The sequence below is a fragment of the Dipodomys merriami genome, unplaced genomic scaffold (genome assembly GCF_024711535.1).
Source record: "Dipodomys merriami isolate MVZ:Mamm:240054 unplaced genomic scaffold, mDipMer1.0.p SCAF_4, whole genome shotgun sequence".
NCBI classification, from domain to species: Eukaryota; Metazoa; Chordata; class Mammalia; order Rodentia; family Heteromyidae; genus Dipodomys; species Dipodomys merriami.
In genome coordinates this window covers 19,113,227-19,185,315 of record NW_027205603.1, presented here as the reverse complement: position 1 = coordinate 19,185,315, position 72,089 = coordinate 19,113,227, and positions in this window count along the sequence as shown.

Below are 72,089 nucleotides of genomic sequence, written 5' to 3'. Positions count from 1 at the left end.
AAAGCTTTTTATTATTTATTTTCCAGTAGAACATAAATTTGTTTAATGAACTGTTATGAAGTTGGCATTTAACATGTAGTGGGTTTGTGTGTGTGTGTGTGTACTGGGCATTGTCCCTGATTTTTTTCCCCCTCAAGGCTAGTACTCTATCACTTGAGCCACAATTCCACTTCCAGATATTTTTTTGGTGGTTAATTGTAGAACAGAGTCGGATTGACTTTCCTGCCTTAGCTGGATCATAATCCTCAGATCTCAGCCTCCTAAGTAATCAGTATTATAGTTATGAGCCACTGGCACCCAAAGCACACAAATAGTCATGGACTACATATCAAAAGAAAATTCCAGAATATATATTTTCCTCTGTACAAATGTCTATTCATATATATGTTATTCATATTCATAAAATTGAATCTTGTTTATTTTAATTTCTCTAAAGTGATTTATGTGATTATGTGATGAGATATTGTGCTTTTATTGTTTCTTCTACTGAGAGACTTCCAGGTTATTTAAGATGTTTAATATTTCAAGCAAGAGAAGTTGTGTATATTTTTTTGGATTTCCCATTTTTTATGTTCATCTGCTCTCCTATTATGTGGGATTCTTTATATATTATGACTTCTTCCTCCTCTTTTTCCTCCTCCTCCTTTTCTTCCTCCTCTTCCTCCTCCTCTTCTGCTCTCCTCCTCTTTCTCTATCTCCTTTTTGGAACAGTCTTACTATGTAGGCCAGGCTGGCCTCTGAAGTCACCATCATCTTATATCAGCCAGTGAGTGCTGAGATTATAGGTGTGTACCACCATATCTAGTGAATCTTTTATTCTTGAAGAGTTTTGCTGTGTTTTCGCTTTCTAGAATTTATATCTTTTTTTTTTTTGGTCAGTTGTGGGGCTTGATCTGGGCTTGGGCACTGTCCCTCAGCTCTTCAGCTCAAGGTGAGTGCTCTACCACTTGAGCTACAGTGCCACTTCCGGTTTTCTGGTGGTTTATTGGAGATAGGAGTCTCACGGTCTTTCCTTCCCTGGGGTGGCTTTGAACCACGATCTTCAGATCTCAGCCTCCTGAGTAGCTAGGATTACAGGCGTGAGCCACCAGCGCCTGGCTTAGAATTTATATCTTTAATTGCTGTATATATAAGAGGAGGAAGGAATTTTTAAAAAATCATAGGCTTACAATGCTATCTTGACTAGAAGTTTTGGATAATTTTCTAGTTTATGCTGTTTAAATGGTTGATTTGAATGCAACACTTACTCATTGTATGACATTTGGGAGTTTGAAAAGAGCGTTAAGACAAAAAGTTCATACTTGGAGCAATCACTGACAGTATTTTGGAATATTATCTTCCTGTCTTTCATTTATTAGTGCTTCTTTCCTTTTTTCCTCCTTCCTCCCTCCCTCTCTTTCTTTCTTACTCTATTTCTCTATATTCCTCCCTCCCTCCCTCCCTCCCTCCTTGCCTCCCTCCCTCCCTTCCTTCCTTCCTTCCTTCCTTCCTTCCTTCCTTCCTTCCATCCTAATGCATCTTTCCTTTTTTGACTTAACAGAAGGGACACAGCATATATATATATATATATATATATATGTATATGTATATATATATAATGTATATAAATGTTTCTATTTAAATACATTTCCTCAGGGAGAGAAAGTTTTATATGTATTTTTGGAAGGCAGACATAAAGCATAATGGATGGTTCTTCTTAGTCTTCTTAATCTATGTATGGAAATCCTGGAAGTTTAGATGACTTGAGCAGTTTGACTTCTATGTTTCACCCTGTATAACTAAAGCTCAAGAATGTTGTTTCAGAATGTGTCTTAGTGTGTGCCTGTCACTCTCCATGTGATCCTCTTAGTGTACTTCAGTTTCTAAGAGAATCTGATTGAATATAATTCCCTTTTAGAAAAATTCACTCTAATGTTTGAGACAGAAAGACATTTAAAGCACAATACAGCTTTTCAGAGCCAGAGATTTATACCTTTAAAGAGAAATATAAATCAAGAGAAATTTTGATTTGTAAGTTTTGGTTTATCTTTCCAACTATGAAAAACATCACCTTAATCCCCTTTTCCCTCCTAAATCAAACATTCTTGAACTTATATAGTCAAATTAGAATTCCTTTTAGTGGATGAGTCAAACTTACTGAAAGAAAAGAAGGATATTAGGTATCAGAAAAAAGATTATATTTTCAGTAAAGATAGTCAGATGTTATTCTGTTTGAAAGATTGTCTCCAATGCTCTGAGTGGTCAGAATATATAGCAGACTTTTCCTTCAGCTGGAGCTTGCTTCTGTCAAAGACATTTCATTAACTTGTCCCTGTAAGAGACTAGTTCACAAGTCTTTTCTGTTGACACGTTTTTCTCTTGTCCTGGGAATGTGGGTGTCAGCCATCTGCTGAGCTGATGTAGGAGAGATTTGATAGTTTCATCAGCTTAATGCTTTGGGGACAAATTTTATTGTTTACAATTATAGCCCAAATAATGAACTTAAGTAATTAGTTGAAAGCAGGATTATGATTTAAAGACTATAAAGCAGTTGTTCTGGCTTATCTTATTTGTATAAAAACTCTTGCCAAGTGATTATTTTCTTATTACAACCTGAACACTGGGAAGGTTGAACATGATTCTTTATTGCTCTCTTCATTACTCTTTATTGGTTCTGTTGATTCAAACAAAATCCTAGAAAGAGCATGTAGGTGTTGAGCTGTTCTTTGTCTCTTATCTTGGCCGTGCTTCTTGAGCATCTTTACTGTGTCTCATTGAAATAAATGGATATCAACAATTATGCTTTAGAAAGCCTGCCCCTTTGGACATGTGTGTGCCTTGCTGGCATTACCACATGGGAAGGCCGAATCTGAGATGGAACTCACGTTTTAGGGAAAAATCTGTGGTCACACACAGACCTTTTGTAACTCTTTCTGGAGTTCCCTTTCTACGCCTTCTAAATCCCCTTAGGCTTTTGGTTAGTATATGCTGTTCATTTTTTTCCTCCCCTGGAAAATTCAGTGCTGGAGCCTGGTGACAGATCTGATTCCATATAATTGATGATGAGTATAAATTTCAGAGTTGCTTCTGTTCTTTGTAGTTTGGGACGGGATGTAAGGTCATATCGGGGAGCCCCAGCCACTAAGACTAAGAGGCTTTTGTGTTTTCTTAAGGTTTCAGGAAGTCTCAGCAGTTTGCTTAGTGTAGCACAAAATTAGATTGTTTTCTCTAGGACTAAGACATCCATGTGTTCATTTTTTCCTAAGTCACTGAGCGCCGTCCCAGGTTTTGATAATAATGGAAAGCCCCATGAGGAGTTGAGTGGCTGTACCTTTACGTCCGTGACATTTTAACTAGGTCTGGCCCAATTAACCTCCAACCTTTTTCAAGTTCATCAGGAAATAGACTTTAGTAGTCACTGCCTAATGGTAGGTTTGTGGTTGTAATTGCACATTACCCAAACTAAGTCTAGTAACAGGAAACCTGTGAGAACTCATCCAGAGGAACAGAAACAAATCTTTGACTTACCTGTGATTTTATTGGGATTTACCTCTTGACTCTATTTCCCTTTCAGTCAATAAAAAACTAGGAAGGCTCGTTAAACCTTTTAGAAGGCATTGTTGGTAGCCACTGTGTGGGCTTTCTATTCTATTTCTTCAGGGGACTGTTCTGAGCCTGTGTGATTGTGGGGAGCCCTTTGCAAGAAGCCTACAAAAATCATGGTGCATGTAGTCTGCTCTGATTAGAATGTGTGAACGCAGTGACTACTTTCTAAATGGTATTCTAAAGCTTACTTTATCCATGACGATGGAGCAGATCTGGTCTTGATAGGGCAATGATGGATATAGAACAGCACTCAGACAAAAGCAAAGAAGTAAAAATGCCACTTGCACTAAAAAGGAGGAAGAGCAATGTAGGCTGCCTCATCTGAGAAGTTTTGCATTGTCCCTTTAGGGTATGTTTCTGTCCATGCTCTGCAATCAACCAAGAACCCAAGGCCATTAATTTGATCCCTTTCCTTTTAATTTCAAGAATGGCAGTAATTCAGTAGAGCTAGCCACTCTGTTTACCCAGAATGTTTAGGTCAGATGTAAAGTGATAGCTATAGCTGTGTGTGTGTGTGTGTGTGTGTGTGTGTGTGTGTGTGTGTGTGTGTGTGTGTGTGTGTGTGTGTGTGTGTGTGTGTGTGCTGGTACTGGTGCTTGAACTCAGAGTCTTGCATTCTTTCTTAGCTTTTTTGCTCAAGGTTGGTGTTTTACCACTTGAGCCATAATCCTTGAATTTTTGCCTCCTAAGTAGTCAGAATTATAAGTGTAAGCCATGGCACCTGGCAATAATAGTTCTGTTGTTGTTGTTTGTTTTGTGCTGGTATTGGGGCTTGAACTCAGGGCTTGGGCACTGTCCCTTCGCTTTTATGCTCAGGGCTAGCACTCTACCACTGAAGCCACAGCTCTACTTTTGGTATTTTGGTTTATTGGAGATAAGACTTTCATGGACGTTCCTTCTCAAGCTGGCTTTGAATGTTGATCCTTCAAATACAGCTAGGATCATAGGCACAAACCACTAGCAGCCAGAAATAATAGCTTTTAATATAGAACTTTATAAATATATTAAAAAAGAAAAGGGTATAATGTTTAAAATCCAAGGCTGATTTGGATCATTTTGGTTTGAATCCTTTTAGCAGGTTTTTTCCTGTTTACTAAATGTATGCTTTTGGGCATGTTGTCTGTCACACACACACACACACACACACACACACACACACACACACACACACACACACACACACACACACACACACACACACACACACACACACACACACACACACACACACACACACACACACACACACACACACACACACACACAGAGCTCAATGTGGCCTAGAAACTGTGATCTACTTGTCTTAGTCTCCTAAATTCTGAGATTATAGGCATACATCACCATGCCTGGTTGCTTTATTTCTCTTAAATTAATTCTAAGCTATAGAAGATGGATACCATGTGGACAGTTACTTTCCGTTGATGATGGAGAGGGTGGCACTGTCAATATAGATGGGGTATTGATAAAAATACTGAGAAGTAGGAGCAGCCATTTGTCTGCTGAGGGTCACAGGATTTATGTTATCTCTCTAGACTCAATGATTCTTTTCTGCAACCTGTTTAAACTCAGACCCAGCACAGAACTGGACAATGGGAATAGCCTTTCCTCTTTCCTTCAAACTCCTGGGGCTTTCTTGACTGGAAGCTAAAATCCAGACAAGTGAGTCTGGTGCAACCTGGCAGGGCTAGCTGCTTCCTTCCTCCAAAAGCCAGTAGGCCGTCCTTATGTCTCTACATCATTATTCTCCTTTCCCCTTGGCCCAGAACGAATTCAGGTCACATTCCTGGACAGCTCTCACTCTCAGCTGGCTGTCTACTGAGGTGTCCTTGATAAGAAGACTCTGAGCTGATAAGGCCTAATACCTTCAATTGGTATTTTAAAAGACCAGGAAGCCTTCAAGAGCTAAAGAAATAGTGAAGTAATGACAGACCTCAAGTGTGTGTGTGTGTGGTGTGTGTGTGTGTGTGTGTGTGTGTGTGTGTGTTGGGGATATACTGCTAATTGGGGGTCAGGGCCTGTTGCTGTCATTAGAACAGCTGGCAAAAGCTGTACCATCAAAGTCTCAATGAAATAGCTGCTTCCATGTGAAACAAGCAGATTCCACTTAGGAACTAATTGAAATCATGGTTTTCTATTCTAGAATTAATACATTTATCTCTGAGCCTTGAAAGCCTCAGGACAAATATAATAAAAATACAATTAAGCAGAGTGTGGGTGATGCATGCCCGTAATCCTAGCTACACAGAAGGCTGAAATCTGAGGATTGTGGCTTGAAGCCAGACCAGGCAAGAAAGTCTATGTGACTCTTATCTCCAGCTAACCAGCAAAAAGCCAGAAATGAAGCTGTGACTCAAGTAGTAGATGTCAGCTTTGAACAAAAAACAAGGGTAGTGCCCCTACCTGATTTCAAGTGGAAGTAGTCTCTCTCTCTCTCTCTCTCTCTCTCTCTCTCTCACACACACACACACACACACACACACACACACACACACTCACACCCCAAGAAATTAAGCAACTGTTAAAATATTTAGATGCCATGTTGCCTGCGATTAAGATGGTAGTCACAAAAAATAAAAATGAAACAGCCAGGCCCAAAGAAACATAGGTCCCATGGTTTCCCTTATTTGCAATATCTAGTATATGTATGAGTCAAGCGGAAAAGGTCAGATAATGTGATGTCAGGAAAATGAACCCTTAGATATGTATTTTAATGTTTTTTTCTTTCATGCATGTGTTTCTAACGCATTTATAAGATTATCTCTTTGTTGCTTTGTATGTCCCTCCCCCACAGTATAACCCCTGCTTTCACTATATTTGATGTCAGTATAACTTGTGGAGGAGATGGGGAAAAACCAGTTGTTTAAGGATACAGGTGGACCTGTTGCAACAATGAGAAGTACAAGTTGTCATGTCCAAAACGAGCTTTACAATGTCGGTGCGGGGGGGGGGGGGGGGGAGGGGGAAGGAGAAGGATTGGGATTGGGGGGGAGGGGGGAGGCTGGGAAGGGATGTGAAGGGTAAACAAAGGAGGAGGCTGCAATGCTTGGTAAGAAATGTACGCATTATCCTGCCCATGTAATTGTAACCCCTCTGTACAGTATGTTCACAAATAAAATAAAATTAAATTTAAAAAATGAAACAATTAAAATAGTCCTTAACAATAAATACTTGCCAATGATTTTTAAATTGAAGATGCCCAAGTAAAGAGACTAGTAAATGTAAGAAAGCAAAAAACTCACAGCACTTCCTGGTTGGAATTCCATTTTCTTTCTTTCTTTCCTACTGTGTACGTGACAAATTGGACCACAGTTAAACCAATGCTCAAGAGATTTGAAATCTAATAGGGCTCCCATACAAGTTGGGGGTGTAGCAGGAAGACCCCCTACTCAGGCAGGCGAGCCCACCTAGTCATCCGGAGTGACAGAGCCCACCACAACAAAGTTGTTAACAAAGAAGCAACTTTATTGAGAAGGTTCCTGCACTGACAGGCCAGGGCCTCAGCACAGGCTCAGTCACTGATACTGTGACCCCAAGTGGCCCACATACTTTGCTTTTTAAAGGCAAAATCCATGAGGTTCAGTCTGGTCATGTGCAGGTGACCAATGGGATAGTAACACACACAAAGGATTGTACAGTCATACCAGACCACACACAGGTGGCCAATGAGGTTACAGTTTGTCTATAATAGCTGTTTAAACCAGCCTATCACCTTGGTTTAAAATGGGTAAGGTGAGGTCTACCTTTTGGTGGGTAAAAGGCGGAGTTTACCATAAGCCTGTGCAAAAGACAGGGTTAACCGTTAGCAAGTGGTGTCCCCAGTTGGAGCCAGATTACAACCTATCTGTTTTTTCAGTCAGTCTTTAACTCAACAATCAAGGGTGGGTTAGGCTGTTAAGGGGATGGGGAACCAGATGCGTTTTTTTTTTCCTTCCAGGAACTAGGTCCATCAAGTCTAAAATCCCTAAAACAAAGGCAAAGCTCAAAATGGAATCATACCAGCCTGGGCCCCATCTCAGGGTCCACTTCAGGAGGAAACAAAAAACTACCCCAGGAACTCTCTTACAACGGATTTGCGGACCTTCATTATTGAATGTCAGGCAAGGACTTGTTGATTCCAGTGTGGCCAAAGGTAGCTGAGAATATAATCTCATGAGTATGTACCACATTGCCTTTTAAATATTTATAACTATCTTAAGAGTGCTGCTAATTGTATTTTAAATTTTTTATTGTTATTATAAAGGTGTTGTACAGAGAGGTTGCAGATACCTAAGTCAGGTAAAGAGTATATTTCTTTTTGGACAATGTCACCCCTTCCCTCACACTCCCTCTCATATAAATAACATTTCAAAAGACTTTTTTTATTTCCAGAAGTCTGAGATTCACAGCCAAATTGAGAGGGAAGGTATGAAGATTTCCCAAATACATTTCCTTTCCTCACACCTGCACAGTTCTTCCATCTCCAGTGTCAGCATCTCCAACTAGAGTAAGATGTGCATTGTAACTGATGAACTCACATGGACACATAATAATCACCCAATGGCCATAGTTTACATGGGGATTGACTTTTGGTATTGCATATTCTATAGGTTCTCACAATGTGTCTACCATTACAGTATCACACAGAGAGTATTTTCACTACCCTGAAGATCCTCTTGCTCTTCCTATCCATTCTTTTGGGCCCCCTCAATTATGGGACTCAACTAACCCTCTAACTCTCTTCATACATTTGCCATGTGTAGATTGTCATAGAGTTGACATCATACAGTGGGCAGCTTTTCCAGATTGACTTATTAGCAGTATATAATTCAGTTTCCTCATGTCTTTTTATGGATTGACATCTCATTTCTTTTGATGAGCAAATAATCTATGGTCTGGGTTCCTGCTCTAGTTTGCATGTTTCTTTAATTTTTATTTTTACCATAAAATATGCTACTATAAAGGTGATGTACAGAGGGTTACATAAATCAGGCAAAGAGAACGTTTCTTTTTGGACAATGTCACCTCCCTTGCCCTCTCTCAGTTTTCCCCTTCCATCCCTACATACAATTTGTATAGTTCATTGTCAGCATAGTGTTTAGTGAGTGTCACTGCTGCATTTGTTCCCCCTGTCCCTCCATTTCTGTGCCACTCTTGCCCTCCCAAAGGTACATAAATGAACAAACGACACAAAAGGAAAGAAAACAAAAACAGCAACAAAGAAAGAAAAACCTCTCATTATCATTTACTAGAGTTCATTTCAATATATATTATTTTGTATGATCAGAAGTACATAGGCATCATGCTTCTGTGTTTTTAGTTTGCACCTCAACTGTTCCCCAAACCCACTTGTTCCTCAGGGGCTAGTAAGAGGTGGTAGAAACTCTAGGAGGCAGGACTCAGTGGGAATTTTAGGGTTTTGGAAGTGTGTCTTTAGAGGGGGTTGTGGTATACTAGTTCCATCCTGTTCCCTTCTTTGCTTCCTTGCCATAAGATGAATGTGTTTTTTATATTTATATATCCACCAGGATAGAGTACCACCAGGATAGAGGCCCCAAAGCAACTCATATTCCTAGAGAAAAGAGTACAGAGGTTTTCCTGACCATCAAGCATGCTCATGTCCAGATGAGCCTTCCTTCCAGTGGGCCTCATGTGTCCAGCCACATCTACATCCCTGGAAGAAGTATATAGTAGAGTATTTGTAATAACAAAGGAGTGGGGGGGGGGAAGGGATGGAAACTAGGCATTGTGCCTCTTCTTATAATTCCAGCATTCAGGAGGCTGAGACAAGAGAACATGAGTTCAAGGCCAGCCTGAGCTACACAGAGAGAATCTGATTCCAAAAATGAGTAAGTAGAAGAGGAGGAAGAGAGAAGAAGAAAAAGAAGAGATTAGGTTTCAAATGACAGCCACTGTCATATATATAAGCTGATATATTTTCTCTGGGAGGCCTTCATTCATGCCTCCCACCCTAGTCCCGCCTCACAACCACTATGCTGAGGGATTAGGTGGTCTTGCTCTGTGCTTCCATAGGGTGTCTTGAACTTCTCTTTTATGGTCAGTACTTGTTTTATTATGTGACAATTACAAGATAGGGAATGTGCTTCACGACCGTAGAGACAGTAGGATCTTGTTCGCCGTTGGAAAGCAATTCTGATACATTATAAACTAATGTTTATTGAATACATGAATGATTGAATTGTCACAATTGAATGCACATTTTAGTTTTTTGTTCTTAGAGTTCCTGATTCTTCTTGTTTCCTTATTATGGCTCTAAGTCTGATTTCTCACCCATTAGTCCCTCTTTGGGTTTATGCAGGTTGAACTCAGTTTCCTCTTCCAGGTGTTAGAAGTTCTCCTGGTCCTGCCTTCTACTGGGTGCCTCATTTAAGCCCCACTTTTACATTCCATCTACTCATGTTTCAGTTCTTTCTTTCTTTTTAATATTCTTATTGGTATTATTAAGTAATTGTACAAAGGGGTTACAGTTCCATAAGCTAGTACAATGAGGGCAATCCTTTTTGGATAAGATCACCCTTTGGTTCTCCTCCATTTTCTCCCTCCTGTCCTTATCCATAAGTTATATAGTTCACTTCTTACATAGTGTACATTGAATTCAATCACTGTATTTGCTCACCCTTCCTGTGCCCTTCTTTGCCCTCCTCTCAAACAATGGAAACAATGGAAACAATGTTTCCATTTTCTGGTATTCATTTTGACAATCATATTTTACTTCTTGATCAGATTCCTCTGTATAAATCCTTGAAAATTTTTCATTAAACTTCCCCTCTGAAAAACTCCATGCCTCTGGAATTTTCCTGAACTTGTAGCCCTTTACTTACTCAGTGCTAATGTTCGATATGAGAAATGTGTTTTGGGGAGAGAGGTCTTGCTGTGGCTGCTTCCCACAGAATTCACTTTCATTAATTAGAGGTGGAGTCACAAGTCTGATAAGGAAGATGACATAATTCTCTTTTCTGTCATAGTTAGTGGGCATTGTGAAGGTGGGAGTTATGAAATCATTTTGTGATACTGGCATCCTTAACCTTCTTTGGAGGTCAGCCCTTACAAGGAACATCCTCATGGGTTCCCGAGGAACTTCTGCATCTGTCCTGAGCAGAGGGAGAGGAGACATTTGTGTGTGGGGATTTGGGTATCTGATCCTTTGTTGAGAAGTCAGATATAAATGTAAATGTCTTATACAGAAGTAATAGTATGAAAAAAAAACACCCATTAATATCTAGCCGTAGACTTGTTTTCAAAATTAGACTTGGGAAATTAGCCTTAGATCTAAGCATAAGTCTTGTCAGAAAGGAGATGGTCATGGGAGACCTGTAGCTTGGTAGGGGGGCTCCAAGGAGCTATGAGAGCTGAAGAGGACAACAAAAGGAAGAGGAGCAAGTGGGCAGAGAAGTAGAAAGACCACTAGAAATAAATATATCATCTTTCTAAAATACATGCTTGCTAGGCACCAGTGGCTCACGCCTGTAATCCTAGCTACTCAGGAGACTGAGATCTGAGGATCATGGCTCAGAGGCAATTGGGGAGGAAAGTCCATGAGATTCTTGTCTTCAATTAACCACCAAAAAGCTGCAAGTGGCACTGTGGCTCAAGTGGTAGAATGCTAGTCTGAGTTAAAAAAAAAAATCTCACAGACAGCAAGTACACAGGTCCTGAGTTCAAGCCCCAGGACCAGCACTAAGACCCTAAACCCAAAAGATCCAACTCACTCTCTCTGTCTGTCTTTCTCTATATGCGTGTGTGTGTGTGTGTGTGTGTGTGTGTGTGTGTGTGTGTGTGTGTATATTTAAAAAAAACCCTGTGTACAAACATTATATAGTTTGGGATTGTAACCTGCTTTTCTGATCCTGGTGGGAGAATTAAGGCATCTGATGTACAGGGATACTTTATTTTGTACAAGAGTCAAAACCTTCTCAATAAAAGCTAATTCTTAAAAATTGCTTTAGGAGTTGTAGCTATTTAAAGAAGCAAGTGAATTGAATTTTGATCAAGTATAGTCTTTTTTTGTACTGTTGTTATGTGGATAATCACATCACTATATCTGGTCTGTAAATCTGTAAATTTTGATCACCTAGAATCTGGGTTTTCTGAAGGCACCTGCCACCTGCCTGAGGTTCCTTCAGAGCCTTGTGAATGGGCTGTGCTCAGGTAGTACATGTTCAATCTATCCAGGTCAGAGTAAGCTGAACAGCTCTGGAGTTTCTCACATAATCTAAGTGAACTGCTGCCTGACCCAACAGGGAAGTGCCTTCGGCAGAATAAATAATTCCTCTCTAAATCTGTCTGAATAAACATTTGTACAGTGGCTGATCAAGGCACTGTGTAGTAAGTACCATGTCCGGCACTGACAATGTACAATAACCTCTCCAGGAAGATTCTTCTGGAGACCCTTGGGTTTGTTTTTTTTTCCCCTTCTAGTTCCCATGATGGCATTAGCAGGAAGTGTTGTTGGTATTTGTATCCATTCATGTTTATTTATGAGGATGCTCTCAGCATTAGGGTAACAGCAGGTCTGGCAGAAGGAGAGAAACTTTTCTGTTGAAGATACACCGCAGATGCCTAGACTTGAAAGAATGCCTTTGATTCTTTCTTTTGACTCCACATCGCCAGGCAAGAAGGTTTTTGGGAAAACAATAACTTGCAGAACATGGATAAAGTTAATCCTTAACTTGAGACCATTAAAGCCAGGAAATGGAGGTGAATTTTACGGTCTTGTTGGGAGTTACTCTGTATTCATACTTGTAATTACTTCCTTCCCTTTCCTTCCTCTCCTTTCTCAAACTGTTGGTGACAGTAGGGGAAGAATTGTGAACACAGTTTAGTATTATGATTCTAAATTCTTCTTACCATAACTTTGCCACATGGTTTCCTTGGGGGTTGAATTCAAATCACTTTTTCTTTGAAAAGTTTGCTTTTCTTGTTGTAAACTTCCTTCCTCCCATCTCCTGTCTAGTTCCTTTACTCTTCCAGGTGTATTTAAATCTGAAAATCTCCCTCTCAAAGGCAGCTGACATGAATAGCGGGATAGCTTCCACACTGAGAAAATCCTGAGCCTCCACCAAACCACTAATCACCATTCCCAGGCAAGAGAACAATGATTCAGCGTTCATTACAAAATGACTCATGAGCAACTACGGCCATTTGCAGGGAAAAAAGACAATTATCAATTTCATGCACCCATATGTAATCGTGACTACTCGCAGGGACTTAACAATGACCAATTACCCATTCCCTGATTAATTAAGGGCTTAATCTTCCCACCCATATAATGTGAACAATAGCTCACTGTTCCTAGCTGCCTATTACGTTTCTCTGGGATAAAGATTAAAGTGAGTGGTAATGCAAACCCAGGTCGATCACTCTAAATTTTCTTTTGCTTCTACAGGCAAAGACAGTGGGCCCAGTTCAGTATTAATAGGTTCTCACATTTGCTGTAAGCTGGCTTCTGCACAAAGCTAACATTTTATGCATCTAGTCTCTTGCCTCAGAATCATTACTCTTTTTAACTTAAAAAAATTATATATACACACACACATACATATATATACACACACACACACACACACACACACACACACACACACACACACACACACACACACATATATATATATATACGTATATATTGTGCCAGTCCTCTAGTTTGAGCTTAGGTTGTGGGCACTGTCCCTGAGCTTTTTTGCTCAAGGCTAGCACTCTACTACTTGAGCCACAGCACCACTTCTGGCTTTTTTTGGTGTTTAATTGGAGATAAGAATCTAATGGGCTTTCTTGTACAGGCTGGCTTTGAACCATGCTCCTTAGGTCTGAGCCTCTTGAGCAGCTAGGATTATAGATGTGTGAGCCACCAGTGCCCAGCATTTTTAAAAATTTTAAGTAGTTGTACACAGGAGTTTCAATTCATTAAGTTAAACTAAGAGTACAATGCATCTTGGTGAATTTTGTCCCTTATACCATTTTCCCTCATCTTTCCCAATCCCATTCATGCTCTTAAATTACATAGTTCCATTTTCACATATGTACAATAATTATAATGACTATATTTGCTGGTCCTTCTGGTATATGTGTGTATACATATGTATATACATATATGTATATATATTATTCATCTATCAAGAAAAATAATATATCATTTGTAGGAAATGTTAAGTGAAGTAAGTCAGGCTCAGAGAGGGAAACAGAGCATGTTTTCGCTCAGATTGGAAGTTAGATCTAAAATACAAACATACATGAAAACATATACAAGGTTATATAGTTATAAATAAACAAATTGACTAAAGGATGGTATACTCAGGATTCCAATGGTGTAATTCCTTTGAATAACTAATGAACAATTTAACAAAGTGAGTACCATCATTCATTTTCTGATCCTTACAAATAGTGAATAAGGCAGAATGCTGAGAAGAGACTTCTGTCCTAACGTTGTTGGTACCTACCTATTGAGTCATCACCCTGATGCCTGTGCAGAGCAGCTTTTTTATCTCTTACAATCTTCCTGACGTTGAGCCTGTGGCTAAGTAGCTTGTTGCTTTCTTTCTCTTTGATTATCATTTGCAGATTGTCCCCCACTCTTCTGTCCTCTTTTACAGAACTCTTGGGTCTGAATGTCTTATAGAACTAAATCTTCTTCTGCTCGCTCTTGTTGTAGTCCTCTGTTACCCCAGACTCACTTCTACAGGCTCATGTTTGTCTTTCCAACCCACTATTATTATTCTTGGCTAACTATCCAGATCTGCCTGTGATTCTAGCTACTCAGGAGGCTGAGATCTGAGCATCACAGTAAAGTCCCAGGCAGTAAATTCAGTGAGACTCTTATCTCCAATTAATCATTAAAAAGCTGGAAGTGGAGCTGTGGCTCAAGTGGTTGAGCACCAGTCTTGATTGAAAAAGCTAAGGGACAGCAGATAGTCCCTGAGTGCCAGCCCTAGCACTGGCACTAAATGAGTGAATGAATGGATAGATGGATATAAATAAATACCCATGCACACACACATTTTTCTCAGTTTCTTGACTTCTTTTCCAGAGATCTCATTTTAGGTACCTCTTCAGTCCTTTGTTCCACAGTCACACTGAATAAAGAAGTCCAAGTTTCACTCTGTCAACTTTAAACACCCTGGCCTTTTGCTGTGGTCCCTTCCTTGCTGCTCACTCTCATCAATGTCAGCAGCACTGTGACCCAACAGCTCCTTTACCTTCTTGTTTTTCTGGCAGCCCTCATCCTTCTGGTGCCTTCCTTCCCCTACCTACTCTGCTGGGATTCTAGCTTCATCCTTGTAGCCATGCTCTTTCCATTTGTCTTCTTGCTTCTTCTCATCGGAAACCCAGTCACTGGTGAAATGTAGTTTCTACCTCCTCCTAGCCCACATTAGATAGCTAAGATTGGTCAAGAAAAGACAGGCTGGCTGGGCCTGTTTGGTTCATGACCATGAGTCTGCAGTATACCTTGCATGCCTATGGGAATCATACTACATTTCTCTCTTTAAATATGTTGTTGTTATAATTGCTATTTTGTAGTGCTGAATTCAGGGGCTCAAATTTGGTAGGCAAGTGCTCTCTACCTCTTGAGCCATGCCCCCAGTTCTTTTGCTTTTAGTTTGTTTTCCAGATATTGTTTTGCTCTTTTCCCTATGCCAGTGTCAGGATCACAATTCTCTTACTTCTGTAAATACTATAATTGCACAAGATCCTCCTACCACTGCCTCCTGAGCAACTATGATTACAGGCATGTGCCAGTACATTTAGTCTTTAAAAAAAACAACTGGCATAGTAATTGTATATCCTATGGAATACAATGCAGAATCTAGTGTGTAATTGGACTCCATTTCTCAGCTTCACACACTCCTTCTGGCCTTGCCTATGGCTCTTTTACCCCCTTTGTGGCTCAGCTCTTCCCTGAACTAGTAATATTACATCCTATATCACTGAGAAAGCAAGGTGACCAGAAGAAAGCTTCCTTATGCTCTCCTTGCCTCCTCTGCCACCCACCTGCACCTGTGCCAGAACAGCTGTCTTTCCTCCTCTTGTGAACAGATTCCAGAGGCAGAGGTAGCAGGATGCCTCAAAAGGCAGGTAGACCAAAGGGTAAGACTTGATGAGCAATGCCCTGACAAAGGCAGCCATGCGGCAGAGACGGTGCGCATCCTAACATGTCCATCCCCTCTAAAGGGTGACCCTTTCTATTTATCCAAGCCTTACTTAGGGAGTTAGAGACTGGATATTCAACAAAATGAACATCAGGAGACTAGTACTTGAAAGGTGTGTGTGAGGGAGATTAAGGGCAGCCAGGAATGAAAAGAGGAAGGTGAGGTGGAGAATGCAGTCAAAACATTCCATGCATATCCAATGAAATAATGAAAGTTGAAGGGAGGCTTGGAGGGGTGGGGGAGATTGATGAAAGGAAAGATGTTGATCCAGTAGGATGAATTGCATTCATAAACTGATTAGTTGCGTGGTAACATCTTTGTACAACTACATAAAGATAAGGAAAACAATTTTTTCTAAGAGACTGCACATTTACTCAGAGATGAAGTTGCCTAGAAAATTTAAACCACTGCTTCTAAGAAACTGATTTTTTTTCTTGTGCCTATCCTGGGGCTTGAACTCAGGGCCTGACTACTTGTACTTTTTTTTTTTTCTTTTTGCACAGGGCTAGTGCTTTACCATTTACAGCCACAGCTTCACTTTCAGCATTTTGGTGGCTAATTAGAGATAAGAGCCTCACAGACTTACCTGCTTGGGCTGGCATGAACTGTGATCCTGAGATCTCAGTATCCTGAGTAGCTAGGATTATAGGCCTGAGCCACTGGTGCCCAGCTCTGAATTTTTTTTAGAATAACCTCACTGTGTAGCACAGGCTGGTTTTCAACTTACAACCTTCCTGGCTTGATGCTCCTGAATACTGGAATTATACAGGTGTGTTCTACCACATCTGGTCAGGATTTGAATCTTGAGTGGATCTCTATTAAGAAAATTTCCGCCTGCTCCAAGGAGACCTAGGGTTTCTTCTATTCCATCCTGTAATGTTTTCAGGGTGTCTGCTTTGACTCCAAAGTCTTTGATCCATTTGGAGTTGATTCTGGTGCAGGGTGATATAGAAGGATCTAGCTTTAGTTTTCTACAAATGATTAACCAATTTTGCCAGCACCATTTACTGAAGAGGCTGTCTTTCTTCCATTCTGTTTTTTAAGCTTCCTTATCGAAGATTAGGTGGCTATAGGTCTGTGGGTTCATTTCTGGGTTTTCAATTTAATTCCATTGGTCCTGAGGTCTCTTCTTGTGCCAGTACCAACCCCAAGATAAGGACACAAGTGGTTTTTTTTCTTTCTTGCCATGTGATTTTTTTTTTTTTGTATATCCCTCCCCCACAGTATAACCCCTGTTTTCACTGTATTTGATGTTGGTATAATTTGGGGAGGGGAAGGGAAAAAACGAATTGTTGAAATAGGGATGCAGGTTCATCCATTGCAACAATGATATATACAAGACGCCATGTGGAAAAACGAACTTTACAATTTAGGTGAGGGGTGGGGGGGTGGGGTGGGGGAGTAGTGTATTTGTGGAGATGGGAGGGAAGGGACGGTAGGGGAAAAACAAAGGAGGAGGCAACAATGCTTGATAAGAAATGTACTCATTACCTTGCTCATGTAATTGTAACCCCTCTGCACAGTATTCTCACAATAAAAAACTTATTTTTAAAAAAATCTTGAGTGGATTAGAGACAAAGCACAAACAATAAGAGACTGCACTACTTCTGATTAGAAAGTTTTTCCCCTACCAGTGCAGGTAGAAGCCATAAATTAGAGAAAAAAATGAGGGGTCTGCACAATCCCAGCACCTGGAGTAATAATGAGTCTGATATCTGCTTCTTCTCATCATCCTCTCTGTGTGGACCTCAGGACCCCTTTTTAACTCCTACTCAGTTCATTGTGATATGTAGTCTCCCTCTGTTCTAATTCATCTTGCATGATACTGTCAAAGGGCAAATGCAAATGTATGGCTTGTTGGTCTATGCAAGCTGCTGAAACAAAATGCCATAGACCTGGTAGCTCGGAAACAGCAGCTGTTCAAAATCAAAGTGCCTGCTTCCTGTTCCATGGGGCCTTCAGGGTCCTTACAAGGTGAAAAGGACCAACCAGCGCACTGCAATCTCTTTTATAAGGATGGTTGCCTCATTCATCAAGGCTCTGTTTCCATGATCAGACCAACTTCCTTCTAAATTTTTAACATGTGAATTTTGTGGTTCATAGCATTCAGACCATAGCATTGTTCATTTGCTGACAGTGCAGCAAAATCTCCTCTTTTTGTTTAGGGTCAAATTCCAGATAGCAAGTAGTCACCCTGTTTGTCTAGCCTGTGACTCTGACCTTTTGCTACTCCATTTCCCGTATCTGGGAGCACACGTTTCAGTCTCTGAGCAATGTTCAAGCCTTCAATATTTTGTCCCTGTTCCTTTTGCCTATGGTTATTGGAATAACTTATCTCACCCTGTCTGCCCAGTGAACTACTATTTGTACCTCAGAGTTAATCTGGTGGGTTACGCTAGCAGTTAAGTTCCCATTAATAGCCTGGATGAAATTTACCAGCTTTTTTTTTTTTTTTTTTTTTTTGGCCCTTGTGATACCTTATACACTCACTTCTAGGACAATAATTACAATGACTTATCAGAGTCCTTATTTATATATCTTACTTCCTTTGTCCCCTGAAGGCAGGCATTAGTGCTGATTTATTAGGAACAAGAATAAGTATCTGCACATAGTGCATGCTCAATGTGTACTTATGGAAAGAAAAATAATCAATGATTTAGTTGCCTTTAGCTAGGTCTTGGGCTTAGTTACTGAAAAGATACTGAATATAACAAATTATAAAAAGTGCTCTTGGCAATCCAACGATGATAGTAACAGAAATGTCATTTTAAATGTCACCTACTTAATCTAACTCCCTCAAATTAGTAGAACTTTGTGCATAGATTACTTTTCCATTCTCATTTTTTAATTTGTAATTTTTGACAGTCCTGGAATTTTCAATTTAGGGCCTTATTCTCTTAGTTAAGCTACTCATCCAGCCCCTTCTTCTTCTTCTTCTTCCTCTTCTTCTTCTTCTTCCTCTTCTTCTTCTTCTTCTTCTTCTTCTTCTTCTTCTTCTTCTTCTTCTTCTTCTTCTTCTTCTTCTTCTTCTTCTTCTTCTTCTTCTTCTTCTTCTCCTCCTCCTCCTCCTCCTCCTCCTCCTCCTCCTCCTCCTCCTCCTCCTCCTCCTCCTCCTCCTCCTCCTCCTCCTCCTCCTCTTCCTCCTCCTCCTCCTCCTCCTCCTCCTCTTCTTCTTCTTCTTCTTCTTCTTCTTCTTCTTCTTCTTCTTCTTCTTCTTCTTCTTCTTCTTCTTCTTCTTCTTCTTCTTCTTCTTCTTCTTCTCCTTCTCCTCCTTCTCCTCCGCCTCCTTCTCCTCCTCCTCCTCCCCCTCCTCTTCCTCCTCCTCCTCTTTTTCCTCCTCTTTTTTGTGCTAGTATTAGAACTTGAACTCAGAATCTGGTCTCTGTCCCTTAGTTGTTTCTTCTTCTTCTTCTTCTTCTTCTTCTTCTTCTTCTTCTTCTTCTTCTTCTTCTCTTCTTCTTCTTCTTCTTCTTCTTCTTCTTCTTCTTCTTCTTCTTCTTCTTCTTCTTCTTCTTCTTCTTCTTCTTCTTCTTCTTCTTCTTCTTCTTCTTCTTCTTTCCTTCTTCTTCTTCTTCTTCTTCTTCTTCTTCTTCTTCTTCTTCTTCTTCTTCTTCTTCTTCTTCTTCTTCTTCTTCTTCTTCTTCTTCTTCTTTCTTCTTCTTCTTCTTCTTCTTCTTCTTCTTCTCTTCTTCTTCTTCTTCTTCTTCTTCTTCTTCTTCTTCTTCTTCTTCTTCTTCTTCTTCTTCTTCTTCTTCTTCTTCTCCTCCTTCTCCTCCTTCTCCTCCTTCTCCTCCTTCTCCTCCTCCTCCTTCTCCTCCTCCTCCTCCTCCTCCTCTTCCTCCTCCTCCTCTTTTTCCTCCTCTTTTTTGTGCTAGTATTAGAACTTGAACTCAGAATCTGGTCTCTGTCCCTTAGTTGTTTCTTCTTCTTCTTCTTCTTCTTCTTCTTCTCTTCTTCTTCTTCTTCTTCTTCTTCTTCTTCTTCTTCTTCTTCTTCTTCTTCTTCTTCTTCTTCTTCTTCTTCTTCTTCTTCTTCTTCTTCTTCTTCTCCTCCTCCTCCTCCTCCTCCTCCTCCTCCTCCTCCTCCTCCTCCTCCTCCTCCTCCTCCTCCTCCTCCTCCTCCTCCTCCTCCTCCTCCCCCTCCCCCTCCTCCTCCTCCTCCTCCTCCTCCTCCTCCTCCTCCTCCTCCTCCTCCTCCTCCTCTTTCATCTTCTATCTCTCACATATTTTTTGTTGGGGGCCAACCTGAGCCACAATCCCTTTATATATGTCTCCTGTATAGTTGATTACATTGTGATGTGAATCACCAAGCATGGCTTATTTTATTGAGATGGAATCTTGCTAACTTTAGAATGGCTTTGGACTGCAATCCTCTAACCTCTGCCTCCTGAATAGCTTGGATTTACAGGTTTGAGCCACCAGCGTTGGCTTTCCCTTTCATTTTAAAGCAAAACTTTTAGACTAATGAATGCTGATCCATCTTAAAAAGTTGTTCTCAGAAATTTAGAGTCTTTAATCAGTCCTTAGTCAGTTCAATAACCATTGAAAAAAATGGGAAAGTCTTGAATAGCAATGTCTTACAGATAACATCCATAAATGGAGAGAAGGTGAAAAATCATCACTTAGTATCAAAATGTATAGATGGAGATGATTGAAAGCGCTTTTTGTTATGGGAGGCTATAACAGTGACCCCAAGAGTATCTAGCTGTACTTAAGAAGCTGCATTTGGCTTTGCTTTATGCCTTTATTCACTCAGGTTTCTAGATGTTTTTTTCTACCTATTTCATGTAGTGCCATGGCTTAACAGGGAAGGGAAACATCCAAAGATTTAGTAGTTCAGAAAAGACAGTGGACTTTGGTTAAACAGGGAGAATATATATTTTTTTCTCTAAACTGGAATAAAGCTCTTTCCCACTATATTCATCTTGATATCTTATTTGCTTCATTGACTCAAGAATTCTTATACCTATGCTGACGTCTTATAAAAATTGAATCTAGCAGCAGCTATAAATAATTAACTTTATCCTAGCTGGGACTTGCCAATATAAAGATGTTATGAATTCAAAGCTGTAACAGAGATGGTAGAGAAATGATTTATCATTGGTAAGCTTAGTCCCTACTCTCTTCCAGGGCTATGTGTCTACTTGGCTGGCATGTTGCGGGGTCCTGGGATCATTTGTGACCACAAAATCCCTTAGCAGGTGTCAGAGAGACACAGGAGGCCAGAGAAACAATTGCAATGATCTGTGGGCATTAAGGTCTGGTGAAATTTTCTTAACTAATTCCAGGTTACATTTGGGGAAGGCCCTACATGATGTGAGTGAACTGGTCTGTTCTGCATTGGTGTAGTGCTATGTTTACACCTATAGAGACAATGGGTAGGACTCAGGAGTGTGGCTCCTGCTTGAAATAGCAGATAATCTGTGTCTGTCCCACTTCAGAAACATAGCCATTCATCATGACAAGTTTGCTTCCAAATGGGAATGGGGTCAACCTCTAACTCTTCAATTCTTTTTTTCCCCCTAACTCTTCAATTCTATGAGTGCTCAATTAGGTATCTTGGCAGGACAGAAGTTCCTAGTGAGATCTGTGAACTCTGATAAATTTCATTACTGATTCCAATGAAGATCCATAGAAAGGGCTCTTTCTAAAAGTAACAACCAAGTGGATAACAATAGCCTTGAGAATGAAATTATTACCAGAGGGAGGAAGACTGTGTGGTCATTTTTCTCAAAAATGACAAAGGGGCTTGGGTGCGTTACATGTGAGCCATGAAACGTGTTGCTTATCAACTTTAAAATGACCAAGATGGGGTGGAGTGCCTGTAATGTGAACTACTTAGAAGGCTAAGATCTGAGGGCTGAAAAGCATAGCCAGTCTGGCCAGAAAAGTCTGTGCAACTCTTCCCTCAAATTTACCACCAAAATGCCAAAAGTGGAGCTGTGGCTTAAGTGGTAGAATACCAGCCTTGAGCAAAAAAGCTAAGGGACACTGTCCAGGCCCTGAGTTCAAACCTCAGAAATAAAATCAAAGTGAAATAAAATAAAAAAATGACCAAGATCATCAAGAAGATATGTTCATGGTAAGAATCTCAAGTCACAGATCAGGCTGGTTGGGGTTAAGAGAAGTTTGAAGAAGAGGAAGGCCTAAGAACAGGCTTGTGAAGAAAGGAAGGCCTGGTAAGTAAAGACAAATTCTGAAATATCACAGCTCTATTCTATACAGAGCCAACATATACAAGGGCATCTAAGCATTGTCTGTGGTCACTGTGGAATTCCAGAGAAAATTTCCAGTGCCTTCACATGAGAGGCAGGTTACACAGGCCTGTGATACCAACAGTGGCTGGTGAATGGTAACTCTCAAAGGGCCTCTTATCAGAAGTCTTGTAGATGCCCAGGCCTGCCTGCTGACTAATCTGCCTGGGACAGCTGGTTTCTCCATTTTTTTTTTCCATCAAAATTCTCCTGAGATGGGGAACTCAAAAATATCATTTCTCTGGCCAATAGACACATGAAGAAATGCTCGACCTCTCTAGCCATAAAAGAAATGCACATCAAGACAACACTGAGATACTACCTCACCCCAGTTAGAATGGCTAGAATCAAGAACTCTAATAACAACAGATGCTGGAGGGGATGTGGACAGAAGGGAACCTTACTGCATTGTTGGTGGGAGTGTTAACTTGTTCAACCACTTTGGAAAGCAGTATGGAGGTTCCTCAAAAAACTCCACATAGAGCTCCCTTATGACTCAGCAATCCCATTTTTGGGCATTTACCCAAATGATCACAAACAAGGTCATACCAAAGCTACTAGCACGACTATGTTTATTGCCGCATTATTTACCATAGCTAAGATATGGAACCAACCCAGATGCCCCTCAGTAGATGAATGGATCAAGAAAATGTGATATATATATATATATATATATATATATATATATATATATATGAATTCTATGCCTCCATCAGAAAGAATGACATTGCCTCTTTTGTTAGAAAATGAAAAGACTTGGAAAAAATTATATTAAGTGAAGTAAGCCAAGCCCAAAGAAACATAGGTCCCATGGTTTCCCTTGTTTTCAGTGACTAGTACATGTCTAGGACAAGCAGAGAAGGTCAAAGGCCATGTACATATGACCACATGAGATAATGTTAAGCAAAATGTACCCCAAGATAGGGACACAAGAGGTTTTTTTTTCTTTCCTGCTAGTGTTTTTAATGTATTTACAATGCAGTATGTGATTGTTTTGTTTCTATTGTATGTTGTTCCCCCATGGTATAACCCCTGTTTTCACTGGATTTCATGCCAGTGTTCTGCACCTTGTATATACATTTTTGTAATTTGGGGAGGGGAAGGGATATTGCAGAATGCTTAAATGGAGATGCAGGCTGACCCATGGTGATGACGAGATGTACAGGACACTATATTGAAACCGAACGTTACAATGTGGGGGGGTGGTGGGACAAGTGGGGAGGTGGGGAAGGAAATGATGGTAGGGGAAAATAAAGGAGGAGGTAACAATGCTAGCTAGGAAATGTACTCATTACCCTACTCATGTAACCATAACCTCTCTGTACAACATTTTTACAATACGAAATATCATTTCTCTTTGTAGTGGTTAAGCTCACAGTGAGTATTTTTTTTGTCTTGCTTCAGTTGATAATTGTTCTCATTTTAAAAATTCCTCTGTGAGTGAGGGGGCCATTCATCAGCATTGTCTTAAGAGGAATTTTCTTACATTTGACATCACTAAAGATCCTCCTGAAACATATCAGAGCAATTCCATTCCCTTTGCATTTTTTTCCTCAACTCAAAGAAAATTATAGGAAGTGAGAGTGTGTGGTTGGGAGATAACACATGAACATACTTGAACATCCATTTACCAACTTAACTAAACTATTTACTGAGGACTTAGTATGTGTGATCATAGCGGTTAATGGAAGCAGTCTGCTGTGGATTTAATCACCTGTTGGCAGCATGCATTTGCACCAATAAACGACTTAATGTCTCTAGATCTTCCCAAGTTACACAATAGTGTTGCCTGCCAGTACTCAAATCATGAGAATGTAATGTTTAAAACATAGATGTAAACTACATCCTAGATATTTAGTAAGGTTAAAATGTCAATTCAGGGGATCTGTGTAAAGTTCAAAGAAAACGATGCGTTAGATCCTCCCTCCCACCAGGAACACGCAGTCCAAGGAGCAGGACAACATGGCAGAAATGTGAGAAAGCTGTGCCAGGGCCCACACTGTTCCGGGCAGTCGGGAAAGGCTACCCTGTGGGAACCCCAGCCGGTCAAGAGAAATCCCCCCAAGTGGATAGTGGCCAGAGCAGCAAGAGGTAGCCATGGAAAGTTCCATCTCTGAAGGGACTGGGCTGGGGGCTATGTGTCCAAACATCCCAAGGGAGCCAGAGACCTCCCTGTCTGCTGGGAGAGCAGAGTTGGCAGGAGGGTGCAGTTTCCCTCCAGGCTCCTTGCCTGGGCTTAGCTGGAGAGCTGTACAGTCAGCAGAGTTGGGGGCGCTGGGCCTCCAGCACGGGGTGCAGCCCTTCAGCCCCTGGAATGTGCCCCTGCGGGGCTGTGTCTGGGGACTCTGTCAAGGTCGTGGGAAGCATTATTTGGAATTGAACTCCTGGTTGACTGAAGGGCCACTGTTCTTCATTTCTGGTGTATTGGACAGAGGCCCATCTTAGTGGAGAGAGCTGAGACCGGCGGTGAGGCTCGGTTTCCAGCTTCAAATTCTGTAATCCAAGGCCTGGTCGGGGTTGGTGGTTTTTCAAGGAAGCCTGTCTGTCAATCATCCTGTGGGACAACTCTGATTCCACTCTTTCTGTTTCACACAGAAAACAGATCTCTGAGAGACCAAAGTGAGACAGAGGGAGAAGAATTCGGAGTAGCAGGCTCTCACTTATAGAGAAAGCCTTGGGAGGCTAACACCACATCCAAAGGCCATGTAGTAGGTCAGTCAAGTAAACAAGGGCAAGGCTGGGCAGTCCCTGTTTTTAACCCCCAAGTCGGGAGTTGGTCAACTTGTGTGTGACATTCAGCATGACTGATCAGCTTGACAGGGACCATGTTCCTATGTCTCCTGATCTCCTTTGCCAACGTCAATGAAGTTGACCTAATGCCTGTCCTCTCTGCTCTCATGTTGCAGGTAGTGGGTCTGCAGTGGTGGACTGTTCAGGGCAGTCAGAACAACTCTCAGTGGGGAGATGAGGAAAGGCCCTTCCAGACACACAATGGTTTGGTATCTGCCAGGCTGCAGGTGACATCCCCTAAATCTGAAAGCATTGCTTGTGTTACTACAAGGCTTCTGTCCAAGAAAATGCCAACAACCTCATGAAGCCTTTATATTTAAGGAAACAGGACCAATGAGCCTAAAGAAATGTCCAGGTACAAAAGTTTGGAGGAAAGATTCAATTCTATGTTAGTGCCAAAGGTCTTGTTTTATCTAGTATATTATGCTTCTTGCTATTTTAAAAGTTTGACGTCTGTATATGCATTGCAACCTTTGTTTTTTTCTTTTTCCATTTTATTATTGATTGATTGATTGATTGATTGATGGCACTGGTTTTTGAGCTCAGGACTATTCATTTTCTTGGCTGATGCTCTATAGCTTGAACCATGCCTCCAGCCTTACTTTGCTGGTTATTTTGGAGATGAAGTCTCCAGCACTTTGCAGTCTAGGCTTGGGTTTGAACTGAGATCCACTGGATATAAGTCTCCTGAGTAGCTAGGATAACAGGCATGAGCCATGGGCTGCAACCTTTGTTTTCTTAAAAATCGAAACTCTCAAGAAGTATTTGAGCTGCACACGACTGCTCCTAAAAATCTTGTTAACCAAGAGGCCCACCTCATTGAATCACCTTCTTACTAGTGCGAGAAGAGGCCCCTCTCTCCCTATTTCTACACCCTTTAGCTGCACCTCTCCCTGAGGCATTCTGGATCCTGCTCTCCATTAAAAAAATATTGATTGTGCAGACTTTGGATGAAGCCACTTGATTTTTCTCCTACATATTTGCCTTCCCTGGAGTTTGCTGCAGAAGCGAAACTTAAAAATCCTCCTCCAACATGATCATGGCCTGAAGGAGCAGAGCCGTGGTGGGAACAATTTAATTGCTAGTAGAGCCAATGCCTTTGTGTGATGATGAGCATGCTACTGGCAAAGGAGGAGGAGGAGGCTGGTGTAGGGCCTCCACCCCTGCAGAGCCTGGCCCACAGTGTTTGTTCCCTCTGCTGTCACATTGTGCGTCCCCAAGTCTCATGAAGTGCCTACTTCATGATTTCTCCCTGCAGCAATGATGGAAATATGTCACAGATGTCAAAGGCAATGGCTCCAACAGCAGAGAGCAATTGGGAAGAGGAGGCTCTGAGCAACAAACAGGGTTTAGGGGAAAATAGATTTGTGCTGTTCTTATATTCTAAGTGTGTGTGTGTGTGTAGTGTGTTTATGTTTTGTTATTGTTTATTGTATTTGTAAATATACTGGTACTAGAGCTTGAATTTAGGGCCTGTTCAAGAATGACATTCTGCCACTTGAGCCACACTCTACTTCTGGCTTTTTGGTGGCTAACAGGACATAAGAATCTCAAGGACTTTTCTGCCAGGCTGGCTTTGAATCACAATCCTCATATCTTAGCTTTCTGATTAGCTAGGATTACAGGTATAAGCTACCATACCTTTCTTGCTATTTATTATTATTTTTAGTCAGACAATTGTTTTAGAAAGAACCTAGATCCTTTTGATGTGTTTAAATTGGTAACCTATGATCTCTTAGAAGAAATTATAACAACTTAGTCTCTGATGGTATAATAGTTATATAGAAAAGCCAGTTTTCCCCTCTTATCCAAACCAACCCTTCCAAACCCATGTTGTACATTTGTCAAGTGTAACCTCTTCCAAGCTAATAATAGTAAATTAGATAGATCAAACACATTATCAAAGGCTGAAATTAATATGCACACACTTTTATGGACTTCTACCACTGTGTGAAACATCGAATGCTTCCTGTGTGCCTATGGGTGGTATAGGGTTACAGTTAGAATTGTGCTGTTGTCATTGCTTTGATCTTTGCTTCACATTATCAATGTTTCCTAACCCCTGGCTTCTTGTTTCTAAATGAAAAAAAAAGAAAGAAATCAAATTATTTACACAAAGTACCCTGCATAGATTTTTTTCAAAAATTTTGTTATTTCAGTAAAATTATGGACAATACTGTTTCACTTCTGCTAGCAAAGACTGTTATTTGAAAGTTCAGCTTACATTTACAAATGCTAAACTGCACAAATAAATGATCTTACACTTTTTGGCTAAAGAGTTTTTGGATGTTTCCAAACTTAGTAAACTTTGGAGCATGAAAGGGGTATTAGACTTTGAACATCCTCACTCACAGAAAAGGAAAGGGAGGGTCTAATGGACCGATTTACCTGAGATCAATTAGCTAATTAGTAGAAAAGCCAGAAATAGAACACAGATCTCTGCTCACAAATGAGCCATCTTCCACCAACAGCTAAATATATTTAAGCTTGTGATGATGTATGCTTGTGCTTGCTTTCCTAATCTCATATTGCTGTAATATGTTTGTATGTATGTATGTATGTATGTATGTATGTATGTATGTATGTATGTATGTATGTATCATCTTTCTATTTGGTACTGGGGCTTAAACTCAGGGTATTAAGTTCTTGATTGGCTTTTTTTTTATGCTTAGGGCTAGTGTACTACCACTTGAATCACACACATTTCCTGCTTTTTGCAGATTTCTCTACTTAGGCTGGCTTTGAACCATAATCCTCAGCTACTCTCCTCCTGAGAAGCAAAGATTACAGGAATGAGCCACTGGCACCTGGCTTCTATACTATTTAACTTCAAGAATGTCTCAAATTGTTAGTCCATTGATCTTGTAATGTGTGTTTGTTTCCTAGAATGACAGCAGATTCTCAGTGCTGAGTCTCATGTGAACTAGAGGAGTTACAGCTTTGCAGACTCGCCAAACTTCCCATCCTGCAGGAGTCTGGGGAAGATAGTGGCTATGCTCAAACTTATTTCTCCTTTATCTCAAGATAAAACTTCCATGGCATTCTGCTACTGCAGTGGGACTTAATGAGTGGGAAGTTGACACAAAGGAGGAGATGGGATCAGCAAGGCCATGCAGCATCTGACAATGCGAAGGAATCCAAGAAACATCTGTTCTTTCTTGCTCTCAAGGAGTTTGTGATTTCCTGAAGGAGAAATTGTTTTACATATATACTAAGTATCTTAAAGTAATTAAAAAGGTGTGCAAGGTAAAGTTTGAGTTTCCTCCCTCCTAATTCCTTTCCTTGGATTTAGAGGTCACACATTCATAGGATACCTTCCAAGAGCCTGGATGGCCATTGTACAGGTAGATAAGGTTACCATACTTTAAAATCTAGGGCTACATTCTACCTTCTCTTTCCCAGAAAGTCACTAGTCTCAGCCTCTCCTTTCACTTCTGCTTTTTGTGGTACTGGCATTTGAAAGCCGGGCTTTGCACATGCTGGGTTACACACTACCACTTGAGCCATGCTGCCAGTCTTTTTTGCTTTTATTACTTTTCACATAGGGCCTTCTCTCCCCCCCGCCTTTTTTTTTTTTTTAAAGCCAGGCTGGACCACCATCTTCCTATGGACTCTTCCTGTGTAGCTAGGATGACAGGGGCATACATCCACAATCAGCTTTTCTATTTGTTGAGCTTGTATCACCTGATTTTTTTTGGCCTAATTTGGCTTTGAACTGTGATCTTTCTAACTTCTGTTTCCTAAGCAGCTAGGATTACAGACATCAGCCACTGTGTCTAGCTCCTCTCACTTTCTGAGTGTGGACTTGGGTGCTGGAGAATGCTATGTATAGCTGTGGTCAGTTACTTTCAGATTGGGATTTGGAAGAGAAAGAAAAGACCCTGCATAGAGCCTGAGCCTGGGTTTTCGAGAGGTTCAGTCCTGGATGTGGATCCCAATCCCAGATGACAGCAAAGGGCACTTCAGTCATTCTGTTGGCTAGTTTCTCATGAAGCACTTACTTGGGAATTTTAGTACAAACACCGATGGGATAGAATCTAGTGTGTTTTACCCTTGGTTCTAATAGCCACACCCAGACTGCTACTCCTTGTGCCACTATTATCAAGAAAGCAATGGCAATATTCAAACAACCAAGATACCATGAGTTCAAGATCCATTATAAATAGCAGATATGATTCTAGAGAAAACTATGTTCCTCAGTAGCCAAAAGCATTTTTGGTCTACCAAGGGCAAAACCTCAAGGAGTAATTGGTCTCCCCAAGGAAAGACTTCAAGACTTCTGGATAATTTTTCTTCCATGGGTTTGGGGGAACCACCAACACACAAAAAATGTATCTGGTGGTCAACTGGAGTCACTGAGTTGAGGCCAGAATCCCATGAGCACAGCTCATGTAAGAGCACAGCTGTATGTAGTAGAAAATGGTTTAGAATAGATTTAGAATGCAATGAAGTAGAGTTTTCACTTTGGGAAAGCAGGATGTGGGACTACAGCAAGGTCTGTACCTCACTATAGTTAGGTCTGGCCTGGAAAAATGGCCCCTCCTGCTTTGTTCTCTGTGGAGGACTACATGCGGCCCTCCCTGGAAGTCCTGGCCCAGCGGCCCAGCACCTGGAACCCAGGTAATGGCATACCTGGGGGGGGGGGCAGTTTCCCACAGGCTCTGAGGTCACTTCCTCATCTGCTCCAGTTACACCTTCTCCTTGCCCTCCCCTATATAATCTCTCTCCACCATAAACTCTAGCTCTGCACACCCACATCTGGTGCAGGCCAGAGGTTTGGTTCCCTTAATAAACTCTCTCCTACCTGAACCGTGTGGAGGTTTCCTTTCGCCAACCCTTACAAGCAACAAGGGGAGAACAGTATGCATTGGAAAGGGTTGAAGGATTTGTCACATCCTTCCTGCTACTTCAGCACCTGGCTGTCACCGAAGGCTTCTTCTTAGCTATGCCTCTTGTACTGGTGGGAACAAAGGGGAATTTGACAGTTGACATCTTCATGCTTCTCCCCTTGGCTTGTTTGGGGGACATGGATGGCAACATGAAGCATGTTGTATAGATCCCTAAAGGAAACAAAGGATTTCTAAAATGTTTATAGGCCAGTGGAGGAAAGATCCTTTCCTATATCATGGTTGAACATGTTCTCCATTATAAACTTGGAGGAACACACTCTGTAAATTAACAAAATGCTGAAACAAGGATATAGGATGACTCATTGTAACAATGAGATGTACAAGGCACTATGTAGAAAGTGAACTTTACAACTTGGGGGGGAGTGGGGAGGGAAGGGATGATAGGGAAAAAACAAAGGAGGAGGTAACAATGCTAGATAGGAAATGTACTAATTACCTTACTCGTGTAACTGTAACCACTCTGTACACTATTTTTACACTAAAACACATTTTAAAAAATTGGGGATGAAAGTCTGCTGTTACAATGGAATGTAATTGGCCTGCAGAATATGCAGTTGTTTTTAAAATAGATCTCTAGACTTATGCAAGCCTGTAAGAGAATGTGCAGAGTAGGATCCTTGAATTTTGTTGTTGTTGGGTACTAGGGCTTAGATTTTTTGCTCAAGGTTGGTGCTCTACACTACTTGAGGCATACCTCTACTTTTGTTGGAAGTGACAAGAGATAAGAGTCTCATGTCTTTGTAGTAGAGTTTAAAATTTGGTATTGATATTCCTCTAGCACTGTTCTTTCTGCTAAGAATTGTTTTTGCTATTTGGGGTCTTTTATGGTTCTATATGAATTTTTGGATTGCTTCTATTTCGTTGAAGAATGAGGTTGGAATATTGATAGGTATTGCAATAAATTTGTAGATAGCCTTTGGCAGTATTGCCATTTTCACGATGTTAATCCTCCCAATCCAGGAGCATGGGAGGTTTTCCCACTTCCTAAGTTCTGCATTAATTTCCTTAATGTACTATGTGATTTTTTTTTTGTTTCTTTGGTATGTTCCTCCCCCATGGTATAACTCATATTCACTGTAGTGAATATGCAGTGCCCTGCATCTTTTTTTTTTGGCCTTACTGGCTATCTTTATTATTTTTTTTATTGTGAAAATACTGTACAGAGGGGTTACAATTACATGGGCAAGATAATGAGTACATTTCTTATCAAGCATTGTAGCCTCCTCCTTTGTTTCCCCTACCCATCCCTTCCCATCCTCCCTCCCCCGCCCCCATGCTCTGCATCTTGTATATACACTTTTCTAATTTGGGGAGGGGAAGGGAAAAAACCAAAATGCTTAAATAGGGATACAGGTCGACCCATTGTATAAGACACTATGTACAAGACCCATGTACAAGACACTATGTTGAAAATGAATTTTACAACTTTGTGGTGGGGGGAGTATTTGGGGAGGTGGGGAAGGGAGGGATGGTAAGGGAAAAACAGAGGGGAAAATCAGGGAGGAGGCAATAAGAGGAGGAGGCTACAATGCTTGATAGGAAATGTACTCATTACCTTGCTCATGTAACTGTAACCCCTCTGTACAGCATTTTTACAATAAAAAAACATAAACAAACAAAAAACCCCAAAGGCGGAGGCAACAATGCTTGATAGGAAATGTACTCATTATCTTACTCATGTAACTGTAACCCCTCTGTACAATATTTTTACAATAAAAAAACATATTAGAAAAAAATCTCATGGACTTACTGCCCAATCTATCTTCAAACTATGATCCTCTGATCTCAATCTTATAGCTAGGGTTACAGGCATGAGCTCCTGGTGCCTAGCTAATGCTTGGATTTTTTCAAAAGCAATTTTGCAGTTGATTTATTTATTTGACACTTAAGGTGAGGAAGTGAATGAGACAAGTAAAGGAAGAGAGTGAGGAAGAGGAAGGAAGAGCTGCTGGGAAACTACAAATTGAGATAGTCAGTGAATTTGGATTTTAGGCAAGTGAGGTAATGTGGCCAAGATAACTGTAGTAAACTGCTTCCTACTTGAAGAATGTTGGATACTTTAGCTGTTTATAAAACAATCTCATCTCTTTAATATTGGCTTAAATTGCCTCAATTAAAATTTTGTAAGTACTGCAGCAAGAAAAAAATTAATTTTCTTTACATTTTTCTTTTCATTTTAGTTTTTTTTTTTTACATTTTTCTTATTATTCACCTGAAACTAATTGCATGGATTGTGTTCTTTATAGTTCTGTGGGTGCACAGGTATCATTTCTCCCATTAGATATTTTTGGTAAGAGGAGAGATGTTACATTACACATATTTTTGCTCATGTGTTTTGTACATTATGTTTTATCAACATAAGCTTAATGAGAATTTGCTGAAAGCCTGATACTTGGTAGTTTTGGTCTACATTCAAGGTCACAAATTTTAACAGTATTGACAGAAAAGCAACTTGTTAGATTTCAACTATGTATGTCATAATCATTCTAATAGGATATTGACTTATTGTTCAATATCTTATTTTTCTTCAATATGCATAACAAATGACTTGTACAAATGTTTTGAAGAATAATGAATAAATAAAAATTGGCAACCAAATGGATGTATACAGATGTATCTTTAAATTACTGAAATAATTACTTCTAGTAGTACACTAGAAGTGAAAATGCACATATATATAAATTTTTATAAATATTTTTGGAGACAGATTTTTAATGACTAAATGGAAAATGATCTGAATAAAATACATGGGATTTTTGTAGATAATTTTGAGATGGAGATAATGTTTTTTTTTAATTCTGAGGATTTGTGATAGGATTCTCTAAGACTATAGCTTTCTCAGCCTCTAAGTTTGTTTTACCATTATAAATATTAACTTTGTTTAAAATTTTCATCCATTTTTGTTTAGATAATACACCTGCATGGTAAAAATTCAAATGAGGTCTTCTATCTATTTCTGCTTCCCAGTCCCTGATTTCTTTCTTCAGGGAAAATTACTATTTTCTTTTAGTATCTCCTTCAGAAAGACTCTCTGTTATTCAGCTTTCCATTACTGTGACAGAATACTTCAAATGATCAGTTTAGAAGGAGGAAGAGTTTACTTTGGCTCATCATTTCAGAAGTGTCCATTCATGGTCATGTGAGCATGTTGCCTTTGGACCAATAATGAGACTAAACATTGAGATGTAGATTATGTGGTAGAGGAAACTCACCTTGTGGGGGAGAGAGAGAGAGAGAGAGAGAGAGAGAGAGAGAGAGAGAGAGAGAGAGAGAGAGAGAGAGAGAGAGAGAGAGAGAGAGAGAGAAACAGACAGAGACAGAGACACAGAAAGAGACAGAGACACAGAAAGAGACAGAGAGACAGAGACAGAGACAGAGAAAGAGACATGCACAGAGAGACACAGAGAGAGACACAGAGAGAGACAAAGACAGACAGAACAGAGACAGACAGAAATAGAGATGGAGAGAGAGAGGAGAGAGAGAGAGAAAATAGAAAAACTCAAGAGAGGAGAAGAGAGAAGAGGGAAAGTTGGAAGATTGGAACCCCAGTTCCAATATCTCTATCCAAGACATGTCCCAATGACCTAACTTCCCCCTGCTGGGCCCTACCTCTTGAAGCTCCCCCAACCTCCCAGCAGCACCATAGGCTGGCAACCAAACCTTTAGTCTACAGGCCTTTGAAAGACACTTATCCCACCTATAGAACTACATATAAAAGCATATTTAAAAAATTGTTGTTATACAGGTGATGTACAAAGGGGTTACCATTTCATAAGTTAGATGAGTGCATGAGCACATTTCTTTTTGGACAATGTCACCCCTTCCCTTGCTCTCTCCCAGTTTTTCCCTTCTGTCTCCACCCACAAATTATGTACTTCATTTTCAACAGAGTGTCTATTGAGTACCACGGCTGCATATGTTCACCCTTTGTGCCTCCATTTCTGTGAAGAGCATATTTCTAAATATGACTTTCTTCATTTGTTGAGTGAATCTATGGAAAACTTCTACCCTCATAGAAGGTTCTGCTAGACAGAACCTGAATACTGGATTTCATGGTGAAATCTTCCTTGAAGACAAATACACTAACATCAGTTGCATGTCTGGACTTGAGGGAAGAGATGCTTGTCTTGGGGAGCAGTGGCTGTGGGCATGAAGGTGGATCTTACTACAGGTAAGATGGACATAACAGGCGAGAGTGGAAGAAAGTGGCGACTCAGCTCTATTTTGAAGGTGAAGATGAAGTCATCTTACGCAGACACAGGGGTTAGGAGGAGGAGGATCAGTTTTGGAGGTCATATGGTAATAGTTTTAGAAGGGATTCTCTTTAAAAACAAAGGGGAAAACAAGCATTAATGTGTAGCAGACAATAGAAGATGAGATGGGACAGAGGGAGATGGCATTTGTGTGGGAGAGAGAATGAGAAAGAGACAGGGAGGCGGAGAGGGAGAGGGAAAGGGAAAGCAAGTGAGCTGTGCTCCTCCCTGGGGATAACTGGCTCCTCATGAGTCAGTCAGCCCAAGTATTAGATTGCCTATGTCACCTTGAGCCTAAGTTGCCCTATTTTCTAGGTCAATTGTTAAAAATGTAGGCTTTGAAAAAGAATATAATTGAGCCTTACCGTTCAAGCCTAAAAATAAAAGTTAAAATGGTGTTTCTGACTTCCTGACCTTAAGCACGGCAACAAGTGCCTGATAGGCAATCGTATGGGATGCGGGTGGCAGCTAGACACTGCCGGTTCTGTGCACCGACTGGGGCAGTGGCAAGCTGTGTGTCACTGTGTTTGCATTCCTGGTGGAGTATCAGCAACTTTGAACCAATCAGAGGAGCAACGAGGCAGACAACCAGCTGTGGGCTGAGGTCAGTCAGCTGGCTTCTTTATTCCTGGTGGTATGGCTGGGTCCACTTGCTGATTCTTCATCTGTAAGCTGAGAGGGCTGAACTAGCTGATTTCTAAGGTCCCTTTCAATTTAGTTTCAGTGATCTCAGCACTCAGGCCCAGAAAGGCTCTCAAATGTACTTTCAGACAATCAGTAATCAGATCGTCCTCTTACAAATTTGCATCTGAGATTGAGAAGCCAGCTGCTCGTATACAACTTAAAATACATCTAATAAAAAAGTCATGTATTTATCCAGCCATACTATCCAACAGACATTGGAAAATTGGGGGGAAAGGTACTGAAGGAGAACTGGCTGGTTTATCCCGATGACACCAATGAGCTGCTTGCATTACTTTCAAAAGGACTGATGAGTTCTTTTGAAAGTAATACAGTCAGGACCTTTGATGAATCCATTGTCTAAACTGGCCTCGTTGACGCCATGGTGGGTGGCAGAAGATGCAGAGGTGGAGTTTGATGGGGAGTGAAGAAGGTACTGAATAAAGGATCCCAATGACAGTGAATCAGTGCAGCTTGTGATTTCCGCTCCCACAGAGGGTCAGAACGGTCTTATCCTTAAATGCAGGAATCCAAATTATGATTGGGGATGCAGTGAGAAAAAGAACACACATTTTTGATGAAAATCCAATTAAAGGAACAATTAATTGGGCACTTATTACTCACAAAGCACTCTGCTTGATGATTTTATGGAGACAGGATTAATCAAATAGGCTCTGTACCCCAAAGGAATTTACACAGTGGGGGAGGGAGTAGAGGGATAAGGTGGGCACAAAGAAAACAACAAAGGGATGAGTTGATGCTTCGAGAAGATTAGATTGAGATGAATACAAATAGTCAGGAGGTAAGATCTGAGTTGTGTGTGGCTGGCTATTACCAACGATACCCCAAAGAGGCAGTCTCTCGGTGACATGGTCACCCCCTTCCACCCCCATCCCTCACTAATGCACTCTACTGCTGGAAAAGACATTGAAAAATTTTCATAAATGGTGACTTTCCTTCCCAAATCATATTTAAATGAGACAGCTGTATTTTTGTGCTTTATGCTTAGCCAAATCCTATTTAATTAACCTACTTAGACTTGTTGATTGAGGTTAATTAGACCCTAGGATTGATGTTAATTGCCATTGTAAACCGCCAATGTTATAGGCAGTGCATTTTGAATTTGGCAAAAACAGAGGAAAAAATTGAGGTAGAGATCTAGTTTTCTTAGCATGCTTACTTTTTGTTTTATGCTTCCCTTCCATCCTCAGATAATAAGGCATTCCTCTGTCCTTACTTGTATTTAATTTTGGTTTTGTTGTGGGCAGGTGGTGGATGTTATTAACAGAGCTGGCTCCATTTTAGTCATTGATTCTGCAGGTATGTAGGCAGCCTCTTTTTCCTGCTCCCTTGTTTGCTTTTTCTCTTCAAACATGTACATGAATATCCATGACACACAAAGGCCTGTATATACACAGCATACATGTGCACAAAATGCACACAATTGTGCACACACATACTTACATACATATCCCCAAATCTAATTCTTATAGTTCTGCTCTCCAAAACTGTTTGGATTTTTCCTGCTTATAGAACATTGTGTAGATCAATATAGAAATAAATAGACTTTTGATAAAAAATGTGTATATGTGGGGGTTACGATTGAGAGGGGTAGTAATGTGAAGTGAGGAGAGAAAGGAAGAGAAATAGATACAGAAAGAGAAAAGCAAAGGCCACACGTTCAGAGGCAGAGTGTGTAAGGGGTATGGTATTTCCCTACTTTATTTCAGAGATAGGAGAAATCCTTGTGCTATGAATCATAACAACTTTTCCCACTTTAATCTTCTCTTCTGCTTCAAGGTCTTTTATATAAGAGAAACCTGCTAAGTTGAAGGTCCTCTCCCTTGGCACATACATGCAGACATGTCTACATGTGTGAAATACTGGACATTTCACACAAGAAAATAAACATAGAATTTGTTTTTCTTTCATGTCAGTACATAAATTCAGGGCCTAAACGCTCTCTCAGCATTTTTTCTCAAGGCTAGTACTCTACCACTTGAGACACATCTCTACTTCTGGCTTTTGTCTGGTTAATTGGAGGTAAGAGGCTCATAGACTTTTCTGCCCAGGCTGGTTTTGAACTGCAATCCTCAGATCTCAGCCTCTTGAGTATCTAGGATTATAGCTGGGACTATATGTGTCTCCATCTATGAGCTCTGCTCATTCACTCTCAGTTACTTATTTTGCAGTTTCTGGACTCTGAGTTTTGATTCTCCCACCTCTAACATATTTCAGATGAGTCTGGTTCCAGTCCCTTCTAATCCTTGCACACAAGTGAACACATTTGTTGGACTCTCAGATGACAACATGATAACTTAAGATAATATAATTGCTTAACACTATTTCTCTTATGATGTGGATTTGAACTCCTTCAGGAACATTATCAGTGTGAGATTTAAAGGAAAGCCAATGTCAGTCTTCACAAATAGGAGGGAATGCTGTGGTAAATATGTTTATGTGCTTGTGTGTGACTTTTGGTATCTAAAATCAAAAGCTTGGGAAAGTAAGTAGTTTTAGCATCTCAGTTACATATTTTATTAACTAGCTCTTAGTCTGATTTCTTTGATAGAAAGCAGTCCTGAGACTGGATAATTTATAAAGAACAGAAATTTTTTAGCTCATAGATCTGGAGTCTCTTAAGTCTGAATTCAAGGTGCTAGAAGGTGTGGTGTTTGGGGAGTTTGTAGTCATCTTCTAAGAATGTGCCTGTATGCATCTTCTGAAGGAGAGAGAGTTTAGGTCCTCACATGACAGGACATAGAAGGGTCAATAGCAAAAAGAGGGATTAACTAGTCCTTTTATGACGGCATTAGCCCTATCCATGAGGCAGGAGCCCTCTGTGCCCAGTCACCTCCCAAAGTCCCACATCCTAATGGCAGCCAAATTTCAACATGAGTCTTACATTTAAACCATAGAACCATGTCACTCTTCCCCATGATCCATTTGCTTTTTCTGATTTTTGTTATCCTATACTGGAGTTTATACGACATTTGGCAAAATTATACACTTAAAACAGTAAGGTGAAGGTCAATTTAATTTCTGCAGAATGCTTAATTTTTACAATAATTCCTAAATTAAAACAACAGTTTCTTTACCCAGCTCTTCCCTTGTCTTCCATACAGATGGGACCAGGTTCAGATGGTAAGTTCAACAATATTTTAAGAGAGCACTACTTAGTATTCATGACAATTCTCTTTTGCCAAAAAGCATGTGATCGATAGTTGACTATCCTATAAAGGGGCTTGTTTATTTCAGGGTATGTTCGTTTAATGACTTAAGTTCTAAAACCAGATTTTTGGTGTCTGATCTATTATCTTCTTTGGAAAGTAGCTTCTTCTTATTAAGAGAATTGTCATAAGGGCTTACATACTTATTCTGTGAACACTTTAATGTCATTATTCAATGCTAGACCATATGCTTGATGGGTCTTCAGAGATAGGAATGATTCGTGTTCTCAGGAGGCTCACAAGTGATAATTGAGAGTGCTTAGAGTTATGACAGACTCTTGAGGAGGTAGCTGGACCTCTGGGGAGTTGAGAAGCTTCTTGAAGGCAATAACTTGGAGGTAATTTTGAATAATGAATAGGAACTAGTCATAGTTAGGTAAACTAGTTGAGTTTGTGAAGGTGATAGTGAAGATTAATCCACAACATATTCATTGTTCTTATGTCTTCATGCCTTGTGATGTTGTGTTTGATAAAGGTTTGGAACTGGTAGTGTACATTTATTTGGAATTTGCATCTTAAGTACTTTGAAAATGTCTTGACTGGTCTGCTGCTCCTGCTGCTGCTATGTTTATATGTATGCTTACATCTACTAGGAAAAGGTAAATTAACAATGACAGAGTAAGGAAGAAGAATGGATTGAAAATTGTAGATTGAGTTTTTGTATTTTGATATTAAATATACTTTCAAGTAACCAATGCAGAAATGTGTATTTATTCAATATATCTATTTGCCTGGTAAAATAAAACCAAGGAAATTCATCAGGAGAAACAGACTGTTCCTTGGTACTAAATTTGAAAAGGAATGTACTATGTGGCTAGTTATTTAAGGGATCTGGGACAATTACTTTCTGAATTACGGTTGTTTCCACTGGCTTTTACCAACATCAAGAGCAGAGATTTCAAGCCTGGCAAGAGTTTTTGGCAAATGCCTTCAAGATAGAGTTTCTGAGGATGGCTGAGGGGCTTCCTCATTTGTCAGACCCCAGACACACAAGAGACAATGCTGGTTCTCCACCCCCGCCCCTCACTACTGCCCCAACTTGGTCTGGGGATATTGTCTTTGGATTTGCCTCTGAGGTTAAATGGACTGTTCAATGTCACAGATCATGGAAGAGGTGACTTGCTTGGAAATGTGAATGGCAGGTATTGCCAGTTGGCCAGCTTGACCTGAGAGAAGCTTGCCGTGATTCCTGTGGAACATTTGACTGTTAAAAGTTCTGTATCCTACGTTGGGAATTAGAGAGTGCCATCATGTGATTAAACCAATCTCTGGAGTAGAGCTAAGAAAATGGTATGCCCAAAAGGATGACTGTTTTTACTGGGTGGTTCTTATTCATGGTCATTAGATGTCAGGCCTGGTGTTTTTCTTGAGAGTTTTTCTTGAGAACATTTTATGCTCATTTTTTTAGTATCAAAATCATATTTCTAATTCGTTTAAAAGCTGCATCAAATTATTTAGACATCGAGGAGGAAAGAGGCTAGAAAACAACCTTGTCTCTTACCACTGAATATTGAAATTAGATCTCATCTGTGAGAAAAATCTTTACTACTCACTTAAATGGTTAGTAATGTATTAATGATCAGGTATTGAAGTAGTATGCAGTCTATAAAAGATAATTTGACATGACACCTTTGTTTCTGGTTTTGTTTTTGGTGCCAATACTGGAGATTGAACTCAGGGTCTCAAAATCTACTTTGCCTTTTTCACTCAAGATTGGTGCTTCATCACTTTAGGCCACATCTCTACTTCCAACCTTTTGCTAGTTAATTGGAAATAAGAATCTCATAGGCTTTTCTTCCTGGGCTGGCTTTGAACCGTGATCTTTAGATCTCAGCCTCCTAAACACTAAGGGTTACAGGTGTGAACCACCAGTGCTGGCTGACAACTTAGCTTTGTGGTACTGCTAGTGTTGGTAGAGCAGAAGGTATAGAAGACATGCTGGCTATGGATGAAACATTGTGCTTCAGTGCTTTCTGAGTAAGATGAAAATAATATCTCATTCTTTTAAAAAAATCTTAAAATATTAGCACCTATTAACTAAAAAGAGATCATTTTGACACATTCTTATTTGCTTACAATGTTTCTTTTTTTCTTCTTTTTAAATTAAAAAACATACATCATTCTTATGTCTATTTTCTCTTTGCCAAAGGCTTTCAGATACATGCACCAGTGATGTAGCTTTTTTTTTTTTTTTTTGGTCTTTTCTTTTTTGGTACTGGGGATCGAACCCAGGACGTTGTACTTGCTAGGCAAGCACTTTGCCACTGAGCTACATCCCAGCCCAGTGATGTAGCTTTTTACAGAACCCTGTGGAATATAGACGAAAATATGATGATAATGATGATGATGATGATGACGATGATGATTACTACTTCATACTGGTGAAGCTGAGTTGAAACTCTGAGAACTTAAGTGATTTATTCATGATCACATGGAAAATAAGCAGAAAACTTGACATTTTGACTTGGATTGTCTGACTCAAAATCAAATATTCTTTCTACATAACCAAGCTGCAGTTCATTCAAAGTGATGTGGTGTTGGATGAATTCAAAAGTAAATTAACAGCAAAATACTTACCTAAATGTCAAACCATGAGCCATTGGGCAATACTCAACTTTAGAATTAGCCCAAGTTCAGATGAAACAAACAAAAAAACATATTATAGTTTCAGTGTCTTAGTAAAATAAGTGTAATTAGAGGTTGGTCTATGGTGTAGTGGGGGAAAGTGTTTTTTAAGGTGTCTGAAGGATTTTGAGTATCCTCAACACAAAAAAACAATAGAAGTCTGAAGTGACGGTAGTAGAATATCACACTGTATCCATAAATACATGTAGCCATTGTGTGTTAATTTAAAACACAGTAGTTTAAGCTAGGCATTGGCAGCTCATGCCTGTGATGCTAGCTCCTCAGGAGGCCATGATCTGAGGATCAAGGTGTAAAGCCAGCCCCTGCAGAAAATTCTGTGAGATTCTTCTCTCCAATTAAGCACTAAAAAGCTGGAAGTAGGATATGGTTTAAGTGGTCAAGTGCTAGGCCTAAAAAGCTTAGGGACAGTACCCAGGCCCTGAGTTTAAGCCTCAGGATCAGCACACACACACACACACACACACACACACACACACACACACACACACACACACGACATATTAGTTTAAAACAAATTAAAGCACAGTAGTGTAAAACTCAGGAGACTGAGGTGGAACAATGTCTGACTAGAGACCAGTTTGGGCTATGTCATGAAACCGTGGGTCAAAAAAACTCAGATTTTTCCACTAAGATAAAAGTGGATGTGCTTAAATGGAGATAACAGAGTCTTAGTGACTAGTTAAAGACTTCTGTTCTATAATACCTGCTGTTTGTTTCTTTCTTTTCCAGAAAACATTGTGCCCAATGACTTACTCTCCAGCAGTGTTTGCTCAGGTACTTGTGGGTCATAAGAGACACAAAAAACAAGTCACTTTGGTGGTCTAACAGTTTAAATTCTCTGAGCCCTTCATTCTGGGAATGTTCAGTGATATTACTGAAGTACAACAAGCAGCAAAGCTGTGCCCCAAAGGAACAAAGTCTTCTCTGTTCCTCAAAACATGTTGACACCTGCTTGTTACAGGTGTGGGATGAGCTGACAGAACCAACCTTCTACCTTCTTACCATGCGCCCCTCCCTGCCTCACATTGCACTGTACATCATCTGTGTTCTCAGCTAGTGTCAACAGACCCAGGAGCTTTTTATTTGTCTGTCTGGACTGTTGACGCATGCTCAGAATTACAGTAGGACTTTCTCCCATGCTCCTTACTGTTTGCCTGGATGCCCTTTGTTAACATGAGTTGTCATAATTTCAGGAACTACAAGCAACAGATCGTTTAGACTTTAATCCATAATAAACATTTCTTCCTTTGAACTTCATTAAATTTGGATGTGTTTTCATTTTGAAACAATCTGGCATCCCTATCATTCAGACATATAAAACTAGTAATTAATTTTGGTCTCAAGGAGTGCTGGTGGTCTAGAAACAGTGAGTTTATGCCAACAAAAGCAAATGAAAAACCTCAAACATGTAGACCTAGCACTTAAATAAGAAAATTGCAAAGTATTCTGCTCTGTAGCTAAAGGAAACTATCTCCAACTTGTTCCTGATGGTGTCCTCAAAATTCCCAGCTTGCTTAAAGAATTTTGAAAGTGAGAATTCTATTTCCTCAACTATTCATGTGAATATAGATATCGTATGATGAAAACCTACACATGAAAGTATAGTTCGAATGAAATGCTGATTGTGAAAATATTGACAATACTTGGGTAGGTGTGGTGACATGCACTTACGTCACCTACAGAAGGCTGAATATAATCATAGCTACTCAGAAGGCTGAGACAGGAGGATGGAGAATTGGAGGCCAATCTCTATTCTATCTCAAAAAACATCAACCATAATGGTAACAGCAACAAAACAATGACAACAACAACAAAAGGAATACATTAAACAAAAAGAAAACATGAACACTTACCAGCAGTTAATTTTATCCTTTACAAATCTATTAGAGATCTCAGTGCTTATTAGACAAAAAGCACAGCAGAGGGTAAGATGACTTCTCTTAAAGAGCCTAGAAACTCTGTAATTATCAATTGACTGTAAGAGCCAAACTGCTAGACACTGCCTTCCAAAACGAAGTCATAAAACGCACTGAAGCTTCTGCCTTGGTCTTTTGGATTCCTCTTTCGGAAGAGGGTGGAGGGAACTGCTAAGAGAACATTCTAGAAGTCCTCTGGGTAGGTCTGTGTGGGAAGCATCCAGGAGCCTGCCAACAGCCAGCACAAATGTGCCAGCGTGGTGTGGGAGCTGCCTCAGGAGCAGGTCCTGCAGCCCCAGTGGCGTCTCCAATTCCCTGGGGCCCCAGCTGACATCTGGTGTAACCTCAAAGGAGACCCTGAGCCAGAACCTCCAGGCAAGCTGCTCCTGATGTCTGACCACAGAAACTGTGAGCGGTAATTAGGGATTATTTTTGTTTTCAGCAGTCAAGTTGGGGATGATTTGTAACACAGGAATAGATAACTAATACATTGAACATCTCACATATGCCGGATGCTATTCTGGGTCTGGAATAGTGAGTGAGATTGGCCATGTCTGTGACCTCCCAGAATTTATAAACTACCAAGGAGATCACCAGCTAAAGAATAAATATGATGAGACCATGAATCACATTTTGAGCAATAATTAAGATTGAAATATGAGAGCTGCCAAAGGAGTTGGACTAGCGGGTGCTAGTGGCTCATTCTTGTAATTTTCGCTACTCAGGCTCATTCTTGTAATTCTAGCTATGCAGGAGGCTGAGATCTGAGGATTATGGTTTCAAGACAGGCCAGTCTCCATTTAACCAGCAAAAGCCAGAAATGGAGGTTTGGCTGAAGATTTAGAGGGCAAACTTGAGCAGGGAAAAGCTAAGGGATTGCACCCATGCCCTAAATTCAAGCCTCAGTACTGGCACAAAAGTAAGAAAGCAAGAAGGAAGGAAGGAAAGAAGAAAAGAAGGAAGGAAGAAATAGAAAGAAAGAAAGAGCTGGGCTCTGGTGGTTCATGGATGTAATCATAGCTACTCAGAAGAATTGTGGTTCAAAGTCAGCCCTGGCAGGAAAGTCTAAAGAGTCTTATCTCCAATTAACAACCAGAAAACTGGAAGTGGAGCTGTGGTTCAAAGCGGTAGAGTGCTAGCTTTGAACGAAAGAGGTCAGGGACTGTGCCTAGGCCTTGAGTTCAAGCCCTATGAAAGAAAGAAAGAAAGAAAGAAAGAAAGAAAGAAAGAAAGAAAGAAAGAAAGAAAGAAAGAAAGAAAGAAAGAAAGAAAGAAAGAAAGAAAGAAAGAAAGAAAGAGAAAGAAAGAAAGAAAGAAAAGAGAGAAAGAAAGAAGAGAAAGAAAGAAAGGAAAGAAGGAAGGAAGGAAGGAAGGAAGGAAGGAAGGAAGGAAGGAAGGAAGGAAGGAAGGAAGGAAGGAAGGGAAAGGAAGGAAAGGAGGAAGAGAGAGAATGTGTTAGGTGTTGTACTTGTCAGCCAGCTGTAGGAATTGAGAGAATTCAAAGGCAACAGCCTGACCTAGAGAGTCAGAGAGCAACTCCTGACTACAAGGGAATGTATGATGCAGATAGCAAATCACACAAAGCAAGCACACTCTAGATAGTAGAAGCAATCCCCATAATCCCAGACGAAGAGGTGGGATCACCATCCCTTGTGGGCTCCTGGTGGGTCAGCTGGGATAGAGTTGGGGTGGCTGGAGTCAGACCTGACCTCTAGGTGACAGAGGTTATTGGATACTTGAGTTGGTATGTGATAGCTTGAGAACATAAAATTAGCTTCCACTTCCATTTATAGCTCATCCCCCATGTGCCTATCACCCTTCCAGGAGCCAGATGAACAATAGCCCACCTTTGTCCACAGGGAATGGGATCCCGCTGGGTGTATGAAATATGCATGCATTACAACAGACACAGTTACATCTACATGGGATGAGACAGTGGCAATTTAGCAACCATACAAAAGCTTCTTGAGTATATGCCATGTACCAAAAGCTATTTCAAGATTATATCAATTCAATTAATATGACACCTACCTATAAGATAGGGAAGTAGCAGCAGCTCTCATGTTCAGCTGAGGCAAATGTTATGGGGAGTTTAAGTAATGGCCCAACATCACCAACCAGTAAGTAAATAATGGGTTAAATCCAGATGGCTTGGCTGTAATACAGGCTGTGATTTGCCATTGAACAATACTGTCTGATAAATAACAGTTTACCGTGTTAGCTCCACATAAGCCATCAGATGTTAAACAAAACTAAAGGAGTATTATTTTTTATTTTTCTTGGTTACATCTCACAATAATTCTCTAAGGAAGACCAAAATGTCCCAGGCTGCACTGGGAAAGTTCTGGAATACCACAGGAGGGCTTGTCTAGTGTTTTCTTTCCACCACCTTATTTTGAAAGCAGAAGTACTGGAAATATTGCATAAAACCTCAGGTTGGAGAGATTTCAAGGCCTATTTTTAGATGAGAGTGGTTTGGATCAGGTTGAATAAGATTCTGAAGGTTTGGATTCAGAGACAAAACCAAATCTTAGCAAACTAAGAAATGACAAACAAACCAAAGATTTTCAAATTATGGGATGGTTTAGGGGCTATGGGCAAAAGTCCATTAGCAACTAGGATGTAATTATCAAGCTTGTTTTTAACCTGGGCCCAAAGGGCCAGGCTCTGTTTTCAGTTGCTTGCCTTTAAAATGAAGTTCCTGTTGGCCAGGGCCATGGCAGGAACAGGAATTAGAGAATAACTTATTTTTGTCAGTTTCTGGTTAACATTTTCCTTACAAATTATTACATTGGCACTGACAAGTTTGTGCCCACTTCAGGATAATTTTTTTTTGGGAGGAGGATTGTGTGCTGGTCCTGGGGCTTGAACTCAAGGCCTCATGCTCTGGCTTGGCATTTTTGTTCAAGGTATTAGCTCTACAACTTGAGATACACTTCCAGCTTTTTGCTGGTTAATTGGAGATAAGAGTATTTCAGACTTGTTTGTCTGGGCTGGCTCCAAACCACTATCAAGTCTCAACCTCCTGAGTAGTTAGAATTACAGATGTGAACCACCAGCACCTGGGCATAATAATTCCTCTTCCTCCTCCTCTCCCTCCCCCGGCTCTCCCTTCCCTTCCCCTCCCTCTCCTCCCCCCCTCCTCTCCTCCCTCCTCCCCTCCCTCTTCCCCTTCCCCTTCCCCTTCCCCTTCCCCTCCCCCTCCCCCTCCCCCTCCCCCTCCCCTTCCCCCTCCCCCTCCCCCTCCCCCTCCCCCTCCTCTTCTTCTTCTTCTTCTTCTTCTTCTTCTTCTTCTTCTTCTTCTTCTTCTTCTTCTTCTTCTTCTTCTTCTTCTTCTTCTTCTTCTTCTTCTTCTATCTTCTTCTTCTTCCTCTTTTCTTTCTGGTCTTGGGGCTCAAATTCAGGGCCTGGGCACACCGTCTCTGAGCCTCTTAGTACTCAAGGCTAGCATTCTACCACTTGAGCTACAGTGCCATTCTGGCTTGTTTCTGAGTAGTTTATTGGGGATAAGAGTCTCACAGATTTTTCTGCCCAAGCTGGCAGATCCTCAGATCTCAGCTTCCTGAGTAGTTAGGATTACAGGTGTGAGCCACAGGCACTCGCCCAACTGTCATAATTCTTATATATTCAAAAGCTATAATTCTGCAAGCATAAATAATGAATGATTATCATATATATTAAATGATAGACAATTAATCATATCACATGTTATTAAATGATTATCATATAGCATTAAAATAATTATATGAATTAGTAATTAGAATAATGAAAATTACATATAATTAGAATCACTCCTTACAAGTTTTATTGGATGCCTTTTCTGTACCAGAATCATGTTAGACACTGAGATAGAGCTAAGTAAAGGAGGGGGCTTCCTCTGTAGGAGAGGAGACAGACAGACTGTCATCTGTGTGGTCTTGTGTTGTTAAGTACCTCTCCTCCCCCATGATGAGGATTAGAAGCAACTTATTTAACCTCAGTAACATGGCAAGTACTGTTCAGTATATTTCTCTGCCACCCCATGCTTGGTACTAGGACTGTGTATTTTACAGATGAGGAGACAGTAGCTCAGAAAAGAAAATGGGAAAACAGGGATGATAATGTGACCGTCTGCCCCTAGCTCTCCCTACTTGCCAGATTGTAAACTAAGCCTTTCTTTTCCCCCTAGAAACCAAAAGAAAGCTGGTCTATTCCCTTATAAGAACCATATGGGGCATAGCAAGGGATGTTGATGCTCCCCCCGCCCCCCTGAAAATGACGTGTTCTGGGAGGGAGACAGGAGGATGGGGGAAAGGCAAGGATCATTTCTATTGATCCTGGCAGGACCATCCCTGATTTCTCAGGCTACTGATATGGCTGTGGGCAGGTCTGCGTGTGCACTGGCGGCCAACTCTGTCCCACACAGAGCTCACCAGAGAGCAACGTGCTACACCAGGGCCATGAATTTTTAATGGCTTGGACCTGAAACATCGTTTCAGAAGGTGAGCAAAATACTAAGTTAATTGAGCACTGCAGCTCAGTCTCCTTCTCCCAATGTAGTCTTCAAGTGAAATGTGGCTGAAATATCAGCTGTCAGATGATGAATATTTTAAACAGAATTCTATTATGCACCCAAGGTTCATTCAGCTCAGTAATGAGAGTAATGAGAATGGTTACCTTTAGGGAAAGGAAGTGAGATCACTCTTGCCACTTACTGGGGGCTGGTGTGACAGGCATCTGCTCTGAACAGAGGCCACATCTGGGAAATCACAGCTGCTCATCTTAACCTCACTGGGTAGGAAAAAGTCTACCCTCCAGTGGTCGGGGGAGCTCTATCTGTGCTGCAAACTATTTTTATTCCCTCAGCTTAGTGCCCAGGTAGAATCTATCACCTGATAAATATTCAATTGGGGAAGTTAAGAAAAAAAAGAACATGCTTCCTTCTGCTTTTTTCAAAAAGCCTTTCTCTGTGGCCTAAACAGAAAAAAAAAATCATACAGTGAGAGAGGAAAAGCCAGGCACATCCCTTTTGTCCTCAGTACAAACCAAACAGATGCTAGGAGAAGGCTGACCATAAGCAGGCCAAAGGAAAAGAATCAGCTTTCAGATTACTTTAGAGAAGTAGCCAGGGACAATTGTTTTTGTTTGCCTTGAAATTGGAAGGATATGCAGAGCAAGCAAGGTGGATTTGTTGGGAATCTGGCTCAATACAAGTGGTTGGCTTTTTTGCTTGTGTTTAGAATGGGTTTGGCAGCAAAGGAAGGAAAAGGACAAGTCCTTGTGAAAGTGTGTGGAACAAGAGATAATGAAATTACCATGAACGGGGCTGAGAAGATGGCTCAGTGGTAGAGCACTTGCCTTGCATGCCTGAGGCCCTGGGTTCGATTCCTCAGCACCACATAAGCAAAATGAAAAAAGCTGGAAGTGGTGCTGTGGCTCAAGTGGTAGAGTGCTAGCCTTGAGTGGAAGAGCTGAGGGATAGTGCCTAGGCCCAGAGTACAGGCCCCACGACCGGACCCCCCCCACAAAAAAAAAAAACAACCAAAAAAAACCTACCGTGAATGTTGTATTCCAATGTTCCTGGTATCTTTCAGGCACATTAAAATCTGTTTAAGTCTTACTGGCATCCAATGACGCATTATGCCCCTTGAAAGAAATGGGACTCTGAAAGGTTGTCACTTGACCAAAATCACAGAGCTTTAGAAGAAGCTCTTGAACCCAGACTTGCAGTGCCACAATCCATGCCCTCTTTTTCTCTTACTGGGAGACTATGGGGGCAAAAAGAAGAAGTGTGTGTCAAGACTGGATGCCTTTCTCTGGGACTTCACTCATTTTCCCAAGGCTGGTGGGTAGGTTAAAGGGAGCCCTTTGTCTTCTGTCTCTGGCTTGTTGATTTCTGGTCTTGGGTGGTCATTACTTGGCACCTGGCAGCTGTTTGTGGAATCTCAGCTGGCCAAGCACACATGAGGGACAGGAAAGGAGGTAGTAAATGAGACATTTCTAGCATAAAATTGACACCTATCCAGAAACAAGTTGTAAGTGAGGATGGCCAGGATACTTGGTCAAGGTCCTGGCAGGCAAAATCTGGCTGGTAGAAAGGCAGAGCCTCTGTTCCAAAATCCAAGTCTGGCAATTTAATAATAGAAGCACAGAGGTTTAGTTTTCACCTAAGAGTACTTAATGTAGTTTTTCTGGCTCCATAAAAGATTCTGGGTTTGTGATACAATGAAATAATGTCCAAGGGGAGGATTGAATAACAACTGGGGAGATTGAAATGACCTTTTATACCATCACAACTTTACCCTGGCTAATGTCTACTGGCTCAGCTTCCAGGAGCAGAGGTACGAGGCCATCTGAAGGGTAATCGTGAGACACACCAAAAGACTGCTAAGTTTGCTCACTTTCCATGTCTTCTTTTCACATAAATCAATCCTAAATAAGACCAGAATGATGGGGCTGGGAAGATGGCTCAGTGGTAGAGTGCTTGCCTTGCATGCCTGAGGCCCTGGGTTCGATTCCTCAGCACCACATAAGCAGAAAAAGCCAGAAGTAGTGCTGTGGCTCAAGTGGTAGAGTGCTAGCCTTGAGCTGAAGAGCTGAAGGACAGGGTGCCCAGGCCCTGAGTTCAAGTCCACGACTGACAAAAACAAAAACAAATAAGCAACAAAAACGAGAATGATTCTTTCTCTTGCTAACAGGACAGGGGTCTAAAAGGTGGACTCAATTGCAACTGACAACATAGCTGCTAGGCAGTGAGACAGGGACTTGAACTCAGATCGACTTCCGAAGCCCACATGCTGCTACTCTCTGACTTCTTTAATATGCCCAGAGATTGTGCTCCATCCCTGCCACCGGGTCATTGCTGCTTGGGGACGAATGCAATACTACCCTGTCTGACACTCCAATGACATGGTTCCCTCTATTTTTCCTTCTCCCACAGTTGCTCACTGGTTGTATAATTTCCTTGCTCTGTGTGGGGCTTGGGCTGTCATATGTCAGTCATCACCAGTACTCCCATGCTTCAAGACAATCTCTTCCTTCTCCACATTTCCTGTTTTTGTTCCAGAGGGATTGGATCTTCTCTTGACTCCGGGAACTTGAGTTTCCTTTCATGTGACTCTTTTCCCTACTTCCCCCTCCCCAGCCTTGTTTCATTTTCTTCCATGTCCAACAAACTCCAAGCAGAGGGTCTTGCCTGGAACTTTAGTTGCACTGTTCCCTGCCTCTCATGGGGCAGGGAAGGGAAAATTGTCCTTAGGGTCTAAAGAAGAAAGTAAGAAAAAGGGAGGAGACAGATACAAAGAGGACAGCTTGATTCCTACTTCCAGATAGCATGTGTGGGAGCTAGACTGGGCTAAGGTAGTTATTCTCAAGTCAGGGTCTAGCTAGGGATTATTGAGCCTGAAAATGCATTGAATTGAAAGAAGACGATGCAAAACTGTGTCTGGAAAGTTTGATTTCCCAGAGCCTGAAATAGAAACATCACCCATCTCAATGACTCTGTCTGTTTGGACAGTTTTTACCTGAATGTGGTAAATAGCCAACAAAGATGTTTGAGGTAGTAAGGGCTCATACCCTTGCTACCAGGTTAGTGTGAATAGAAATTTCTACAGAGGTATTGATTAGCCAAACATTCACCATGAATACTCAGGCATAGAATAGTTTGTACAACCTGCTCTACAACTCATTAAACTCCCTGTTCCTGGCCCTTTGGGTTCTTGAAAAACACAGGTATGCCAACCTTACTTTAGTTAAGGTTCTGTGCTCTCATCAGTCCAGCAGCCTGATTACACTTTGCTCTGACCTGGGAGTAGACTTCAGGGATTACTCTAAGTTGCACAGTCCTGACCAGATGTTCTTCTCTGCCTAGTTCTAGGCTGGGAGTGTTTTGCAAGCAATTTTAATGAGGCACATACTCTGTATTATTTTCATCTCACCTACAAAAGACAACTTGTTGTATTTGCCATGTCATTTAAAACTCAATTTACTGCTGGTTATCAGTGGCTCATGCTTGTGGAGGCTGAGGTCTGAGGATTGAGATTTGAAGCTATCCCCTGAAGGAGAGTCCACTTCCTAAAAGATGGAAGCAGAGGAATGGTTCAAGTGGTAGAGCACCAGCCTTAAACAAAAAAGCTAAGGTACATTGTCAGTACTGGCACATAAATAACAGAACAAAACAACAACAAACAAACTCTCAATTTACTAATGAATATCCATCTTAGACATACTTGAGAAAAGTTAGTCATGTTATTTTGCTGATACTGGGGCTTGAACTCAGAGCCACGTGGTCTCACATGGATGTTTTGCTCATGGCTGGCCTCAATCACTTGGGCCATACCTCCAGTCCAATTAATTTTGGTATTAATTTAAAAATTGCAGTAAAGTACACCTAACACAAAATTTATCATCCTAACTTTTTTTCCCCTTTGGTTGGTAGTGGAGCTTGAACTCAGGAACTGGGCACCGTCCCTGAGCTCTTTTGCTCAAGACTAGTGCTCTACCACTTTGAGCCGTAGCTTTACTTCAGGTTTTATTTTGTTTTTGAGTGGTTAATTGGAGATAAGAGTCTCATGGGGACTTTTCTGTCTGAGCTGGCTTCGAACCACAATCCTCAGTTCTCAGATTCCTGAGTAACTGGGATTACAGTCGTGAGCCACCAGCTCCTGGCTCATGCTGACCATTTTAAGAGTATAATTCAATGGCACTAAATGCATGCACATGGGTGTGAGAGCATCATCACTGTCCTCCATTCTCACAACTCTTCTTGCTCAGTGGAAATTCTGTACACATTAAGCACCAAATTCCCCTTGCTTTCGTGTTGAGCACTGGCAAGCATCCTGTCTCTATGGATTTGACTATTTTAAGTAGCTAGTTAAGTGGAGTCACAGAATAACATCCTACACAGAATGTTTTCAAGTCTCTTTCATACTGTAGCATGTGTCAGAATTTTTTCACCTTTCTATTCATTCCACTGTATGTACATACTTCATTTATCCACATTCAGCCTAGCATCAATGCTTGAGTTTCTTAGGCTTCTGTGAGCAACACTGCTATACAGAAGGGTGTTCAAATATCCCTTCAAGACCCAATTTTAAGTTATTTGGGATAGATAGTCAGAAGTGAGATTTCTGTCCCACATGGCAATTTCATCCTAATTTTAGGAGGGATTCCCTATGCTGTTATGCAAAGTGTCAATAGTTCATGACAATAATGTTGATAGTCTTTTTTTAAGGAAGATTTCTATTATCTGTAGGTAGTTGTGTAAAAGAATTGTCATTCAACAAAGCAATTTATGAATACAGTGTGTCTTGATCAATTACAGAAAGTCTTATATTTGTTACTGCCATATGTGTTCCTTTCTGATTAAGGGCTGCTGATCCCATCAAGACTGGACCTTTCAGAAGTTTCTTAGGAGCTGACCATTCCGAGAATGAAATCTGGAAACTCATTATCTCTTCCCTAACATCACAGCAAATATACAGAGTTATTACAGCTTCTAATGGCCTTTTAGCATCCTGTGTTTTCTTTTTCTTTTCTTTTCTTTTGTCGGTTGTGGGGCCTGAATTCTGGGCCTGGGCTCTGCCCATCAGTATTTCAGCTCAAGGTTAGTGCTCTACCACTTGAGCCACAGTGCTACTTCTGGCTTTTTCTGCTTATGTGGTGCTGAGGAATTGAACCCAGAACCTCATGCATGCAAGGCAAGCGCTCTACCACTGAGACACCTTCCCAGCTCACCTCCTGTGTTTTCATATAGAATTAGTAGTTCTAGGATGATATAGATCGACTACTATTTTTAAAAATAAATTTGACCACCAAATATCTGCGTACCAGAGCATACATGTATCCATAGTGCGATTGTAGTTTTTTTTTTTTTTTTTTTGGGTCTGGTCGTGGGGCCTGAACTCTGGGCCTGGGCGCTGTCCCTCAGCTCTTCAGCTCAAGGCTAGCGCTCTACCACTTGAGTCACAGTGCCACTTCTGGCTTTTTACTTATGTGGTGCTGAGGAATCGAACCCAGGGCCTCGAGCATGCAAGGCAAGTGCCCTACCACTGAGCCACCTTCCCAGCCCCCATAGTGCAATTGTAACTCTTCGTTACATCATTGCTATAAGGTCTACTATTTATTTCCTTTGTGGTATAATAGTTACTCATCTAAAAGAGTCAGAGAGGTAAGAATGAGCACAGATTATGAGAGAGTATGTATTATCTTTTCTCCTACAGGGAAATATTGAACAAACCTTCTCTTCTTTTCTCTTATCTTCTTTTCTCTTCTTTTCTCTTCTCTTCTCTTCTCTTCTCTCCTCTCTTCTCCTCTCTTCTCCTCTTCTCTCTTCCTCTTCTCCTCTCCTCTCCTCTTCTCTTCTATTCTCTTCTCCCATTTCCTCCTTCTCTTCCCCCTCCTCTCCTCTTTGCTTCTCCACTCCCCTAGGCTTCCCTTTTCCTCCTCTACTTTCTTCTTTTCTGTGCTGGCACTGTGGTTTGAACTCAGAACTTCACACTCTCACTTGGCTTATTTTTCTCAAAGCTAGTGCTCGACCAATTGAGCCATACCTCCACTTGCAGATTTTTGCTGGTCAATTGGAGTTAAGACTTTCATAGACTTTTCTGCCCAGGCTATGATCTTATCCTCAGATCTTAGCTTCCTGAGTAGCTAGGATTATAGGTATGAACCACCAGTGCCCAGCTGTCCATCATTTCTCAACTATGAAAATACAGAGGTTTTCTGCTGAGCTTCAGAGAGCTTGAGTGGTCCAAATGGAATAACATTGCTGAAAGCACATGCACATCTCTTATACATGGGTACTGTCACTTACTGACAGGTAATTTTCTAAGGGAGGAGAGATGTCTCCCAGGCATTAAGATCCCATTTCTTCAACTAGTGAAAAGTAAAGCATGCTCTTCCTAGGCCTTTTTTGCTCTCCCTTCTTTAACAGACATCCTAAAATTTGATTAGAGGTGGGGGATGGGAGAGGAGCAGAGGACTCAAGAGGTCAGTAGAGTCATCTTTTCTCTCAATTTCAAGATGGCCAATCAAACTGCCCTTCAGCCTGTCTCAGGACTCAGTTTCCTCATACACCCTGATTAATAAGGCTCCAATTGGTTGTTAGGCTTTTGTTGGATCAAATGATAGAAACCTGAACACTAGGTCCTGCTGGGCAACCTGCAGGCTCACGCTGTGGTCTTCTTGTAGGGACTTTGACTAAGAGGAAAGAAATAAGACATCTCAGCCCTGTTTTTAATTAATGCAGCCACTAGTTTTTCAACCCAAAGTGTCACATATAGAAAATCAAAGAAACCCTTGTATAAATTAAAAGAAAAAGTACTCTATCAACAATAGAAAGCATTTTCTAGAAGTACTGGACAGTCCTGAGAGGCTTGGTTCTTCCTTCAGATGAAATCTCTCAAAAGCCATCACAGGCATTTTAGATTTGGCCAAGTATTTTCATAATAGAATATGAAGAATCTTATTTTAATTCGTATCTAAGTCCAAAGGAAAAAAGTTTATATGTAGTATATCTTCTTTATCTAGGTTATAGCATGAATTTTCTGATTCAACTAAAATGGAAAAAACCTTTTCAGTTTGTTGCTTTTTTGGCTTTTAGTTTCGTTACAGTCTTGAGACAGATTCTGTGAAAGATTATTCTAGGGATTTGTTTTTGTTCTCTCACCAGTTTCTCTGGCAGTCTGGATCAGAGAGGTATTAAGGGTGATGTTTCATTTGACCTGTCAGATCTGAATCCCCAGCTAGAGCAGGGCTAGCTTTGCTACATCTCCTCTAGCAGTTTGCCATATTGAGCATTAACTGTCAGTCACAGGAATGGAGAGTTATAAGCTCAGTTCCCTGTGTGGCTGATTGGGTCCTTTGAGTTTGATGGTTTAAAAACCTCTTGAAATGCAGTGGTTGGAGTGTGCCATCTTTATCTACATCTGCAGGACAGATATAAACTTCATATGGCAATGTTGCCTGGGGTGGAGTTCAGCTTTTTGCCACTGTGGCAAAATATCTGAGATAATAAATGTTATTAAAAGGAGGACCAGATTGTTTTGGTTCATGGTTTCAGAATTTTACTCCACTGTTGCTTTGGGCCTGTGGTAGCACAGTATATTTTGGCAGAAGTATATAATAGATGAGGCCTGTTCACTTCATGGTGGCTGGGAAGCCAAGAGAAGGGAAGAGGAGCATCTGGGATCCTAATAGCCCCTTTAAGAACACCGGGGGGTGGGGGGAGCTGGGAAGGTGGCTCAGTGGTAAACTGCTTGCCTTGCATGCATGAGGTCCTGGGTTGAATTCCTCAGCAGAAGCAGAAAAGGCTGGAAGTGGTGCTGTGGCTCAAGTGGTAGAGCGCTAGCCTTGAGCTGAAGAGCTGAGGGACAGTGCCCAGGCCCAGAGTTCAGGCCCACTTCCTTCCACTAAGCCCCACCTCTTATAGTTTTCCATCATCTCCATGGGATGGGCCCCATGGTCCTTTGGGGCACGTAGCATATTCAAACTGTAGCATCTAGTCAGGAGTTGCTGCTTCCCCTTTCTTCCAGAAAAGGTTTCTCCTCATTGCAACTTCCTCAGCTGGCTCTACCACACTGTGACTTCATGAAGTTTCTTAACCTAAAACTCTTCTCCTACTTCAGTGGATTCAAAAACAGGTGAGACTAAGGAGGGAGAGCAGCAGGCAGTCAAGGAGAGGGCCCCCAGGAGGCCATATTTCACTAGAGTGTTATGTGTTGATGTCATCATCTTGCATACTATCACCAAAGGAAGCTGGAAGGGAGGGTGTGCGTTTTGCTCATCTCTACTTTATAGAGAGTTGGGAAGGTCACCAGATCCAGGGATTAATGCCAGATCTGAGTGAGGAGAGTCCTGATTTGCTTTCAAGACATAAATCTGCCTCCTGGAGACCTGTGTTAGAAGATCTGGAGGCACATGAAGTTCGTTTGAAATCAAGACTCAGCTCTGATTTCAGGTGTGGCACATATTATTCATGTGACTGAACATTTAACCACATTGACTGCTTCCATTTTCTAGCAAGTGGGAATAGATTATTCGTACCTCATATAAAACCTGGAGATGTTGAGTAAAAACATGCTTAGCGACACCTGACAAAGATCTCTCTTCTTACCCCCCAGTAACACCATAGGCTACTACAAATGTGGTCTTGACAGAATTTCACATGTAACATCCTTTGTAAAAAGAGATGGCATAGAAGGGTGGAAGGTCAGGAGCTCTGAAAATGCTGTTGCCTTGGTCTTGACCATGACAGCCACAAGGAAAAGAACAGAATTCCCCAAAAGGAATTAGAAAACTTCCTGTGCTATCAGTCGGTTCTTTTACTCATTAATTAGGCGGTAGGATCATTAAAGACAGATCACAACTGCTTTCTCAGAATGTGAATTCACTGATTTACCAACTAAGATGTCATATATGTAATATTCCAAACATTAATCCAGAGCAAGGTGGGAGTGGGACAGGCAAGCCTCTTTCTTGAATGCTCTGATGCTCAGTGAAGAAATAGTGATGAAAAAGAAATGACACCATAGTATACAAGAAGTCATTGGCATGATGATAAAAACAAAACAAGGTAATGCCAGCCAGAATAGCCTTTCTACCTCATCTGGATTGACAAGGATCACAGGAGCCAGAAGGGTGTAACAAGCCTGTGGCAATCTGTGCCAGTGGAGAGTAATATTGAAGGGATCATCTGATCCAAAAGGGGTTAGTTTACCCTTGATTAAATGGCTAAAGGTACATATCCAGGGGCAGGGGGCATTCCCATACTCAGGGACAGCTGTGCTCATATTCTAGGAGCCTCTAGGTCCTTAGCTCCTCATCTGACCTTGAAAGGCAAAAGAGCTATGAAGGGTCTGTTTTATAGCAGGCACATCCAATCACTCCCACTGTGGGGAAAATTGTGTGCTGGGATCCATTGAATTAGACTTCCTGAGACAGAGAATGATTTTAAGCAATTAGAAAGGAAAGGACAGAGAGAAGCCAAAGAAGTAACTTGAGTCAAATGTAAGCCCAAATCTGGTTGGAATAACAGGGAACCAAAGTTTGGAGCCAACTGACCTGATAGGGTGAACAAAATGGAGATTTTGAGGCACCGCAGAGAAATGACTGGAATAAAGAGGGAACGTGGTGATTGCAGAGGTTATCTGAGGCTGAGCCAAAGTGTTTGGACTTTGTGCAGGCGTCAGGGGACAGGCTTGGCAGTATGTAGAGATGGATTTCCCATAAAGAAGAAATCTGACTATGTCCACCTCTTGAAGGACCATAGACATGATACTTGACTGTTTGTTTTATCTCTCCCATCCCCTCTCATGCTTCCCCTATCAGCCTGCCAGGCCTTCAAGGCTGGACTGGTCCATTTGAATGTTCTCCCCACTCCTAGATGTAACAGAGCCATCCCCAGAGTGCCAAGGTTTATAACTGTAAAAGTTGCCATGACAACAGCATAGCAGAAACATCTCATAGAATTAAAACCCAGCCGGGCTAGCAAAAGCTCTGGGTTCTGAATGCCTATGGATTAGTGGAAATTAGGGGCAAACCTCATGCTCAAGGCTAGTCTTGGAAGGTAAACAGGAATTGTTGTCTGAAAGAATGCAAACAAAAGGATCAGAAACCTGGCCGGTACCCTGCAGCTGGAGGACACTGGTCAGAAATCTGTTTTCCCAGTTTAGTCCCCCTCTGAAGTTAGTGGTGTCCTGTCCAGCTCCTTACTTACAAGCTTCTACTTCTCTTTTCTCATTTCTATATGATGTTGTACATATGTACTCTCCTAATTTTCATATTCTAATTACTGCAAAATCTTGCTTATCTTTTCCTCTGTCATTCATAAAAGTATAAGTGGCTTACATGCATGGAAATGCCATTATGATACCTATTAAAACTGCACAAAAAAGCTGGGAATTGGTGACTCACATCTTTAATCCTAGCTACTCAGGAGGCTGAGATCTGAGAATCACAGTTTGAAGTTAACCTGGACAGAAAAGTCTTGAGAGACTCTATTATCAGTTAACCAGCAAAATGATGGACTGGGGACATGGCTGAAATGGTAGAGCGCCAGCTGTGAGTAAAAAACATAAAAGCCGAGTAAGAGCATGAGCCTCTGAGTTCATGCTTCAGTACTGATGCGTGTGTGTGCATGCGTGCGCATGCTCTCACACACACACACTCTCTTTCTCATATTCTCTCTCTTTCATACTCTCTCTCATATTCCACACCCCCTGCTCTCTCTGTGCTGGTCCTGAAGCTTAAACTCAGGGCTTGGCCACTGTCTCTGAGCTTTGTTGCTTAAGGCTAACACTCTACCAGTTGAGCTACAGATCCACTTCTGGCTTTTTGCTGATTAATTGGGAATGTGTCTCATGGACTTTCCTACCTGGACTGGCTTTGCGCTGATTCTCAGATCTCAGCATCCTGCATACCTAGTATTACAGGTGTGAGTCACTGGCACTTAGCTTAAAAACCTTTTTTGCATACTGGCTATATTCAAAATTTTGGGGAAGTACTCCTAAGTAAGAAATGATGTATCTAAATTTGGACATTTGCTATGCTTGTGATGTTACTCTGAGTGGCCTGTGATTCCTTAGTAAAGAGGAAGTTGTAATAAATCAGGACTTCTGAAGTTTTCTTGGTAGCTATTGCAGGAAAAATGGGTGTATACATCTTAGCTATTGTACTTGGTGGTCTGTGTGATTGTAATAATAAAGCAGCTTATACTATCCTAAGGGATTACCCAAAGGAATATATGACTGATTTCTGCTCATTGTAAAGAAAAAATAACCTCTACTGAAAAATATCTAATGATTTCATATATGCATTTTAACCTGTTAATTCCTTGATAAGACACAATCACCAAGTAGCTGGTTATATACCTTTTACATCTCCTTTGCTAGAACTTCTCCTCAGAGTTGAATGTCGAATTTTCCTTTCTGTGCCAAATGCTCTGATTCTGTCTAAATCCATACGCTGATTATTTCAGCAAATAGTTGAATGCATATTTTGTATCAGGTGATCTGACCAGCCAGAAGTGAGTATCAGTAGCAAGTATCTCTCTCTCTCTCATTCTCTCTCTCTGAGGGTCATTTGTATTCTAGAAATGGTACAAGCATAATAGCAGAAAAGAAAAACAAAAAGAAAGAAAGGGAGAAAGAAAAAGAATGTATCCATGATACATTCATGTAAGTGTGGTCATTGGGACATCATTTGCAGTAGCAAAAAGTTGGAAATAACTCAAACACCTATCATTACAGGTGCAATGATCGAAAACCATAATGTGTTTCTACAATGATTACTTTATATAGACATAAAATAAGTAAGAACTAGCTTTATGTATTGTTATAAATAAATCTCTAGGTTGGCTTATAAAATAAAAACAATAAGGTCAAAATAAATATTGTACATTGTATACTACCTTAAAAGGTTGTACCTTATCCTTTAAAGGTAGGATAAAAGTACTACATATACATATATATGCTTATATATATTACTATACATACCATTTACTCATATCTTACCATTACATGTAAGGATATCTACACATTCACATTGTATATAACATTCATACAATATTAGCATAAAGAATAAATATGTATAATTATATAAAACAAACCCAAATCCAACAAAAGATTCAGTCAAGAGGCAGAGAAGGGAAGAATGAATAGGCTAGACTTCGCTGAATGTATTTTGTTATACAGTTGCTATTTTGAAACTATATTTTGTGAAATTGCCAAACCAAATTAAATTTAGTGATTCCTAAAAGAAAAAGAGGAAAGAAAAGCAGACCAAACAAGTCAGTCTTATAAAATTGGTGGTATAACCACAGAGAAAGTTGTGTGTGAGAACAGAGAGGCAGAAGTGGATCAGGATGGCAGCCAAGATCCTCCTGTGACCATCTCTCCACAAACACACCAATTTGAAGAGCTATTCACACAAACTAACCTTACAAAAGCTACAACAATCTGGTGAGAGCCCAGGGTGTCTAGCTTTAATATAATAGAAGAAAAGACATAGCAGGAGAAGGAGTTGTGGACATTACCTCTCCCCTAACTAGAAAGAGATGCCTTTGCTTGGGGAAGGGAAGGGAATTAAGTGCAAACTTTAGACTTGAAATATAGTACCAGGCCTATAAAATCACTGGGATTAAGTAACATACCACAATACTAACTTCGGTATGAGCCCATAAAATATTTTACTCTTGGAAACAACAACAGCTGAATTCTGTATTAGGTCTAGAAATGATCATTGAGTTGATCATTCAATGTGTGCCTCTCAATGGGCAGGGTTGAGTTTCTAAGGTCATTTCTCATACCAGAGAATTAATATTCCTTGGATACACGGCTGATTTTAGATCTGGGGAAGGAAATACAGATCAAGTAGTTAAAGTATCAAAGGTTATAACAAAATGAACCAATGTAAGCGTAGGATTATGGTTTAACTAGTAGAGTGTCTAGCAAGTATGAGGCCTGGAACTCAAACCCAAGTACCATCAAAATGAACCAATGATTACAACTTAAAGAAGCTACCATTGGTAAAAATGCAGGACAACTTCAGTACTGACAGGAATAGTAAATGCAATTCATTTAAATATCTCAAATAAGTATAAGTCAATGAATGAAATCATGCTATAATAATAGCCTCATTAAGGGTACTAGTGATACAATTATCTTGAAAACTAGTAAATAAAGGGAAATAATCTCTCCTTCCCTCATAGCACTTGTCAACCACTGATATTTTATGGTATTCTTTTGCATTTTCTGTAATGTCATATGGTTGGAATTTTTACATTATGTAGCTTTTCAGATGAACTTCAATTAGTTATATGCATTTAAGTTTCCTGTGTCTTCTCGTGGTTTGATAGCTTCTTTGTTTTTAGAATTGAAGAAAATTCTATACTGATAGAATTTAGCATAATTTGTTCATCTCATTTGTGGGAGAAATCTTGGTCTTGTCATTACAGGAAAGTTTGTAATTTTCATGATGCTCCCTTTATCAATTATTGTTGATAAAATTATGGATTATAGTTTTGGTGTTGAGTTTAAAAATTGATCACTATTTTTTTTTAACCAGTCCTGGGGCTTGAACACATGACCTGGACACTGTTCCTGAGCTTCTTTTTCCTCAAGGCTAGTAGCACTCTACCATTTGAGCAACAGCACCACTTCTCTGAGTGGTTTATTGGAAATAGGAGTCCCAGAGACTTTCCTGCCTGGGCTGGCTTCAAACCAGGATCCCCAGATCTCAGCCTCCTAAATAACTAGGATTACAGGTGTGAGCCATTAACATCTGGCTATGATCTCAATTATTAAGATTGAAGAAATTTTTCTTCTCTTAGGGTTGTATATTCTATATTTAGGTATTTAAGTCTTTTTTTGTGTGTGTGGTACAGAAGCTTCAACTCAGGGTTGTGCTTGCCAGAAAGTGCTCTACAGTTTGAGCTATGTCTCTAGGCTTTTATGCTCTGGTTAGTTTTGAGACAAAAGTCTCTTTTTTTTCTTCCAGGGCTGGCCTTGACTATGATGTACTATTTATGTTTCTGGCCATAACCGGGATGCTGATACATGTCAATATCCCATCTTTCTCTGTTGAGATGTCTCTCAAACTTCTTTGGCATAAACTGGTCTTAAACTATGAGACTTCTACTCTCTACCTTCTGAGTAGTTAAAATTGCAGGCATGAGCCACCAGCATGCAAATTATGATCCATTTTGAGTTAGAGAATATAAACTAGAATTTGTTTTCAACAATACGATACCATTACATATGTGTTTTTAATTTATTCCAGTTATCCCAGCAACATTTATTGAAAAGAACAGATTTGTTTTATCCTATTGCTTTTATTCTTTATCAAAGATCAATTGACCATATCAAGGAAATAATGAAAGGGGACATCCATTCCTTATCCCTGATGTTAGAAGAAAACTTATACTTACCATTAAGTATGATGTTAGCTATAAGAACTTTGTAGACTGTGTTTTCTACTTTTATCTATTTTGAATTCCTTTTCTGCATCTCTAGGCATCTTATATGATTTTTCAATGTGATGGATTGCATTAACTTTTTTGAATGTTGAATCAAGTTTGCTTACCTGTGATAAATACAGCTTGTTCATGGTATGTGATTCTTTTTATGCTATGTTGGATTTAATTTAGTAAGTAATTGTTAAGGTTTTTTTTATACTTCTTTTCATTATACTTCTATTCATTAGAAATATTGGTTTGTAACTTTCATATAATGATTTTGTTTGGATCATTCTGACCTTATAGAATAAGTTAGGAACATTTCTCTGCTTCTGGAAGAGATTGTGGAAGATTGGTGTAAATTATTCCTTTATATTTTCTGTTTGGGGTGAGTGTTCAATAATTAATCAAGTTCAAATAGTCTTTTTCATTCTTTTTTGAGTCTAGTTGATCTCTAATGATCTTCTTTTATTATAATACTGGTAATTTGTTTTTTCTCTTTATTTTTTTCTTAGCCTAACTAGAAGTTTATTGATTTTATTGATACTTCAAAGAATCAACTTTTGGTTTTACTGACTTCTTTTTTGTTGGTTTTCTGTTCTCAAGCCCATTGATTTCTGCTGTAACTTTTACTATCTTCCCAAGTTTTTTCTTTGTCTTTTCTTTTCTATGCTCTATTCAAGAAAATATTTACTATTCAGAGTGAAATATAATGTACAGTAAAACAATTAGTGCTTTGCATGGGGCTTGGTACTAGGGCAAGATGAAGAATTTATTCTAAGCTATTTTTCTAAGTCAGGTTTACTGACAACAAATTCCCTTGATTTTTATCTGAGAAAGTTTTTTTTAAATTTTTCTTTCACTTTAAGAAAAGTAACTTCACAGGGAACAGAATTCTAGATTAATAGTACTTTTTCTTCTTTTTTTTCATCTCCTAACATTTTAAATATTTCACTGCACTCTTTTCTAGCTTGCTTGTTTTCTTGGGGAAGTTAGTTGTAATTTTTATTTGGAGGTAAAACTTTTCTTCCCTCCCCCCCTCTGTGTTTTTTTTTAAACCATGATTACTTTTCTTATTTTGATTTTTATGAAACTTGTATATGATATGCCAATGTGTAGTTTTGTGGGTGCTTATTCTTCTTAGTATTCTCTGTGCTTCCTAAATCACTGGTTTGGTATCTAATATTAATTATGAGAAGTGTTCAGTCTTGGTTGTTTTAAATATTTCTTCTGAAACTGGTCATCAGTTAACTATGCATATAATCCTAGCTACTTTGAGGGCCTAAGATTGGGAGCCAGCTTTGGCACATACAAGACTGCTTCTCAACCAATAGCTGGACACTGGCAACATACCCCTGCCATCCTAGCTACAATGGAAAGCTGTGATCTGCAGGATTGTGGTTCCAGGTCAGCCTTGGGAAAACTATCTTCAAGGGAAGAAGCTGAATAGATGGCATTCACTTGCCATTGCAGCTACAATGGGAAGTAGAAAACAGGAAATAGGCAGACCATGTGCTCATGTGTATGGCAAGGCAGGAAGTGAAGGCTTCTTGCAAAAATGACCAGTGCGAATCAGGGCTGGAGGCATGGCTCAATGTTAGAGCACCTGCTTAGCAATCATGAGGCCCTGAATTCAAGTCCTAATACTGCCCAAAGAAATGAAAACAAAATGACAACAAAACCCTTTTCTGTTCCTTTCTCTTTCATTCCCTTATAATAGTATTGCCATTATGGTAGGTTTTACTTTTTCACTGTGACATAGTTATTGTGTGGTTTAGTCTGTTCTTTTCAGTAGTTTTCTTTTTTTTTAAGTTTTAGACTTTTCATATGCCATATCTCCATGCTCAGAGATTCTTTACCTGGCCAAATCCAGGGTACTAATGAGCCCATTGTTTAATTTATTTCAGTGTGTTAATAGTATATGTTTTCAAAAAGAAGTCCTTTTGAGGGTTCAAACAGGAGTATTTTTTTTTAATTTTATTTTCTTGTAAAGATGCTGTACAGAGGGTTACAGTTACATGAGTAAGGCAATGAGTACATTACTTGTTGATCATTGTTACCCCTTCCCTTATTGTTGTCCCACTATCCCTTCCCTTCCCCACCTCCCTCACTCCTCCTCCTCCCCCAAAGTTGTAAAGTTCATTTCCAATATACTGTCTTGTGGGTATCATTGTTGCAATGGGTCATCCTGTGACCTTATTTCAGCATTTTGTTATTCCCCTTCCTCTCCCCAAATTAGACAAATGTATATACAAGATACAGGGTACCAAAATCAAGTACAGTGACAACAGGGGATATACCATAGTGGGAAGAACATACAAAGGAAATAAAAAAATCACATAGTCCTTAAAAACAACAACAACAAAGAAAGACCTCTTGTGTCCATATTGTGGGTTCATTTCACTTAGCATCATCTTATATGGCCACATTACATAGCTTTTGAGCTTTTCTGCTCATCTGATAAAATTATCCTAGATGTATGCTAATTATTGCAAATGACAGAAACCATGGGACCTATGATTCCTTGGGCCTGGCCTATTTCACTTAATATGATTTTTTTCCAAGACTTTTCATTTCCTAACAAATGGGGCAGTGTCATTCTTTCTGTCAGAGGCATGGAATTTATATATAGATAGATATAGGTATAGATAGATATAAATAAGTATATCTATCTATATAAGATAAGTATATCTATCTATATCTATATTTATATGTCATTCTTTCTGTCGGAGGCATGGAATTTATATATATATATATATATAGATATAGATAGATATAGACAAGTATATCTATCTATATAAGTATATCTATCTATATCTATATCTATATACTTATTGATATCTATCTATATCTCTCTATATATATATATCATGTTTTCTTGATCCATTTATCCACTGAGGGGTATCTGGGTTGGTTCCATATCTCAGCTATGGTGAGTAAGACTGCAATAAACATAGCTGTTCTGGTCACTTTAGTATAGCTGTTTGTCATCATTTGGGTAAATGCCCAGTAGTGAGATTGCTGGGTCATAGGGGAGTTCTATGTGGAGTCTTTTGAGGAACCTCCATACTGCTTTCCAGAGTGTAAACAAGTTTACGCTCCCACCAACAGTGCAGTAGGGTTCCCTTTTGGCCACATCCCCTCCAGTAATTGTTGTTATTAGATTTCTTGATTATAGCCATTCTAACCGGGGCAAGGTAGAATCTCAATATTGTTCAATCAGGAATATTTATAAACAAAATCCTTTTATATTATCTAGAATTTGCTCCATACTAATCCAGCAGAATGTTTATGGGTGGAAAGGGGGGAGGCGAGATGGAAATAGAGATAGTCAATAAATGTTCAAATTGGGTGATAATTCCATAAGGATTTATTATACTATTCCCTCTGAATTTTGTGCATGTTTATAATTTGTGGTAATAAGACAGACAAAAAAGGTTAGCAGAAAGAAGGAACCAGTTTCACATAGAGAATAGATAGTGTCCTTTCAGATTTTGAGATTCCAAGGGAGAATGTTTCTTGGTCCTTAGGATCATTGCATAAGTAAACGGAAGGTCTACCTTTGTTAGGATCCCCAACTAGGAGCCAGATAGTTAGTTTCTTCCAGACCCTACCCATCTCCTTTCCTTTCCTTCTCCTTCTCTACCTCCTTTTCCTCCTGCTCTTCTTCTTCCTTTATACTAGGGTTTAAATTTAGCTCCTTGCACTTACTAGACAAAATCTTCTGTCATTTGAGCCACACCCTCAAGCTATTTTTGCTCTAGTTATTTTTTTCATATAGGTTCTCACTTTATATCCTAGCTGGCCTAGGGCCATCCTCCTATTACCTATGCCTCCTGAATAGCTGGGATTGCAAACGTGAGCCACCCAGCCCAGCCCAAGAATCATGCTGTCTGCACATGAGTTTCACTGCACAACTCAGGGTGCTTCTGATTCTCTAAAATTTAGAGTCTGTGGCTTCCTGCACAGCCTAGGGCAAATCCCCACGTGTGCTGTTAATCAAGTTTGCTAAACTGCCAAAAAGTCTAGGGGTCGTTGATCCCCTTGGGCTCTGCACAGTACTATTGATTCCTGCCTGCTGCCCCGTGGTCATGTGACCTCCTGGAATGCCCCCTGGCCTCTTCTTCCTGTTCCTGAAGAAGCACATTTGTCTGTTCCCTGCTTTCCCTTGCTTCAGGGAATCCAATGTGATGGCTAATAAAATTTACTAAGCAACACTCAGGTTCAAGGTTGGCTCCTCCTGTGAGTTTAGTTTTATCTGCTTTCAGCACCACTCTCCCTGTGGTACTTAAGAGTTGTTGAAAATTTTCAGAGCAATTGGTTTTTAAGCTGTCCCTGCTAACCCTGATTCTAGCCTCAGAGGTGACCTTTTCTCCAGGCTGGATTATTTATGTCTATCCCGAAAGCCTCACTAGGGAAGTGTGTTTTGGACCCCCAAACAAAGATGACTGTGTCTTCTATGACCTCAAAATATTTCCTTGCATACAGCTCTCCACTGGGATGAGTTGCTCAAGTTTGCTGACTTTTTATTTTAGTTGCTTAAGATTGGTTCAGTTCCGAGGTACCCAGATGTCTCTTTGGGAATCTCTTGTACCCATTTCAAATAGGTTAAAAAATATGTCCTACAGGCAGTGGATGTAATTTTCATAGCTCTAACCAAGATAAAGAAGGAAGAATAAATGTTTGGATATTTTGTGGTTAAAATCATGTCCAATTTCAGGTTGATGTGGGTTTAGATAATCTACCATAGTTGTGTGAATTTTAACAGCCAAGTAATTATATATTTATGGGGTGTGATGTGATGTTTTGATACATGTATAACTTACGGAATGATGAAAACCAACTAATTAACATAATCATTACTCACCGACTTGTCATTTTTTTGGAGGGAGAAAATGTGAAATCTATAAAGATTTCAAAATATACTTTATATTCTTCTTGTTAATCATAGCTATTAACTATACAGTACATTTCTAAAACATATTCCTGCTGTCTAGCTGAAACTTTCTACCCTTTGACCAACATCTTACCATTTCCTCCCATGGCCAGCTTCTGGTAACAAATGGATGCATGATTGGAACTGTCAGTGAATCCCGTGAGCTTTGCTGGTACAGCACAGATGTTGAATGTTTTCTAACATTTATTGAAACGTGGTTCAAGTGGTAGACCGAGTTCAAACCTCAGTGCTGACAAAAATTAAAAGTAATCTGATGTTCATGTATAAAAGACGTGGTTCCATGCTGGTACTATTGGTGAAGCCTTTCATTCCACTTCAAGACATGAAGTTTTGATGTTGTCAGGGACATACCCTCAATGGGATTATTTGACCCAGGCTCTTTCTCTTCTTCTCTCTGCTTCCTGTCTCATGACGTAAATCATTTTGTCCCTCCATGTGCTCCTACTATGATTTGCTCTCCTCAACACCCAAAGAATAAGGTCACTTTATTCTGGGCTGGCACCTTCAGAACTATAAGTCACCATAAACACTTTCTTGATAAGTTAATTGCCACCTCAGGCATTTCATTATAGTGGTGGGAACCTGATTATTGCACTCAGTTTTCTCAGCTCTACCACAGCACTTATCTTTGAGCATTGTTGGGAAGGATGGTGCTTGCCACATAGTAACTGCTCATTATTGTTTTCATCTATTGGTTACAGAGTTAACCATTATATATGGTCATAATTGTTTTAGTGACAGCTTTCAAACTCATTTATTTTTTTTCTTTGGTCCAATAACTGGACTTGAACTTGGTACCTGATGCTTTTTGGTCATTGTCTACCAGCTGAAACAATGAATTCATGTTTTCCCTTTTATATGGAAGCTAGATTTAGCTGATAAGTCATAAGTAAATACATTGGGTGATATACAAGTATATAAAAATGTATTAACTATGATATGGTAGATTCAAGAGAGAACACAAAAAGCATAACTCCTTAGAAAGGCAAAGTCAAAGTTCAACAAAATAAAACACCCAGAAATCTAGTACTTGAAAGTGGGAGGGGGGAGGAGCGGGGCGGGGGGGGGGATAGGGTCAAGGGGAAAGAGGCAAACAAATGAAGAGGAGAAGAGGGGGAGAATGCAGTCAAGAATCCAATGTATATCCTTAAAAAATTAGTAAGAGTGAGAAAAGAGGTAGGGGAAGGATGGGTAAGAATAGTAAAAGGGGTGACATTGACCAAAATATATTGCATTCATAAACTGGTTTGTTAAGTGGCAACCGCTTTGTACTACTACTTAAAGACCATAAGAAAAAGAAAAAAACAACCCCCACAGTTCTTCATACATATATTATAATATTGAGCGCCTTGTACTATATTATTTTTATTAAAAAAACCTTTTTCTAGAAAGAGACTAATGGCAGGGAGTGCCATTAAACTTTCCTTACAGAAATATAACTGTTTAGAATGATATAATCACCAATCTTTGATCAAGTACACAGTCATCTACTTACAATGAAAATACTATTTGAAGCAATATGTAATGAAATAAAGGTACTCTTTCTTCTTAAACCTACAAGTTTATAAAGGTCTCTTCACTTTATTCCCCCAGCAATTTCTTTTTGAGGATTTTCTTCTTTTATTTGGCCAAGACACCCTTGGTCATCCTGACTCCCTGAGTTGACTCTAGTCCAAGCTGATGAGCACCTTGACTGCTCATTGAATATCTCTGACATGGATCTGGGTTTAGGTCAAACATTTCTATCTACTTACCATAAAAACAAAAAGAACAGCAATAATAACCACGACAGTAATAAAACATGAAAAATGCCTCCATAACTTTTTGTTCTAGGAGCACAGAAAACTATAAAAACAACTGCCTCAACCCGTTCCTTTCCCCCTACAGGCATAACACCTTTAAATAATTTATCTTTCTAGGGGAAGTCAGTCTTCCACTGCCATTATTTCACTATGCATCCATATCTTTTACACACACACACACACACACACACACACACACCCCACATGAATGCATGCATACACATCAACCACCATGTAACAATAACATAGCTTTTTGATCTTTTCTGGATTTTAAAGAAGCATCTAGAGTCAATATTCTCTTTCAAGGCCAGAAGCATTGCTGAGGTTGTAGACCTGGCTTTAGGATCATTTCCTGCTGATATAAAGATGAATTTTCCAGAAATCCAGGAAGTCTGCTTCAAAAGCTTCCTAATTCTTTACTTCTGCTGACATTTCCCTTATTACTTTAGATCACTTCTATGTTTTCTAAGGAAACACTACTGATATATGCAAATATACAGTTTGCAAAATAAGAAAATAAAAAATCTTCCATATTGCTTTCTTCAAAGAGGGAATAAAAGATGGCACATAAAGTCCTTTGATTTAGATACAAACCCTATTGATGCACCCATGTGAGTACTTCAAGGTATTAAAGGAAGGGATTAAAGGTATTAAAGGTATTAAAGTGTAGGGACAGTATCCTGATTGAGTTTCTCAGCTGGGCTGAGAATGTGGCTTAGTGGTAGAGTGCTTGGTTCGAAGCCTTGGTTCGATTCCTCAGTACCACATACACAGAAAAAACCAGAAGTGGCTCTGTAGCTCAAGTGGTACAGTGCTAGCTTTGAGCAAAAAAGGCTTAAGGATAGTGCCCAGGCCCTGAGTTCAAGGCCCAGGACTGGTAAAAAAAAAAAAAAAAAAAGCATATTCAGTTGAAGTTAAAGTTCCCATAAACATCATTATGTGTATTTATAGTACTGTTTTTTCCCCTGTAGCACAAGTGACTATAAGCTGCTTGCCTTATACTTACTAGCCTACCTATGAATGGAATTCCCTTACTACAGGGAATAACAGAGGTGGGGCGGACTTTTCCCAGGAGCATGGAGAAGCAGTGTAATTTTGCCTGCATCTAACCTCCCTCTCCTCCTGTCCTGATTTCCTGTAGCATTCCTCAGGCTCTATCTTATGTCCAATTCCCCAGGGCCTCCTTGCTGTCAGTTAATAATAACTTCTCATGCTGCTATTCTTTTTTTCAGAACTGGCACATTTTAATAGGACCCCCAGGGATTAAAATGCTTCCAGAACCAAAAGAGTGAATCTCTAATGGTGGAATTCCAGGTACCACTGACAGGTATTGTGGGAGATTTTATAGGGAGAATCCTCTCAGAAGCCAAACATTGGGACAGGGCAGCCTTCCACATCACTCATTTAGTGGGGTTGGCCTTACCAAAGGAATACAAGCATGGGAATTAATCAGCAATGAGATATTGAACGTTATTGGAAGGAAAATCTTTAAATTCTGTTGGATTGTAACTTCTTTCTTTAATCAAGCTTTCCTATGAGTGGGTATGTGGGCATACTGGAGGCTTTTTCTAGCTGAGGAAATTAGGCAATGTCTACAGAATGTTCTTCAGAGGGACAGTAGAGTAGAGGAGTTGGGATGGAAACATTTAGTCATCTGTATCCCAGGTCTTCTCCACATCTGAGGTTAACAATCACACCCACACACAGGAGGCTTGTGGGTTAACTCAGCTACAGGCAAGAAATGATCATCAACTTCACACTGAACTGGTGTTCCCATATACATTTTGTACATGGACAAAAAAAAGACAAGGGGCCAGGATATTCTTCTCAGTATTGTTCAGCGCGAGAGGATGTGAGATCCCTGCACTTTATCTAGACCCTTCTATCACTCTATTTTTTTTCTCCCCTTGCTAAGTAAACAGTGGCGCTTCATCCATTATTTAGCTATCAGAGACTGCCAGGCTTTTCTGGCTGTGGAACTTGGGAGTGCTTACATTTCCTTAAAAAAAAAAAAAACAACTGTGGAAAAAAATGTATTTGCAAAACTGTTGGAAAGGGAAATGAAGAAAGATATCAGCGCCTACAATATAATTAATCCTTGTGAGTACCTCCCCCAGAGGGCTGGCTTGAGTTTTTCTTTAGTAATGAAAATTTAGTTTTATCTTTTCTTTTCTTTTTCTTTTCCTTTTTTTGTGATATCATTCACATTTAACTACCTGTAGCAAATGCTGTGGAGGAGAGAGAAGCGTTTGTAAACAGGTTTGGGGCACTGAGGAAAAAACAGCTTTGAAACTGCACCCGTGAGAAAATGCACAGAGCCCTTGCACATGGCTCTATTGTAAAGCCAGAAAACACACAGCCCTCTCTGCACAGCAAGTGCTGAAGAGCTCTGGGAAAGCTTGCTACCCTATTTCCCATGTTGTATGCTGTCTTTTAGGGAGGGTTTTTTTTTTTCCTAGTTCAAAAGTTGTAGGCCTAAGAATTTCGAAAGGTGTGTTGAATCTTGTGCATGTAAATATCTATCTTACCGCTGTGTCTTTTGCATCAGGAATGGTGACCTCCATAGTTGGAAGCTGGAGAGAAGACATCCCAGGGAGGAAACAGAAAGAAAGAGGATTTGATGACTTCAGGGCTCCACAAATATGTGGCACTCATCCCTTTTGGCTTCATAAGGATGGCTTCTGAAGGTCTCTAGAGAAGTCACTGACTTCAGTGTTGTCTTGTTTCTACTCTGTTGTGACCTGGGGAAGTAGAGTCCCAGACACAGGGACCTGAGACCTGCTTCATGTTCAGTAGGGCCCTTACTGTGTGGTCTGAAGCTGCCCTTTCCAATCTGGATGTGCTGGGGTGCAGGACTTCAGCACTGTTAATTACAGAACAGCATTGGAGTGTTATTTGGTGGATGGCAAAGTTATCCTGTGCATTTAATTACAATCCACACCAGTGTGAGGTTATAATGCTATTACAGTCACTGGAGTCTCAGAAGAGAAATAGCTGATGTTTATGAAACTGAATTAGGGCATTATAAAGGTAGCAAATTCCTTTTGCTCTTTTCCTTGGATAATGTGAGAGCAGTCGATTGCTGTAAACTTGAGGTCACTGCAATTTAAAATTAGGTTGTTTGTGTTTGGGTTGAGATCATGAAACCATAGCCAACTATCAGGAAGCACTTGTCATCTGGAGGAAGAAATATTAAAAAAAAAAGTAATCTGGTCAAATAGATCTATAGCTTGTGAAGAACTATCCATCAAAAGTCACCCACAGAAAGAAAGAGTCTCAAGAGAAAACCTCAGAGTTTGATAAATTTGAAAATATTCATCAATCGCTGCGTGAAGACAGAGAAGACACCTGCACAAACTCAGGAAAGCCAGCCAAGGAGATTGATAACTCAGGATTTAACACAGAAAACAATGAAAAGAAATATTCAGAGACTCATAGTTCAGATATTGTGGAATTGAGAATTTTTAAAATATAACTGGGAGAGAGAAGTAGAGAGAAATAAGCCAAGATATACTTTTTTGAAAAGATAGTTAAGCTGGGATTTGAGACTCTTTTATAACATAAATTTCTATAACCCTGGTTAAGTTATACTTAACCTCTAAAAGCTTGACATACTTATCTGTAAAATACCATAGCAATAACAAGACTAAGTAGGATAATACATGCCAAGAACTTAGCCTAGTGGCACCCAATATACTTGTATCATTATTGTTATTGTCACCATATTTATTTAGAGTAACAAACACTATCATAGACATATCTGTTTCTAGCTTACAACTATAAATAGAATGGAGATATTGATGAATTTTAACAGTGTCAATAATGCGTTGTACAAATAAGGATGGGGGGGTTGATTTCACAAACATATGTGCCAAATGGAGTTGAAGGGATTTGGAATAATAAAGCTTCATTTTAATCAGTAGTGTAAATGGCTATTGAATAAGGTAATAGCTAAATTAAAGAAGTTAAAATTCTTTTACTCTCAAATGGAGTCA